The sequence below is a fragment of the Biomphalaria glabrata genome, chromosome 17 (genome assembly GCF_947242115.1).
Source record: "Biomphalaria glabrata chromosome 17, xgBioGlab47.1, whole genome shotgun sequence".
Taxonomy (NCBI): domain Eukaryota; kingdom Metazoa; phylum Mollusca; class Gastropoda; family Planorbidae; genus Biomphalaria; species Biomphalaria glabrata.
This window is the reverse complement of record NC_074727.1, coordinates 1,378,947-1,451,035: the sequence shown is the minus strand read 5'-3', so window position 1 is coordinate 1,451,035 and position 72,089 is coordinate 1,378,947. Positions and strand designations below refer to the sequence as shown.

Here is a 72,089-nt window from a genome sequence, read left to right as displayed (position 1 = left end):
CGTCACCATCTAATGGACCTCATTCACCAACCGTAAACAAAACAACATTTAGCCACCTGGTGCTTTATCTCTTCTATATAATTTACGATCTCATGTTTAATTCATGATGGTTGTCACGTGACAGTTTTTTTTTTTCATTGTTTTCTCAATAAGATCACGTGAGTAAATGTTGTTTGTTTACGATTGGTGAATGAGGTCCCATTGGGCTTACTTTTAATTATGTTACAAAGTTTCTTGGACATTTGAGGACATGTATTCAAGGGTGGACTGGCTTAATGGGCGATTGTCCTGTGGTCCAGCACCCAAATGGGTAGGCGAGGCCACAGAATTAATGGCGGTAAAAGAGTTTTCAAAAGGTTGATAACAATATTCTCTTATAAAAGGGATTCAAGGTGCCTCGCGATTGGTTCCAGCCTTACCTCGGACTGAACGTGCAGCCAGCTATTGCTGTTCACTACCCACAGGATGTGACGTTGCAGGTCAGTGTTCAGGCCTTCTGTGACAAATGTTTGCGATATAGCCGAGACCAAAGGTCCCCGCACAAGGACAGCCCTAATGTCCTACATGTATCTTATCTTATCTTATATAATACAGACGTTACTTCAAAAAAGAAGAATATTACGTTCTACGCGTCATGCATTCAGTCATGCATATTAACCAATGACTTAAATTCTGCCAAGTCACTGGTTTTCCTTGCTAGCTCAGGCAACCCATTCCATGCTCTAATAGCACTAGGGAAGAAGGAGTATTTGTACAAATTTGTCCTAGCATATGGGACGAGGAATGTGCCTTTATCTTTGTGTCTATCTTAGTATTTTATTAAATTTTGTTTTTGTATTTGAAGATTATGGTTCAGTGTTTTATGTATAGTTGCTACTTTACTTTTGAGTCTTCTGTCCTGAAGGCTTTCTAAATTTAGTGATTTTACTAAAGGTGTTACTCTGGTTAAGTGTGAATATTCGTTTGTTATGAATCTCACTGCTCTATTTTGTGTCTGTTCCAGTTTCTTAATGTTATCTTGAGTTGAGGGGGTCCCAAACGGAGGATGCCATTTCTCTCTCTCTATCGAGTCCTTGTCCCGATCGACTTTCACACAGAACGCGACCTTCATACAGAATGGGGTCTATTGTTTCTACGTCCTCGATGCAGTGGCGGCACCGTGTGTGGTAGTTGTCTCGAAACCATCCGAAGTAAGCACCAATTGGACAGTAACCGACTGGGCTAGGTCTGCCTGTTCCTCACGATGAAGTTGCCACCACATATCCTTTCGGTCTGGTCTACTCAACTGCCTGTGGAGCTCACGGCCCTTATCCATGCAGAACATTTCCTATATGCCAAAATGATCTGCCCTTTGCTTTAATCTATTGTATTCCAATGGCTGCCTGGTCGTGCGGTTTGCGCGCTGGACTGTCGTTCGGACTTATCGATGGTCCCGGGTTCAAACCATGCCCGCTCCCATCCCCCGTCGTCCTGCGGGAGGTTTGGACTAGGAAGTAATTATCTTCAACTCTGAAGGAACACCCGGAACATGTACAACATTTTGTAAACAAACAATCACTATGTACGTAAAATCATGTGCTGAACTGATCGATTGTAAACAAGGTTACAAAAGACAGTTTGTGTGGAAACACAAACTCAAAATCGGCCCCCGAAGAGGTCCACCCAGGCAGGCTTCAATATTTTCAGAAAGAACATCCAAATAAAATTATATCAAAGACAAATGAGAGATAAGAATGGAGAAAGAAGGTTAACAGATCTTGTGTAGTTCCCCAACGGTCCCGCAGATTAAAGGATAGGTGTAAGTGAATGTAAAGTTAGATGTGAACCTGGCCTAACTGGTTCCCCTCTTAGACCTTGTGGTCTATAGGGCAGATGATCTGTTTTTGTGGCCTACGGTTAGCGAGGGTGTCATGTAGCCAGCACAACGACCAACCGCCTGTACTTTTCCCCAACTAATGTCAGGTACCCATCAGAGCTGAGTGGACTCAGAGGCGCCCAAAGATTCCAAAGTTGAAAATCCCAATCTTCACCAGGATTCGAACCCGGGATCCCCTGGCCTAAGGCTCAATCTCTTATTCGAATCCTCAAAAAAAAAATAAAAAAATAATAATTTCCGCAATAAAAAAAAATGTTCAGAAAAATGGAATTTATAAGATTACTATTCGATTTAAATTAGGTCTAACTTATAATGCATACTAATTAGCTTTTTCTTTTAAAAAAACTGCTTGCATAACTGATTATAAAATGTAGATTTTTCGCTTTAAGAAAAAAAAAAGTAGCCGTTGCATCAGAACTTTGAATGGTCTAAAATATTGTGATGTCGGATTTTCAATATCTTTTCTAGTTTACGAGATCTAAACGGGACAGACGGACAGACGGACAGACATTTCGCACAAAACTAATAGCGTCTTTTCCCCTTTCGGGGGCCGCTAAAAAAAAACAACAACAACAATTGGTCGGCCATATGTTTAAGTCTTTTTTTTTTTTGTACACTCTGCTTATTTGACAGATGGTTATTGATAATCTTCTGTTAATAATTGACGATGCTGTTGGTGAGCCCTGGTCATTTTCCAACCAATCCTCTGTCCAATTTTCAAATATAGATCACGAAGTAATGGTAAGTTGCCACTACATGGACAAACGACATTTTAAAAAAATGGTCCTCGAATTTAACTTTTTTTTTTGAGAACCGTCGTTTAAAACAACTATCAATGTGCTTCGGACTCATTGGATTCCAATGAAAAGAAGCCATTTAAAAAAAGAGAACTGTGTCTTGACAATCCTGCTTCGCAATCTTTATAATTTCTTGCTATTGATTTACCTCTAGTATACAAGTCGTTAAAGGAGAGACTCAGTTTGTAAATGGGTCTAATATTCAATGCCTATGTTTGCGTTGCATTGATTGGCAATCCATTAACAGGAAACATTAGACATGTTTTTCTTTTATCTATCATCAGATAAACTCTCAGCTCAAATGGAGCTCCTTTTAGACTCTAAGCTTGCAATCAGTGTAATGTCGGCAAGATAACTCTGCAGACACTCTCGTGTTTCAAACACTTAAAGATGCAAATATTTTCATGGCTCAATGTTTGCGTTCGGAAATCAATATGAAATTTCAATACTGCGACCCCTGATAGATTGAAAGTGCTCAATACAATAAGGACACAGACATAAAAGCGAGAATATTGCCGTGGGGGGGGGGGAGGGAACATAAAGCAAAGGTATAAAAATTGCCCCCCTTGAACTGATTCTAAATCCATGCGCCCTCCCTCCCCCGTTACTAACAATGAGCTGGGGGCGAAAGCCAGTCCAAGAACATGTTATATGAAATCCAATCAATATATTGGATTGTGGTGATCAAGTTGGAAAGTGCAACCCAGCGGCATGAGTTCGAATCTCGGTAATAGCTAGGGTATTTTTTAAATTCGGTATTTGGCCGTCGACATGACACTTTAGCCGTGTTGCTCTGCTTCTTCTCCCAAAGAGTTGAGTTAAAGACTCTTGGAATTCTAGGCGTATGGAAGCTTACCTCCATCTGAACAAGCTTCTGTCTAGGAAAGATCCAAGCATTAGATTTTGACATCTTTATTACCGATAGCTTGTATCCCAAGATGCTTGGCTTAGAGGCTAAGCCAAAGGCAAAACTAACCTATATTCCTTCTTCCATCCCCGCCAGTGCAATGGACTCGGTCCCTAATCACCCCAACCGGGATTCTTTTTTGCTTTCTGTATTGGCGTAGTCGTCTTTTTCAAGGACCGTTTCCACAAGAGGGCCACTGTGAGGCTGAGGACCGTTGCCCGGGTAACCGTGGTACTCAGAGAGAGAGAGCTCTTCAATGTAATCTCTTCTGCTAGGTCCAAGGAAGTTAAGTACGTATAGGACTAGTATGTGATTCCACTAGGTAGAGCACCAATGACGTTATTATTTAAAACAACACATTGTTATATATCTTATGGTTATGTTATGGATCATGTCTAAACACATTGTTATATATCTTATGGTTATGTTATGGTTGATGTTTAACACATTGTTATATATCTTATGGTTATGTTATGGTTGATGTTTAACACATTGTTATATGTCTTATGGTAATGTTATGGATCATGTCTAAACACATTGTTATATGTCTTATGGTTATGTTATGGTTCATGTCATAGACCATGGTTATGCTTGCCTTGGATGTGGCAAAATATGTAGGTCACAGTTGGGGCTTCGCAGCCACAGGAAATACTGCATTCCTCACTGATCTTCGGCCTCGAAGACAAGACTTATTATTAATTTTTGTTATAGGCCTAAGTGTTATGGTTATGTTATGGTTCATGTTTAATACATTTTTTATATGTGTTATGGTTGTGTTATTTTTCATGTTTGACACATTATTATATGTGTAAAGGTTATGTTATGTTTATAACATATAATTGTTATATGTTTTATGGTTATGCTATGGTTCGTATTTAACACATTGTTATATGTGTTATAGTTATGTTTTGTTTCATGTTCCACCTTTAACAACCCCACCCCATTTTCGTTAGACTCTCCCCCCCCCCCTTTTCCCCGAACTACAGAACCCATGAAATCATGCAAGTTTCTAGGAATAATTGAAAAAAAAAGGGGGGGGGGTTAGATTCCATAAAATACAGGACAAAGATTATATTGTTACGATCTTCTCAATCAGGCCTTCTGCAAACACTGCCCAACACAACACAGCACATCTAAAACATCAGCTTGACAACAAGAGCTTCAATAAACAAAGTGGCGGTTTATTTAGGCCTACAATTATATCATCAACAGCCAATTCAACACAATTGGCGGCTACACTAACTTCAAATGCTTTGCTACACTACAGAACTGCCTAACTAATCACTACAAGTCTTTCTAGCTCGTACAGCTACATTTTCGAGGACTCACTTCGTAGCGCACAGTCCTTACTGCTTGCTGTCCTAGACTCTTACTGTCTCTTCTAACACGCTCTGTCTCTGGGTCCGTGAAGGCTCTCATCACATGACCACAGCACGGGCCATATTTGCGTGAACTAGCAGTAATGTCCCTTGTTCACCAGCCCTTGACCTGTGTGATTGGCCTGAATCATGTGTGTCAGTAGGCCGCACTCACATTAACCCTTTCAGTCCGCCACTAGGGTTATAGCAATATACAAGTTTACAGGCATTCCTGTAGGTAAAAACAAACTGCAATATTCTTCATAGAAAAATATGTTTGTCTGGTCGTTCCTGTTGTTTGATGATTTAATCTCTTTTCATTCATCGGTTCTCTGGCCTGATTCACTGACACTTATAATTCTCCCATAGAACTTGAAAAGAACAAGCACAATTTATACAGTACTTTAAAAAAAAAAAAGAGCTTATTTAGGAATAAATCCACATTTACAACTCTCTCAATACTGAAAGAATTATTTCCCCTTTTTGATATAAATCAAAATTATTAATCACCACTATTTTATGAACTATTTTGAAAAGAACAAGCACAATTTATACAGTACTTAAAAAAAAAGAGCTTATTTAGGAATAAATCCACATTTACAACCAAAATCTCTCAATACTGAAAGAATTATTTCCCCTTTTTGATATCAAACAAATTTATAAATCACCACTATTTAATTAACTATTTGGTTCGAAATTTATTTTGATTCACGTATTTTCTTACGACAATAAATAATTTATCTAAGTTTGAACTTGATTCGAGTAAGCGAAGTGGGAGAAAAAAACGTGTTTAAAATTAGTGTCAGATTGAGTTGATATAAGCTTTGACAAAGGTTGCTTGTGTTTCAACTATAAAACGAAATAATGAATGCGTTTAATATTTTGCGTCTTGTTTAAAAGACTGTTTCCTCCAGGTGTCTGGTAGCTAGGTGTCCAGATATAGAATTGAACTTAAACTAAAAATTAAATGTTCATTTCCCCTTCCTTGTCTTCTGTCACGTTTAGTATATTCAAGGATCCTTACAGTTGAACAATTCTGAAGTTTAAATTTCCGTCACTGGTGACTGAACATACCATTAGGTGGTATAGATTTCCGTTCAACGCCAGGCAATCCTTCAAATATTACTCTGCGCCCCTTTCACTGTCACTCTGTCTCTCTATCCCCCCCTCTCTCTCTCTCTTTTCTCTCTTTCTCTCTCTCTCTTACTCTCTCTCTCTTTCTCACTCTATGTCTCTCTCTATGTCTCTCTCTCTGTCTCTCTCTCTCTTTTTTACTCCCTCTCTTTCTCTCTCTCTGTCTCTCTCTCTCTTTTTTACTCCCTCTCTTTCTCTCTCTCCCTCTCTCTTTCTCCCCCTCCCTCTCTCTTTCTCTATCTCGTTCTCTTTCTATGGCTCTTTCTTTCTCTCTCTCCATTTTCTCTCTCTCTCCCTCTCTCTCTCATTCTCTGTATCTCTTTCTTTCTTTCATTCTCTCTTTCTTTCTCTCTCTCTTTCTCTTTCCCTCCCTCTCTCTTTCTCTCTCTCTCTCTTTCTCTCTCTCCATTTTCTCTCTCTCTCCCTCTCTCTCATTCTCTGTATCTCTTTCTTTCTTTCATTCTCTCTTTCTTTCTCTCTCTCTTTTTCTCTCCCTCTCTCTTTCTCTCTCTCGCTCTCTCTCTTTCTCTCCATTTTCTCTCTCTCTCCCTCTCTCCCATTCTCTGTATCTCTTTCTTTCTTTCATTCTCTCTTTCTTTCTCTCTCTCTCTTTCTCTTTCTCTCCCTCTCTCTTTCTCTCTCTCTCGCTCTCTCTCTCTTTCTCTCTCTCCATTTCACTCTCTCTCCCTCTCTCTCGTTCTCTGTATCTCTTTCTTTTTTTCATTCTCTCTTTCTTTCTCTTTCTCTCTCTCTCCCTCTCTCTTTCTCTCTCCCTCCCTCTCTCTTTCTTTCTCTCTTTTATCGTTTCTATTCAATAAGACACCAACAGAGAAGAGTACTTATGGAGGGTGACAATCAAAACTGGAGTCTCAACAAAAGTGACAAATAGTTCCTAGATAAATGGCGCTGAATATTTTGTATGGCTCTAAGTACAGTTTTATTGAAGCATTGGGCTTCATAGACCAGAGAGAACTAATGGAATCTCTTCCATTCACCTGGCTTGGAACTACGCCACGAAACAACTCTCTCACTGAAGTCAAACATCAGGCTATATGGTTCAGTGAATTTCGTAAGAGACAGTAATATTCCAACCACAATGCAAAGGGAAGTAAGAAAAAAGGAAACAGCACACACCCTTTTACGACCAGAGTTATTGCACATTGCAGTTTCTCAGAAAGTCCCCAATAGTTTGTTTGTCTTACGCTTCGGATGTCCTTCTGATTTGAAGATTATTACGCTCTAGCCAAAGCGTCTCACAAGACCAGCGGTTCTCAACACATTTTTAACTCTGCGATCCCATAATACGATTCTCCAACTAGGCAGCGACCCCCAACCATAAAAAATTTTTCGGCCTTAGGCCTAAGAAGGCCCTAAATGTAATTTTTCTAACGTTATAAAATCATAATCAAAATTTTGATTTATGATGTATTTAAAGATTTATATCATTGTATAAAAAAATTGTGCTTAAATTACTAAAAAAAAAATTATTGTTATGACTTCCATTTATTTACATTTGTATTGCATGTTTATTATATTCATGTTGCATAATTAAGTGACAATTTGAAATGTGTGGCTAAGCATGGAAAACGGCAGCCTACAGTCGTTGGTACAGTTAACTATAGTGCTAAAAAAAAAATATTGTTGCAACAGTATTTGCAAACAAGCCAACGTCACTGCGAATGTTGAGATTGTGTCTGATTCACCAGTTCAGGAATTCTAGGGACAGACTTTGCAAGATCACAACGAATGTCATCTTTAGCATCAGGTTGAATTAATTAAGACATGATACCTTGCAAACTGTGGGAAGTGTGGTCGAGAGTCCAAGTGCGCTTGAACTTGGCTTGGCTACCTAGAAGTGGGCCTTACTGAGCGCCTAAAGGCAGCACGGAAAACCAACTCCTAGATACCCCCTCCCCCCCCCACCCCCCCACTGGTCCACAAATGAGATTAGACCAAAGCGCTCTGAGCATGCTATTCTTCTTCTAATCGTTTCCTCCTACGATCGTTTCCACCCGGGCGCCACCATGAGGCAGGGTAGCATGCCCGGGCTGAGCATGCTATAAAGCATGAAAGTAGTGCTATACAAAAGCTATAATAATAATAACTGGAGAATGTTGACGGAAATGGAAGAAGAAGGCGCAAAAACAATCTCAGATAGAACGGGAGATGTCAACAAGCACTTAGATTCAGAATTGTAGAACTAACATTGAAAATACATATTTTTTTCAGCTGCATCGCCTATTGATGTAATGCTGGTGTCCTCGTTGCTAATACATATCCACGAATCCTACAGTGAATTTCGATGACTTTTGGTGACTCATTCAGAAACAGACGTGGAAATGAAAACCGACATCCAAGTATACTCGAAGCACCATCTGTGCAGACACCACATTTTTTTTCTAAGAGATCTTATAATTTCCCCAAAATGAAACTGCTTTATTAAATACCTAGAATGTGTTGTAGAGGTTATTTCAAAAGGTTTGTAAAATAGAAAATCGTCTTTAGATTACTTAAACCAGTAATTGTGAACAATTTGCAACATCCTTGAATTCAGCAAGCTGGATGCTAAATATTTCCTGATCGATAATATCAGCAGAACTATCCTTAATGGGAAAAAGTGTCATTAGATAATAAAATTGCACTAAATTTAGTATCGAATTCGACTCCATTAATAACTTGAACATTGTCTTTGGCCGCTGGCAATTTGAACTCCTCGGCAATGGTGTGAGATTTCTGTGGCATTTTACGTCTCGAGAGACGATCTTTTCCCTTTGCAACTTCTTGTGTGACTAAAGAGGCCAATCCTTGATACACAGCTGCGATCGCAGGTTGGGCATATATAATCACCAAGCGCCGTAGCATTTTCACCCTTCTTTCTGCTTCTGTTGTGTATGACATCTGCAATCTGTGACCCTTCCTTTATGCTCTCTCTCCATGTGGATCTGTCCAGTGCCACCTCTTCCCAGTTGCCAGTGTCGATTTTGAAGAGCTTCATGTCACGTTTGCATACATCCGTATAACGTAAAAGTGGGCGACCAGCGGCTCTCCTGCCTTCTATTAGATCGCCATACAGGATGTCCTGTGCAGTCGACCTACTGGCATTCTACGAACGTGGCCAAGCCAGCCAAGGCGTCTGCTGCTGATAACAGAGCGGATGTCCAGGCATCCTGCTCTATGTAGCACTTCCTCATTGGTTATCTTATCTTGCCACCTTATTTTAAAGATCCGCCTTAGGCATCGGAGGTGGAAGACATTCAGCTTTTTTTCCTGCCATGAGTAGGTTGACCATGTTTCCCTTCCGTACAGCAAGGTGCTCAACACACAGGTCCGGTAGACTAGGGCTTTGGTACTGCTAGTCAGCAATATGTTGTCCCAGACTCTTTCCTGCATGGTGGCCATTGCCTTGGCTATCCTGCGGTTTATGTCTTTATCCAGTAGAGTGTTGTTGGATATGATGGAGCCAAGGTAACAAAAGTGATCAACAATTTCTAGTGGTTGGCCATTAATGCTTAATTGAGGTGCAGTGCACCTGTCAATCCTGAGAGCCACCAAATAAGAAGGGCTAACGGGCCCGATGTTGTTGATGATGAGTTTAGATTTCTTTAACTCCATGAGCTGTAAAACTAAACTATACTGGATGTCCTTATCACAAAGGTTTTGACGTCTCAGTCTGCTCTGACTTCATATAATAAAGTATCATTCTCCGCCATGACACTAAGGGTTGTTGTTTTGTTTATTGCTGACTGTGAACCTAGATCTTAATTAACAGCTCTCTATCTCCGCTCTGGTTCTGCCTAGCTATTAACCCACTATCTAAATTACTCCATGGCACTACAAACGGTTTTAGGGTTGACACTAAATGTACAAAGTCTGTGTCTCACCTGGATGATTTAAAGCTATATGCAGAGAACGAGCAAAAGTTACACACCTTATTAAAACGGTAAAACGCTTTAGTGACGATATCTGCATGTCTTTTGGCTTGGATAAGTGCGGTATCATAAGCATAAAAAAGGGCAAGTCAGCCAACACCAACATTGCATTTGAAGGCATCGAAGAACTGAACTCTGCCTCCCTTTATAAATATCTTGGAATAAACCAGAATGCCACGATAAACCATAAAAAATTAAAAGAGGACTTTCTTGGCAAATACAAGTAAATAAAATTCTCAACACAAAAAGTCTAGCAGTAACCTCTTGAACATTTTCTGGGGTTTCTCCCAATTACTGATACAAGATACAACACTTTATAACTTCGTAATAAACAAAAATGAGAAGTCAAAATAGGAAATAAAACATCTAAGAGGGCATGACGGGATACGATCACGATGCGAAGATGAACAGAAAAAAACAAAAAAAACGAATGATCAACTAACAACAAAAAAATGGTCTTTGGCTGGGGAGCTCTTTTGGTACAGTGGCCAGTTCAGTCTTAATGAATTTTTTTCTAGAAAAAAAAAAGGGGCGGGGGAATGGGGCGGCATTTTAAAATTTTGCACGCTGGCGGCCACAACTCTCGCGGCGGCCCTGGTGGTGCCCCAACGGTCCAAAAGACTACGATAAGAGATAGGGGATGGTGAAGAAAGCGTGTTGGGGCTTAGCGGTGTCTGGACGTTTGATTGCCTAATGCCCTAATTGACCACATTCACCAATCGTAAACAAACAACATTTAGCCACGTGATTCTATATATCTTCTATATGAAAATGTTTGTTTGTAAAAATGTTTTTCATGTTTCGGATGTTCCTTCAGAGTTGAAGATAATTGCTTCCTAGTCCAAACCTCCCGCAGGACGACGGGGGATGGGAGCGGGCAGGGTTTGATCCCTGGACCATCGATAAATCTGAACGACAGTCCAGCGTGCAAACCTCACGACTTGGCAGCCGTTGTGTATAAAAATTATGTAATCCATAAAGGCTGTCACGTGATACGTATTTTTCATTGTTTTATCAATTTTATGACGTGGCTAAATGTGTTTATTTACGATTGGTGAATGAGGTCCATTTGGTCGACAACGATGATGTAAGACAGTGAATTGTCTCCCCTCTTGTCCTATTTCTCTTGGGACCAACTTAGAAAGTTACACATAAGGAGGTCGGGTAGAAAGTGACGAGAAGGGGAGGGGAGTGGCGTAAGTCACGTAGATATTACAAGATAACTGTGGTTCAGTAAGCGTAACGCGTTGGGTCTGTACTTAGCACAAAATCTGTAACTTTTGTCTTTACATAAGTGTCACGCCCTATTTATTTGATTGAGCGTCGTTCTTGTGTAATGTAAATATCTTTTCTGGTATCATTAGAATGTTCCTGTTGTATTAATTAAATATCTTTGTACACACCGAAATTTGTTGTCGCGTATGTCTACCTCTAGATCTACTGAGTTATGAGACGGCAAGATGTAGATTTATTAAATAACCACACGAGCAGAGCAGACATGGTTTTATTTAACACAAAAAATATTTTATAATATATATTGGCAACTTCAGCCACCAAGAAATAGCCTAGAATATTTCACATAAAACAATATTATAATAAAAAATAGGAGAGTAGCGTCATATTCATGCTTACAGCATGCTCAGAGCGCATTGGTCCAATCTTATTTGTGGACCAGTTGGGGTGAGGGGGTATCTAGGAGAAGGTAATCCAAGTCAATTCATCAAATACATGGTTGATAATACTTTCATCTTAAATACGAGACACGTCTGTCTTCTGCCATATCTCTAGGGTCTACTACTTGACCATGTGATTAAGGTCCCACAATTCATTGTGGCCCCTTTGATTTTTCCCGTGCGACCTCATACTCTTCATAAAACAAATGGATCTCGTGCTTTTAAACCAATTCATGTCACTGGCCTACAAACAATGATGTGACAAAAGGGCGATAAGTATAACTTAAAATTTTAAATTTTAAAACTCTTATCTAATATGCAGGGGGTTGAAAGGTGTGTGGGCAGTAAATAATAATAATTATTTAATTTATGAATACTACCAAACACACTTGGACTTTCATTACATTTTAACGGCTTTGTTGTGAAAAAGAATCTCTTACATTTTTCTCAACGCACTTCCTCAAACTATTTTCCATTTTACACCAGGGCCGACAAAAGGCATAGAGAAAAAATTACGAAACATATACTAATTCTCAAACATATATGGCTCTATGTCTAGCAGCCTCTCTCTAAGTCTCTAATAGGATTCAAAGTTTATTCACAAATGTTTAGATCCTCTTGTTAGATTACATATATTAGAAGACCACTGTTTTTTCCTTTTGGTGAAAGTTGAAATGTTATTTGAAGTTGCACTACCATGTATTGTCCATGAAATCCATTCGTGCTATCAGGGCTTCGATTGAGCTTAAAAATTGGTTTTATGAATATGTTTAAGACGCTTACAGAACGCTAATAGAACTCTACAAAAAATTTCGCTTTATGAGTTTAACTTATTTGTTGATTTAGATCTAGATACAAGAAGGCCTTTATTTCATTGTGCATATTTTCTTAATTTTTTTTTATTTTTCTATTGCATTTAAGGCAAACAAACTTCACTACGCATTGGGCCTCCGATTACCCAAGGCAGGCCCTAATTCCACATATCGCCCGTCTGTTATGAAGCTTCCTTGCATATGTATACAAAAAACCGAAGCCCCACCTCACAAGCCAATAGCGTCTTAGGGTCGTTGAAAAATGCGAAAATTTAACAGAATTTCTTAAGATGTACTTGGAAAAATCTAAAGCACGTTTTAACTTCTATAAATTCGATAAAACAGATTAACTTCAACACTGATTTGGGGGTGGGGTGATAAAAGATAGTTAAAGTAAGAAGTCCCTTGTTGTTACTGCAATAGTCACCAACATAGACATACTCATCTGTCAAGAACGAAGGGCGATTTTGGGATTTATTTTTTCAAGCTCAATTTCTCCGTGTTAAAAAAAATCGAAATCAAACATCGAACCCACAGGTGCCTCCGTTGAGTTTGTGTGAAATTATTGATAGTCTGGTGTGAATTGTTTTAAAAGTAAAAAAACATCTTGGTTCCAGTGTTCCTCATACATAAGGGGATAATTCCAAAAAGCCTTGCAATGACAAAAAGGGAGATAATATAATAATAATATGTCAACATCAAAGGGATATAATCATGTCAAATAAAGTTTTTAAAAAATTCCCCTTTTAGATCTTAAGGCAGATGATGTAAAGGTCATCTGTTTCTATGGCCCACGGTTAACGAGGGTGTCAGGTGACGAGCAAAACGACTGATCGCCTTTACTGTTCCCCAACTAATGCCAGGTACCCATTAAAAGTAGTTGGATTCAGAGGCGCACGTTTTTTTAAAATCCCAACCTTCACCAAGGATTCGAACTCCGAACCCTAGGGTTCAAAAGCAAAGCGCATTATCACTCAGCCACCGCGCCTTCGTGTCAGTTACTTTAATTACTTTAGGCGATACAAATCATACAATGTTGGAGAACCGCTGTTTAGAGTATACATTTATTTTCGTACTGTTTTTTTTTTTTTTTTTATTTCTGTCGGTACATTTAGTGAGAAAGACATTAAAATCAATTTGAAAGTCAAAGGAGGATTATTCTGAGAAATAGTTTTTATATTGAGTTTTTCCGATAGTTATTACTAAGAATTATTGATTTATAAAAACTGATAGATCAATCGCTCGTAGTATGGCTCAATCCTTATCTTACATTGATCTTTGAGGCCAAGTTTTTATCTGAGTTGTTGACGAATGGAGATGGTACAAACAGAAAACAGAAACGTATATATCTACTTGCCCCAACATGTACTACTTGCCACACGACCTAGTAATTGCCCCACACCATGTACTAACTGCCACACCACGAACTGATTACCCCATCAAGTACTAATTGTCCCACCATACATTACTTGCCACAAGACCTAGTAATTGCCCCACACCACGTATTAACTGCCCCATCATGTACTAATTGCCCAACAATGAACTAACTGCCACACCATGAACTGATTGCCCCATCATGTACTATTGTCCCACCATGTACTAACTGCCACATCATGAACTGATTGTCCCATCATGTACTATTGTCCCACCATGTACTAACTGCTACACCATGTACTAACTGCCACATCATGAACTGATTGCCCCATCATGTACTAATTGCCCCACCATGAGCTAACTGCCACACCATGTACTAACTGCCACACCATGTTCTAATTGCCACACCATGGACTAATAGCCCCATCATGTACTAACAGCCACACCATAAATTGCCCCATCATGTACTAATTGCCCCACATTAAAATAATTAACCCATTATGTATTTATTGCCTCACCATATTCTAACAGCCACACCACGGACTAATTGCCCCATCATGTACAAACTGCCACGCCATGAATTGCCCCATCATGTACTAACTGCCACGCCATGAATTGCCCCATCATATACTAACTGCCACGCCATGAATTGCCCCATCATGTACTAATTGCCCCACCGTGAGCTAACTGCCACACCATGTTCTAATTGCCCCATCATGTACTAACTTCCACAGCATGAACTAATTGACCCATTATGTACTAGGTGCTCCACCATGAATTTATTGCCCTACCATAAGCTTATTGCCCCATCATGAACTAAATGCCATACCATGAACTTATTGTCCCACCATGAACTTATTGCCCCACCATGAACTTATTGCCCCATCATGAACTAACTACCCCACCATTTATTTATTGCCCCATCATGAACTAACTGCCCCACTATGTACTTATTGTCCCACCATGAACTAACTGCCCCACCATGTACTTATTGCCCCACCATTTATTTATTGCCCCATCATGAACTAAATGCCCCACCATGAACTTATTGTCCAACCATGAACTTATTGCCCCACCATGAACTTATTGCCCCATCATGAACTAACTGCCCCACCATTTATTTATTGCCCCATCATGAACTAACTGCCCCACTATGTACTTATTGTCCCACCATGAACTAACTGCCCCACTATGTACTTATTGTCCCACCATGAACTAACTGCCCCACTATGTACTTATTGTCCCACCATGAACTAACTGCCCCACTATGTACTTATTGTCCCACCATGAACTAACTGCCCCACCATGTACTTATTGCCCCATCATGGACTAACTGCCCCACCATGTACTTATTGCCCCATCATGAACTAACTGTCCCACCATGGACTAACTGCCCCACCATGTACTTATTGCCCCATCATGAACTAACTGTCCCACCATGGACTAATTGCCCCACCATGGACTTATTGCCCCATCATGAACTAACTGTCCCACCATGTACTAATTGCCCCACCATGGACTAACTGCCCCACCATGGACTAACTGCCCCACCATGTACTTATTGCCCCATCATGAACTAAATGCCCCACTATGTACTTATTGTCCCACCATGAACTAACTGCCCCACCATGTACTTATTGCCCCATCATGAACTAACTGCCCCACCATGGACTAATTGCCCCACCATGGACTAACTGCCCCACCATGGTCTAACTGCCCCACCATGGACTAATTGCCCCACCATGAACTAACTGCCCCACCATGGACTAACTGCCCCACCATGGACTAATTGCTCCACCATGAACTAACTTCCACTCTCTTCTCTCCTTCTCTCTCTGAATCTCTATCTCTTGTTTTTACCCTCCCCCTCTCCTTCTCTCTCTTTTTCCATAACCTTTTTTTCATTATTTTCTTCTCTCTCTCTCTCTCTTTTATTCTCATTCCTACTCTCTCTCTCTCTCTCTCTCTCTCTCTCTCGTTAAGACAAAAATGTCAATACATTGACCTACTTGCAACGACGATTTTCGATCACGTATTCTACAAGCCCCACCGAGTTTTATTATCCTTCAACCACGTTCTTAAGTACTGTGAACAAACTTAAGGAAATAGACTTTGAGTGCCCTTCCCTTTTTTCAGCTAAACCCCCCACCTCCCCACCTCTAGCCCCTTACTTAAATCGTTGCCTCACTAGCTTAGATATCTTTGTATTTTAAACCTGTCACCCATTCATGACATAGAGTGTAGCTATTTTACTAAGTTGACTTTTGATCTAGCTTTAGAATTCATTACGTAATGAGCTACTCATTTAATATAAATATATATCAGTTTATTTAGTTTCATACATATGGATGTATCTGTTTTATACATTGAAATCTATCTGTTCATTTAAGATAAGATAAGATAAGATAAGATAATTTTATTGATCCAATCAAATGGAAATTTCACCAGAGAATGCAGACCACGTCCTCCAAAACTGCTCTCTTTACCAAGAGGCCCGTATAAGACATTGGCCCCAAATCACCCCAATAGAAAGGAAGCTATATGGAGAGCTCCCTGATTTGGAAACCACTGCGCAGTTCATCTCATGTATTGGTCTAGTCATATGAACACTCCAACATAACAATGAGAACGAAGAAGAAGAAGAAGAAATGGAAATTCAGTTTGACTACAATTGACAATATCAGCGTAACTACTGTACAATAACAGTATAGATGAAAAATTCGAACAACATTCACACACGAAACACATACACACTCACAACCAGCACTTTATGAATTTGACTTCTATGAACTTCTCGATGACGACAGCTGATCTTGTAACACTCTGACCGACAGTGGGTTGAAGGAGTTTTTAAATCTTTCTGTTTTAGTCCTAATGGAAAGGAGACGACCACTTCGTTCAGATCTTATGTAACAGTGGTTTAATGGATGCAGGTTGTCCTTAAGAATCGAGAGTGTTTTGGAAGGGCATCTTTCATGAAAAAGCTCTTCAAGAGATCGTAGCTGCATTCGAGTGATATACGATCCTTTTTTTAATTAGTCTATTTAGTCTAAGTCTTTGTGCCAGTGAAGTGCCATTTAGTTTTATACATTGAAATCTATCTGTTCATTTAGTTTTATACATTGAAATCTATCTGTTCATTTAGTTTTATACATTGAAATCTATCTGTTCATTTAGTTGTATACATTGAAATCTATCTGTTCACTTAGTTTTATACATTTAAATCTATCTGTTCATTTTGTTTTACACATTTAAATCTATCTGTTCATTTTGTTTTACACATTTAAATCTATCTGTTCATTTTGTTTTACACATTGAAATCTATCTGTTCATTTAGTTTTATACATTTAAATATATCTGTTCATTTAGTTTTATACATTGAAATCTATCTGTTCATTTAGTTTTATACATTGAAATCTATCTGTTCATTTAGTTTTATACATTGAAATCTATCTGTTCATTTAGTTTTATACATTGATCACTTACTTGTATACATCTAGATCTAGTCATGTATTCTGAACTCTTGAAACTACAATCGTTATTTAACAACAGAATATAATAAAGTCTCACATGTGGTATGGATCTAGTTGCATAAATAGATGCATAGATTTAGTTGTCCATTTAGCTATCCATACCTGCATATAGACCTACCACATAAAGCTACATATCCATTAGCTACACAAAGCCACCTATGCGTTAGCTATCTAATTCTACCCATTAGCTACATACCTATCCAATTAATAACACTAATATAGCTATTTATTTAGACACACGCCTAAATTTGCAATTTATTAATTAAGCTTGTCTAGTTTAGGTCAAATGTGTATACAAAATAATCTCTACTACGCTTTAAAAAAAACACAACTTAATAATACTTCCGCATGATATACTGTAAAAATTGAACTATTCATAGACCTCTTCACCATTTTAAAAAATCTCCCATGTCCTTATGAGTTTCTAAATAAAAATATGTACAGGATCTACAGCAATGGCGGTTGCACACGTGATCTTCATTAGAACTAATGTAGGCGACAATCAAAATGATCTTCAGATCAAAGAAGTTGAAAATCCTTTCAGGTGAAATATTTTACTTTGGTGAAAATAATTACATTTGTCTTGCAGACGATTTTTTTTTCTAAGATCTTCCGGTGTTATAGCCTTTAAAGCATGATTTAGGAAATAGATTGTATTTATTTCCTGGGTCAATTATTATTGTCAAATGTTTGACATGTTTCGGATGTTACTTCAGACTTGAAGATAATTTACTTCCTGGTCCAAACCTCCCGCTGGACGACAGGTGATCGGAGCGGGCAGGGTTTGAACCTGGGACCATTGATGAGCTTGAACAACTGTCCAGCGCGCAAACCGCACGACCAAGCAGCACGAAATAAGTTGCAAAGGGCAAAGATCATCTCTCGAGACGCAAAATTCCACAGATGGACTGCTGTAAACTGTAATACATTTGACTTTATAAAAGGCGCCTCATAATCTGAATCTGCAGCTAAAGATAAATAAATGCAAATAAGCGTTCTTGGAAAAAAAAAAGGATCATGTTGCGAGCGGTATACGCGAAATCTTTTTTTTTAATAGCGATTCGTTTATACAGTCGCAAATTCATAGGTAGAGTCTGAACACAGATTTTGAAGAATGTTGTCACAAACCATGCGAATCGCTATTTAAAAAAAAGAGGTTCTCGAGTCTACGGATCATCTACTGTACTGGGATATGCCTATTTTGACTAACAAAACGGTAGATTTTAATCGCCCTGATCTGCTGCTCATCGATAAAAAAGAAAAGGCCGCTACCATTATTGACATCGCCGTACCACTATCTCATAATTTAAAAAAAAAACTAGCTGGAAAAACAACGAAAATATGGGAACCTTGTCTTGGTGATTAAGCGTTTTATGGAAATTATCTAAAATAACAATATACCCCATTGTCATATCAACCGAGCTGGAAAAACAACGAAAATATGGGAACCTTGTCTTGGTGATTAAGCGTTTTATGGAAATTATCTAAAATAACAATATACCCCATTGTCATATCAACCGAGGGAATAATAGTACTGACCTCACAGATACCTTCAAGGCCCTTGGCATTCCTAGGAACATTCTCGTTGCCTGTCAGAGGGCGGTACTTCTGCAGACCTGCCACGTCACCAGAAAATTCCTTGGTGGAGACTGATAAAGGGACTACCATGAATTTTGTTTCCCTTTAGCGAAACTCGACCCTGGCAGCGCCAGAGAATGAATACTCGTTCTTTTATAATAATAATAACAATCTTCATTATCCATAAGGAAATTTGTCTTACAATTTGTGCATTAGATCAAACAAAAGATTATAACTACAGAAAGCCTAAATGTACATTCACACCAGACTCACTCATAATTTACATGCGAAAAGTTTTTATCAGTTTCTACTTAAAGATTAAAAGAATTGGTAGTTCTCATTGTCTAGGATACATTTGTACAAAAGCTCCTTCTTCCTGGGTGCTATTACAGCATGGAATGGGTTTGCCTGGGCTTGCCAGGAAAACCAGTGACTTAGCAGAATTTAGGTCATTGCATGACCAAAATGCATGACGCGTAGGACCTAATCATCTTCTTTTTTGAAGTAACGTCTGCATTATATAAGATAAGATAAGATAAGGTTCACTATGTAATTGAGAGGTTGACCACGGCTATCAATAGGGAGTGGTCAACCGCTGTACATGATTCGTCCTTAAAAAAAACTAGACAAGATTCTGCTACTACGCTCTTGCGCACGCTCCATTGGCTTCCCGTGAAAGCGAGAATCGATTACAAGGTCGCCACACTTTGTCATCAGCGTATATATAACAACGAGATGCCCTTGTACCTTAGCGAACTGGTTACTCCATATGTCCCCCAAAGAGCCCTGCGCTCAATGGACTCAACGCTTTTAGTAGTGCCACGTTTCTCCCTCAAAAGCTACGGTCTGCGGGCTTTTTCAGTTCACGGACCAAAGGTTTGAACTCACTCCCCATTGATCTCAGACAGACAACATGCTACACCACTTTTAAGAAGAACATTAAGACCTATCTGTTTAAAACTTTTTTAGATTAACTGTCATTGTATCTGTCGTGTCAGTGTTTGTAATGTTATTACAGCGCCTTGAGCCTACATTTTGTTTGTTAACAGCGCTTTATAAATAAAATTATTATTATTATGTTAGAAATGAACGAGTAGTCATTCTCTGGCGCTGCCAGGGTCGAGTTTTGCTAAAGAGAAACAAAATTCATCGTAGTCCCTTTAACAGTTTCCACTGAGGAATTTTCTGGTGATGTGGGGGTCGATTGACGATTTGTCAGGGGTCGCCTAAGACCATCAAAAATAAGAAGTTGGGGGGGGGGGTAGCGGCAGAGTGGTATATTGTAAAAGGGGGTCGCCGAGCTTAAAAGGTTGAGAACCGCGGGTTTCCCAGAATTCTCACAGCTTATATATATCTATGGGGGAAAAATACTACCACATGTGGAAATTCTAGTTTGACTGTTGTTTTTTTTTTTTGTTTCAATATATAATTTTCTCAAAATTAAATTTGGTCTATTTTAAACGCCTTTCAGTAAGAATTCCCGCTTGTATTCAGTTACGAGTTGAATAAATAAATAGACGCTCGGGGAAAATTTTGCTCACCATCTTACGAAGGAGTCATTATCTGGACTGCTAAAATTAATTTGTCTCATATGCATATAATACTTATACAATTTATCGACACACACTATCAAAACTATATCTCTAGCTTGATCCAATATTCTAGTTTAGCCCACCCTCTTTTAATATTTCCAAATCTAGATCACCAAATCAGAATCTGCATTCAGTGTATGAGAAATTAGTTATCATAATTTACACAATAAAGACAGGAATTACTGAAATAAAAGAGGTGCAACATTCTTTGAATTACACGATCCTGCATTTCCCACAAAAGCTTTTAGCTGAATGACACATCAAGATATTTCTATAGTTTCTTGAACAAGAACAAGGGAACTCACTACTTTAAAATCTTCCTGTTAAAGACTACATCGAGTTGTGGCTCTTTGTAATGTTAATAACAACATAATGAAAATGTGATTTCCTAGAAATCTCTTTATTGCATGAGCTTCGAAAGGTTCCTTATAGGAAGATATACACTATGATACACAGCATAAACTAAACATGAAAATGAAGTAAAATCAATGTTTTAATAAAGTACACCTGATAACATTTATGGAGCCCTACCGAAGTGCAAAATATAAATACATGTATAAAATTGGGTGGTGGACTACAGGGAGAGACAACTGCAACGCTGCTTAAGATAAGTTTGATGACATTGCCAGGACCAAGGCTAGCGATGATGTCCCCTCACGACACTTGTCAGCCGGGTGGACACGCTCTGTTGGAGATGAGGAATAGGCTACAAAATGGCAACAAAATCCCCCGTGGGGTTTCCATATTTGACGAGTTGATTACATTGCGGGGATGAAACTGAGACCTAACGCTAACAGTTAGTCATACAGCTACACAAACAAAGTCCAATAATCAAAGTAGCCGTACTAAAGTAACATTACAAGATTAACCTAACCAATGAAGTCTAACCACAGTAACAATGTTACAATGTCGTTACAAGATTAACCTAACCAATGTAGTCTAACCACAGCAGCATTTTAAAGTAACATTATTAGGCTTATGCAACCTAGCCAAAGTAACCTAACAGGAATGTAGTTATAATTATAGCAATAGCCGCCAAGACGTTATTTACTCTCCTAGCACGAGGGTCCTCTCCTATGTCCTGCATCCTTTTTCTCATCAGCAGCTTGTCCTCTAGGGTCAGTCTCGGACGTGGCCTGTCATCGTAACCACACAGCCACTTGTAAATGTATCTCTTGAGCCGAGATGGCTGCGCGCTGATCACTTCCTCAGATTTCATTTCCGCTTCTGAAATATTGCAAAGTAAAATAAAACTAGAAATAGATGTATGGCTGATGATATAAAGTCCTATTTTTCTGTTTTCCACCCAATATTTAATTAGTTCCTTGATATTTTTTTTTCATTACTAATACAGTCATTCTGAAGGAAAGAGGTGATTTCAATAAGAAAGAGCAAGGTAATTATTGTGTATAACTCATTGTTACCTAAATTATCGTCTGAGTCTGACTCTTCAAGTTCTTCCGGGTCATCACGTGTCCACCACGTGACACGACGAAGCTGTGAATGAAAACGAAACTGGAGTTGAAAGTTAGACTCAGTTTCTCGGACAATATTTCAATGAATTTGGTCATTAAAAAAAAATAAATTTTATATTGCGTTCAAAAAAAAATCCTTGAATGAGGTGGAGGGGGTGACGCACTAAATAAGTTCTGGAAATTCAGCTTCTGCAAAGGTAATAGTTTTCATTTGTATTTCCGGTTGGCAGCGCCCGTAGTCTGGGGGGGGAGGGTTTTATCGTACAAAATATCCCCCCTCCCCCCAAACACACACAGACAAACTTCCTCTAGATTTAACTCAAGTCCAGCTGAGTTTTATTGAAAACTGATGTGTCAAATGTATGGTATTGTTAGTACTCTATATCAGACTGTATCTCTATTCCTCAAAACCAGCTAGAATTGCAGTCTCGTGTTTCCGTTTCATAGTTAATGGGTTTCCTTTTTTCCTTAACCACTTACATTTATTAAATCAAATATGCGTACATCCGTTGGGCTGTAGGGAATTGATTAGTCACATATTTTTTCACAGAGAGGCCTATGACAGCGGCCACTCTATGGCAAATAATAAGGTCCGTATTTGTCCATATTGAACAATTGTGCGACAATCGCTTGAGGAACTCTTATTGAAAAATATTGTTATGACTTTGCCATGCGCACCGCCATCCAAGATAGTGGAGAAAAAAGAAGCGCACTATCAGTGACCAGACAAGTCGGATGTTGACATGAGACAAACGATTTCCGCCCAAGAAGGGAGAGCCAATATGGAGTTGCTGTGCTCAAGGCAGATGCCCCCTTTGTGTTTGTCATGTCTCTATGTAAATAAACGTCTTTGTCTCGTTGAGTTGCCTCCCTTCAGTTATTACAATATATATACTAATTAAGCTTTGATATTCTCTCTACTTTCCCCCACAATCCCTCCCACCCAGGGTCGGCCTTAGGCCGCAGTGGGCCCCGCACTTTCATAGGCCCCGAGCTAATTCTAGGTGTAAACCATTTTAACTTATTATTAAAGGGTTACCGCGGTCTCTTGATTTTCCAGGAAATCCTGGAAATCTCCTGAAATTGCAAAATATACGAAAAAGTCATGAAAATCTCCTGAAATTGATCCAATCTTCTGAAAACTCATAAAAATCTCCTAAAAAATAGAAAAATTTGTTGTTTTGGGGTGTCATTCAGAGGAGCTCTGAAGAGATCCAGAAAGTAAAAATCTCAGTCTTCACAAGGATTTGAACCCGGTTCATCTCGTAGGGAATTTTGTCATGTGACTGAGGAGACCTTTTCTCCAGAGATATTCCCTTACATATCTATCGTAGGTTAAGGTGGCATTCTCTTTGGTGGCATTTTTCGTTTAGCTTGCTATTCTTCCAGGGCTGAGGCCAATGTCCATAATTTTTTTTGGTCACCATCACTCTCCACATCGTGCTCTCAAGGAATTCATCTTCGATGTCCACTGCTTTGAGGTGCAGTTTGATTACATCCACATATCGGAGGTTGGGACGCCCAGTTTTTCTTGAGCCAGTCGCAAGTTGACCATAAAGGATCACTTACCGTTCTAATCGTCCTCCATCCGGCGGAAATGACCAAGCCAACGCCTTGTGGCAATGTCCGAGGATGGCTAATGTCACGAGTCGAGTCTGTGACCTATTTCGACCAGTTTCTAGAAGCGAGTTCAAACCAGTGCAAGTGTCCAGCGTAAACAAGTTAATTTTAGGTATCCAATTAAAGAAAGGGGTTAAGGAAAAAAATAGCACACGTCAGCTTCTAGAAGGTCAAAGTTACTAAAATAAGTATCTGAGAAGGTTCCATGATTCTAGAACATCCGATTAAAAAAAGTATAAATTAGGGGAAAGTCAGTTAGACGGGGACCTCGCTTAGTCCTCACTTAGTAATGGTTTGGTAGAGTAATATTAGCGGGTCCATTAATTAAAAGTTGTATTAGTTGAAGTAATATTATTAGCTGAAGTTGAAGTTATACTAAGTGAAGTTTCATGTATCTTTAAGTTTTATTTATGAAGTATCAAGTCAAGTTGTTATTGAATTGAGAAGTTAATTTTTATGTGAAAGTTGAAGAAGTATTATTAAAGAAGTTTTGAAGAAAATACAGAGAGATGTTTCTTTCTTCATTTCATTGAATTGTCAAGTTTGCTAATATAATCCCCGGCAAGTCTGATCGTTACAGTTAAGTTGCAATGAGAACCTGTCCGAGCAAGTATCTTAGTGTTACACACTTTCTTGCCATTTGATTTTCAAGATCCTTTGGAGGCAGTGAAAGTGAAATTAATTTGATTTTATCTCTTGCTTTTGCTTAAGTAGTCCATGACTCACTGCCATACAGTAGCCTGCTCAAACACACATTCTTTTTAAACCTCCATTTCGGTTTTGTAGTGAACTTCCGGTGTTCCCAAAACGATTGGTCTGAGTCAAGTGAAGGTTTTTGTAAAAAAAAAAAAAAATTTTAAAAAATAAATAAATGGGAAGAACTTCACATTTACAGCCACATATATCAATAGTGTAAGATTTTTTTTTATAACAAACAGTATTAATTAATTAATTATCACTATTTAATTAGCTTATCGTTTGTTTTTCAATTGATTCATGTCTTGTTAGGAACTATGAATAAGTGTGAAAAGTTTTAACGTGATAGGAGAATGGGGAGTGAGAGAAATCAAAATTTCTATCAGACAGACGGACAGACAGACGGACAGGCAGACAGACGGACAGGCAGACAGACGGACAGACAGACGGACAGACAGACGGACAGACAGACGGACAGACAGACGGACAGGAAGACGGACAGACAGACGGACAGGCAGACGGTCAGACGGACAGACAGACGGACAGACAGACGGACAGACAGATGGACAGACTGACGAACAGACAGACGGACAGACAGACGGACAGACAGACAGACGGACAGACAGACGGACAGACAGACGGAGTGAGTTGATACGTTCAGTATAACAAATGTTGTTGCAAACTTATTGATTCGCGGCTTAGAAACTGATCTGCTTAAAATGAAAGCTCTGGTTCCGACTGGAGAATTCTCTTAACCAAAAAAAAAAAATTAGAAGAAACATTTTTTAAAAACTTTATAGAGTTACCTTTTCTTTATAGATTTACCTTTTTCTTTATAGACTTACCTTTTCTACATAGACTTACCTTTATCTTTATAGACTTACCTTTTCTGGAGGTCGAGGTTTTGTAAAGAGAGATATTGTCACTGTCAGTATTGCGGTGACCGAGGCGAGTATGATTGCAAAGTGAAAAAAGTGGATGTCTTTCAGAATGGCTGGTCTGGGGTCCGGCTTGAATGTCCCGCAGGCAGAGCCCCTATAGAGTAGCTCCAGCACCATTCGGATGATGCCCAGTAAGGAGCCGATGATCAGACTCCAGAATACTGCCTGGAGTTATAATAAAAAAAAAAACAACAATTAAACAATCAGAGAAATACCTAATTTAAAACATACATTTGTTTACACTTATAACAAATTCTTGAAAACAATTGTATTGGTAAAGTGTAGGCAAAAACAAAAATTAGACATGCATAATAAATTAAAAAAAAACATAATATGCATGTGTGTTTGTCCCTAATTAATATTCTCAATCTTACCACAAAGCACAGTCTGCAAAAGATCCTAGCAGCAAAAAGCTGGCAAGGAGAAGACTTAAAAAAGCTTTCATCAATCTGCCTGATAAAAAGCTTGTAAACGTTATATATCCTACATTCCTCAAGGGAGTAAGCTGAAATTTGGCAGAACTATCTCTAGTCACTGACAAAACAAGAATCAATTTTAAAAAAAGTAACGAATTAGTTTTATTAACTATTGGTTATTAATTATTTTGTTTGGTATTGAACAAGGGAAAGGAATTGTACTTGCCAGATGTTGTGGCATAAGCTGAATTAGCTCACATTATACTTTGTATAAAGGAGTAGGTCGTGGCTTTAAAGTATTGAAACTAACAATAGATATCTATGAAACCTTCTGTTTTCATAAGCACTTTGCTGGCACAGTGGTTAGTGTATTCGCTTGAGGAGGCTTGAGCCCTCGAGTTGGATTTCAAGTTGTTCATTTTTTAAAATTTATTTATATGAAAATATAGAGATGGGGATATCTGGCTTTTTTTAAATTTATTTATATGAAAATATAGAGATGGGGATATCTGGCTTTTTTTAAATTTATTTATATGAAAATATAGAGATGGGGGTATCTGGCTTTTTATTTATTTATTTTTTTGCTACGCAAGTCGTCAACATAACGATGTATTAGAGTTGAGAGAGAGAGAGTCGACCGTTCGGACGTAAACAAAAAGTCGAAAGACGTTATGCAATGTCGTCATATTGTTTCAGGTCCCTTTCAGGTAAACGGTCTACGTTTTTAAAGGCCCTAATTAGAGGCTGTCAACCCAAAAGCGTGCCAAGCGAAAAAAAAATAAAGTCTAGCTCCTGTACCATCAAAGCCAAAGCCATCTTAACCTGCGATATATGTGGACGGGGGTGTATCTCCAAAATAGGGCTCCACAGTCACGTGAACAAGTGTTTTACGAGATGAACCCAAGTCGTTACGACGGAAGGAGGCCAACAACTACTTAGAAGCCAAAAAAAAAAGGTCTACAACTAAAAATATTTTAATGTTAAACATTGTCATATTACTATGATTCTTCTTCTTCTTCTTCTAGCCAGCTTTATTGCTGCTGAGCTGTGAGCTCTTTTGCAGACTGTGCCAAGGAAAAAAAGTGTGCTGTTTTCATCAGTTGTTCAGCACTGCCGTACAGGGTGTTGGTTATGTTGGGCTGTACTGGAAGTAGGGTCTGCCTAAGGTGGATTAGGGAGGGGCATTCAAAGAGGATATGGTTTACGGTTTCAAAGGGGTGGGCGCAATGTCTGCAAAGGGGTAGTTGTGTGGAGTTTATTTTGTTCAGGTGGTAATTTAATAGTGGTGTGTGTCCTGTTCTTAGTTGGAAGATTGTAGATTGTTCTTTGCGGGGGAGGAAATATTACTATGATTAAAATTCAAACACATTGTAACCCCAATTGAAATATCAAAAATTTGTATTTACTTCAAAACTTTCGAAACTTGTTATGTTCCTTTTTCATTTGATTTCTAACGCTAACTTGTAGTACCAAATTGCTGGTAACCAGCTAACCCGCTGTAGGCTTATAATACCGTAACAGATAAAACTTGAAAAGACTTGAGTAACATCCTTGTGATCAATAACAACTATAACCTTAATCATAATATAGACAGAATCAACTTGTGATCAAATGAAATAAATGTAATAGACCTAAGTAGAATTCTTCAACAAAATCTAACACACTACAATAACACCACCTTTCAGTCTCACGTTCTGGAGTCGTCTGTCATAAGACCGCTGACGACAACGCCACCTATCTTGCATCATTCACAACCAATCGCTAACTTCGCCTCACCGTCACCATAGAAACACCCACACACCCCACCCCACCCAATGGTCAGAACTATGCGCTCCCCCGACCCGTTTGTGAAAAAATGTTAAAATTGTAGCTTTTATAAAGTCATCTTTAAGATATGAAATAGGGAGATGAACAAGGGACATAAGAAGGTTGCGTGAGACCGAGAGATCTGCGTAGCACCCATGGCGTGAAGGGCCTCAATGAACCCGGGCCCACAACCATTAGGGGCCCACAGCCTGTGGTGCAGCAACGATGGCGCAAAGGGACTGATTGCACTTGGGTCCATAACTCTTATATATATATATATATAGTTCGTCCATCGTGGTTCGATGATGACCACTTTGTCATCCAGGGGGCTGAGGGCTTTGCACTGGGGTTTTATGCCTCCTCATGTGGCTGGTGAGACCTATGTGAGCCCGGAATGTTCGGCTGCACACTGGGCAGGTTATTCCAGCTGGAGCTAGTGTCGTTTGTCTTGCTTTTCTTTTCTGGCGTTTTTCTTCTGCCTGCGTTGTTCTTTTTTCCTCAGCAACCTGTGCGCCAGTTTTCACAGCGCGACGCCATGATGCTCTGTCATGTGCCTCTGTCTCCCAGATGCCTGGGTCTATGCTGAAAGTCATAACTCTTAACCAGTTAGGGGCTCACGTGAGAACTTAGGGATGACACTAAAGGAAAAAAAATGCAATTTTGTAAAAATTGATACCATATTAGAATCTGAAAAGCTCCCTCGAAATATCCAAAACGTGGAACGAAACTGTATATTAGTTTGAAAACATGAACCATGTGTTTGAAGCTAGAGTTAATATACCAGTGGCTTGTAGTATTTAAATTGTAAGCAACTGTCCTCCATCAGGTTTATTGTCATGGTGGTTAGACCTAAGTGTATGAGGGGCCTACTGTTGCCAGATCGTCCCCTTGACGTCTATGTATGTTCATAAACCATTGTTAGTATTAATAGGCTGGTATTAGAATGAATGGAGTATGAGGAAGAGAGAGATATAGAAACTATGAATGTGTTGTACAGACAAATAAAGAAAGGGGCGAGTAACAATGACAATTAGGTCTAGTGAGATTCTGATGGTCAAGTATTAATATTTCGACACATCTACTAATTATTCAATTTTTTTAAAAGCTTAGTCTGTTTCTTTTAATTTTCTGTATTTAAAATACCTAAATAATTTTTTTTTCATTTCCAATGGAGTATCCGCAATAGTATTAAGTCTGAGATCTAAACAGACTTAAGAAATGTAATAAATAATTATATCCAATCCGACAAAGTTTATACTGTAAAGGCCTAGTAGCGTAAGTCTTCATCATATTGTTTTGGTGTCTTCTGTATGTTAAAAATGTTTACAACAGAATAAAAGTGTCATTAAATACTAAGCAAGCAAAAGAAACACTGTGCTATTAAAATGAATCGCGAAACCGAATTGGAGAGCAGCCCCAAAGACCTAGAAGATAGATGGATGGATGCCTGGTCGTGCGGTTTGCGCGCTGGACTGTCGTTCAGATTTATCGATGGTCCAGGGTTCAAACCCTGCCCGTTCCCATCCCCCGTCGTCCTGCGGGAGGTTTGGACTAGGAAGTAATTATCTTCAATTCTGAAGGAACATCCGAAACATGTCAAACATTTTACAAACATTTTTACAAATTGATAATGAAAAGGTATCATTCTTTAACCAATGCTTAGTATTTATTTGGTTCACAGTTCTTAAAGAAAGTTATTACAATTATATTTATACAAAGACCTCTAATTAGGCTTTATTTAAAACTGCTATGAATATTGAAATCTGACAGGAAAAAAATATTTTAAGAATTACTATGACTGAGAGCAGGTTGGCATCACCTTGTGTTCTTTCCAATGAGCGAGAAACAGCTAAAAGTTTAGAAATAGATATGTACTGGTTACTGACTTTGCTACTTAGATCTAGTTACTGTTAAATGATGGAAGTAGAATTAGATTATTGTTTGCATCAATATTTAATAGTTTTACACCTAGAAGTGTTTTGGGAATGTAAATGTGTAGAATGTAGAACTCATAAAACATTTCTTTATTCAATTGAAACATCTTTAAGTCGTGTAATTCTGTTAGGAAATTGTACAAACATTGGCTCTTACGACACTATTACTTGTCTGAATACTAACTGAATGAAATGTAAAGACATTATTACTTATAAAAAAAGGCTACTCTACTTGCATTGTAATGTCTTTTGGTAAATTTACCAATACATTCAAATTACTCCATTGTTCTGTAAAGATTCATCTTATTGGGGAAGGGGACCCAATAACATATTCTTGCACCCGGGCTCACGAGTACCTTGCTACGCCACTGATTCACGCTCAGTCAAATCTTGTTTTATAAACTGCTGATTCTTGTTAAAAGTTGTGAAAGACTCTAAAGGAGATAAGTGCGACATTAAAATGTAATTTCTACAGAGAAGTTTTGGTATTTTATTCACATACCATAAAGAAATATATCGGCGCTTTGGACCTAAGCCTAAGTCATTGCTTAACACGCATAACGAAGTGTAAACATGAAATGCGTAGGACGTAATGATCTTCTTCTTTGAAGTAACGTCTGTAATATATAAGATAATAAAAAAACCTATCAGGAACATACCAGGGCGCCGAAAATAAAACATTGGACTACTAATTATATAATTATTGTTGTATTAATCCTTAAGGTAACAACTTTTTCTTTTAAGGAAAGGGACAGAACTGCGTAAATGGTGTGTGATATTGTATCTTTGTGGCTATGTCCCTTAGACCGGTGATGCCCAAAATACGGCCCGCGGGAAACAACTGGCCAGCGACGTGGCTTCATCGGGCCCGCCGAAACGTTGGCAAAAAGTGTAGAAATCCCCTCTCGTAAAAGAAAAAGTTTGAAAAAAAAAAACACAACTTTCTCTATGTTAAGGTAAGTGGATTGATACCGATAATAAGCCACCATATTCTGTTTTATAAAGATAGAGTGGAATCCTTAAAGGACATAGACTGTTTTATGAAATCAAACATTTAAATAAATGAATCGGCATTTTGGGTTTGAGACGCGATTGCTAGATTTCACATAGAAAGAAGGGATAAGAATATTTACCAAAAAGTGGCAAAAAGAACCATTTTTTGACAGCGAATGCATAAAAAAGTGTTTTCTATCATTGATGGAAAAACTGTTCTGAAGAATCCTGTCGACGTTGTCAATCTTTCTCTTGACAATACAAGGCGACATAAAGATGTGGGTAGAGATCTCCATCCATTCAAATGTAACAAACCAGATTTTGAAATGTTTTCTATTGCCGCTGACGAATCTACCAACATGTCTGATACCGCTAAAATCTTGGTATTAAATCGCGCTAAAAAGCAGTTTTGAAATTAGAGAAGTCACTAGCTATGAGAAGCATGCATGGGACCGACTCTCTTGTCAAAGAAGTTTCAACCATCACAGAGGATCTTTCTCTTGCTTGGGAGAAATTTGTGGGAGTGACTACTGAACAGGGCCGGTCTTAGGCCACTGCAACCTATGTGGCCGCAGTGGGCCCCGCACTTTCATAGGCCCCGCGCGATGCGAATTCTAGGTGTAAATTATTAAATTAAACCATTATAACTTATTATTAAAGGGTTCCTGGAATTCTCCTAAAATTAAAAAATATAAGAAAAGTCATGAAAATCTCCTGAAATTGTTAAAATCTTCTGAAAACGGATGCAAATCTCCTTAAAACAGACAAAATTGTCATTTCGGGTTGTCATTCAATATGGAAAACGCTAATCCTACTCGCTAGTCGATTTTAAATCTCAAATGCAAATCTGAATGTTTATCTTCTTTTTGTTGGAAAACTACTATCTGCTGTAGATGGCTCGTAAAGTTAATTTGACAGTGATTTGGTACTTAGTAAAGAATAAATAAAATGCAAAGACGAATTTATTTGCTAATACAAAATCTTATTTTTCCCTTATTATCCTTATCACAACCCAAATTAGGCTATACTGTAGGACCGGCCCTGCTACTGAAGGTGCATTAAGTATAGTTGACAGCAAGAGTTATTAGAAAAGTTGTCGAGTCAAATGGAACCGAGTCTCAGTAACTTCACTGAATTACTTATCAATAAATCTACGTGGCAAGTTGGCAAGTCTGAACCGTGTGATGATGGTGTTCAGATTGAACAAAATTCTCGTAGTTTCAAAAATCCATGTGCGGCCGATGTTTCAAGTGCCCAGGCAGAGCTGCTACTGGAACTTGTTGATTTACAAAGCTAAACATCCCTTCTTGACAAATTTCAAGGGATTCAGGTTATGGATTTCTGCTCTGTGTTGCTTGCAGAAACATTTCTAGCTCTACCAAAACAAGCGTTAACGATGATACCAATAATGACTTATTTGTGAGAACAAACTTTTTCAATGATGAATCGGGTGACACCCATACTATGTAATCGTCTCACGGACGAACATCTAGAGTTCTAGATTCAGGGTTCCAACTGGATGTCTCATCTATGCAGCCGGATATTTAAAAGTTTGTTTAGGACAAACTTTCATGAATCAATGTAAGTACTAGATTCAATGGTTTCTAATCAAAATGGCTTAGTGTCTATTTCTTTTTTGTTTGTTTGTTGTTTTGCTGATGTCGCCCACGACACGAGTGTTGAAAATTAAAATGGCCCGTCGACCGTATAATGTTGATCCTCACTGCCTTAGACCATCATGATATCCGTTCCGTAAGAAATGGAGGTGCAGTGGCCGAGCGGTAGAGCGCTTGGCTTCTTAACCGAGGTTTCTGGTCAAAACTGGGATTTTTAATTTCGGGATCTTTGGGCCCCACCCAGCCCTAATGGGTGCCAAAATTTAGTTGTGGAAAAGTAAAGGCGGTTGGTCGTTGTGCTGGCCACATGACACCCTTGTCAATCGTAGGCCACAGAAACAGATGACTCTTACATCGTCTGCTCTATAGACCATAAGGTCTAAAAAGGGAATTTATCTTTTTACATTAAGATAAGAACATGTACAAGCACTTCTAAAATCCTCCATCAACTACTTATCTTAGCTTATAAAATACAGACGTTACTTCAAAAAAGATGATTACGTCCTACGCGTCATGAATTTAGTCATGTATGTTAACCAATGACTTAAATTCTGCCAAGTCACTGGTTTTCCTGGCTGGCTCAGGCAACCCATTCCATGCTGTAATAGAACTAGGGAAGTACAGTACATGTACCATGGGCGTAGCCAGGATTTTTTTCGGGGGGGGGGGGGGGGGTTGAGTGGATTTTATTTCGGGGGGGGGGGTTGAACCCCAAGAACCCCCCCCCTGGCTACGCCCATGACATGTACAATCTCTTACTTACTGGTTCTGTTGTTCGCTTCCAGAAAATCGCCAGCAAAAAGGCAGCACACCACGGAGGCGACACACAGGAGAACAACGTCTGAATGTAGTTCCAGATCTGTCCACCATTGGCACTCTCCATCACAGGAATCCACAGGATGCTATACACAGAAAACAGCCCATCAACAATAACAATAATCAAAGGCGGTGCTTGGTGGAGGTGGTACAGGGTGCCCACCCCTAGCCCCACATTTGATGGGAACCTCGTGGCGCATTACAGTAGTTTTCTACGTTTACAGATAAACAGCCAAGAAACAGTCAAGAAACAGTCAAGAAACAGTCAAGAAACAGTCAAGAAACAGATAATAAACAGCCAAGAAACAGTCAAGAAACAGCCAAGAAACAGATAATAAACAGCCAAGAAACAGCCAAGAAACAGCCAATAAACAGTCAAGAAACAGCCAAGAAACAGCCAAGAAACAGCCAAGAAACACGCAAACAATTACATATAAAACAAATAGATTCGAGAATGCGTAGTCGAATTTCTTTTCGATTATAACAGCAAGTAAAGAAAGTCGTTTAAACTTAAAGCTTTTGATAAGTTACACGTCCATCCATTGCTAAGACGTAGGACGTGTTGAAAAGATGCTACCATAGACATAAAACATATAGACTGGAAAAAGGAAATAATTTCTTGTAACTTGAAAACAGGTATATCTGACGCAATAGCATTTATAAATTCTGGAAAATCGCATGATCTTCAATTTTGAAAATTAAGAAATAGAAGTGCGATGTTTTCAAAAAGATTCAGTCCTTAGCGTTGACTTAACTCTTTCTCTCCGTAATTATTTACCAGATTCTGGTGGAATCAACGTTGGTATCGTCAGTTAGGAGAGAAAGAGTTAATGAAATTAGTTGTTTTTTTTTCAGCAGAATGTCCAAATAAGCTAAAATTAAAACAGTTTTAGAACAAAAAAAGTGAACATTATGATTGACTGATATTCTAGGCTCGCTTAGAGATTTAAAATAACCATAGTGAAAAGATTGTTATACTTCAGTAGGCTATGGCTGAAATAATTATGAATATTTTACTTTTATACTGCTCATAAATGCTGTATAATAAAATACACAAAATTGCCAGTCACAACTTTCCGTTTCATAAAACTCAAAATACACAAAATAAAGTCTATATATCAAATGGTTTGTGAGGATTGTGGGTAAGATCATGTTCACTGAAAGTTCTTCGCAGCACAATCCAATTCACTAACATGCAATGAATATGAGATACTTATGTTTTGTTATTATCCTTACCCTGAAACCAATTCTCTATTGAAATTAAGTATATCTTTATATAACTTTAAGCAAAAAAAAAATTACAAAGAGAGTTTATGTTTTCCACACAAACTCAGGGTTGGCACCCACTAACTCTCTATTGAAATAGTATTTTTTCTAATTAAAAAAAAATACTTTATGCTTTGCTTAAAAACATTGCGAGGCTATTCTTATTACTTTTTCGCCTTCCTAAATGTTTTATGGAGAATTGCATAAGGGATTAACGCACGTGCAACCAAAACTAGACCCATGAGGTTATTTAAGTAATTCTTGTGGTAAGCTAAAACAAATCACTATCATTGGTGGACTGCTGAGATAGAATGAGCCAGAGCCGGATATATGTCAGTGCAGACAGCGCAGTAGCCCATGGACTCAGATTCAGTTTAAATTGTTAAAAATATGGAAGCTAAAAAATTAAATTAGAAGTACTTTTATGTCTCTTATGTTTTTTTCCCTATTATTAAAACCATCAAATGAAGTTATTGGCATCCAAACAAACTACCTAGGGCCTCCACTAACTTAAATCCGGCTCTGGATTTAGCACTGCGCTGTACTTGATGTTGTAGGCTCACCTGAAAATAACTAGAACAAGGACAACTACTCTGCTTACAATCATCAGCTCGCGCTGAGTGGCGCGCTTTCTAAACCGCTTCCAGATGTCCATGGTGAACAGAGTAGTGGCCGAGTTGAAGATTGACGACAGCGTACTCATGAGAGCGGCCAGGAAGCCTGCCAGCATCAGTCCTCTCAATCCTGGACAGACAGTTATATAAACATACAGAGAAGTTATTAATATCACACAACACAGAAAAAAAGATAACATGTGCTTCTACATCATGTTATAAGCGTGATTGAATCAAATGTAACGTTAAACTAATTGTGTAACTATTATAATGCTAATGGTCTCCCTTCGCTTCATTCCTATGCTTATTAAATGGCTGTAAATTCTTTAGGAATCCACAGGCTTCAAAACATAAGAGCTTTGCTATTGTGGTTAGAAATATTTCTACGCCCAGATCCTAACATACCTTAAGGGGTGAGCGAGATAGAAAGAGAATAAGTGCAATTGGGAGAAAGAGAGAAAAACGAAAAAAACGACCTCTAATAATCATTCCTGTTTGATTAATAGTTTAAGCTATTACCATAATCTTAGTATATGGAGTTAGCTTGAGGGTTAACGTCCCACAATGCACCACTTAAAACACAAAGAGGCACATTCTTATTTCATATGCTAGGACAAATTCATACAACTGTTCCTTCTTCATTAGTGACATTAGGGACAAAGGCGAGTAACTGGCGCCTTAACCAGTAAGCTTCGGGTAGGTGGGGCTCATTTGCCATGGCTGGCTACCCACCTACGAGAAGGAAAACTCTGAATTCTAACCTCTGTTGCTTTGCAGCTATACCAAATCATGGGAAAGGCTTCGGGAGTCAACCCTGAGGAAAAATCAGGAGCTGGTGACCTTAAGGCAGTTTGCAGCACCCAGAGCTACACCCTGGCAGAACCTGTGACGCTTCTGACCCCAAACTGTATCGGCACTGCCGTTCCTTTGGGTACCTCAGCTGCTTGGAGAGGGGGGAACTGATGTGCGGGCGACATCGTTCCAACCACAGCTAATGCCCAGGCATTCATCTCATTTCCATAAGATGAATCATAGTCGTTTTACGACTGAAGGAGGCCATAGATAGAGTGACATTAGAAAATGGGTTGCCTGAATCAGCCAGGAAAACCAACGACTTAGAAGATTAGCATGCATGGATAGACTTTGTGCTACTGCTATGACAAACGAACCTTCTGGCATTTTCCTTACCACCAGTAGAGGGTAGGCGATGTTGGAACATCCAGCTGGGTTGCCACAAGCCTGGAGGCAGCTTTCTGGGTCTGGACACGCAACCTCATCTGGGATCAACATAAGAAATGAAGTTCTTGAGCCGTCAAGTAAATAAAAGAGATATATAACAAAATAACAAGTTTATTGTCAGATAAGAGATAATATTAGCTGAGATCTGGCTCCTAGCAGAGAGGGGCCTTAAAGGGTGCGAGTGGGACAACCGTCCCAGGCCAAGCTCCTTATTTGGGGGGGGGGGGAGCTATAGCAGAAATGATCATTATCTAGTTTGTTGCTATTCTTATGCAATTTTTTTTAAGGGCGATAAATCAATATTAAAGGACTGGGGATAATATCTTAGGCTACAAGTAAAATCTTGCATGAGAAATAATTACAATATCTTATCTTATGAAATGCAGACGTTACTTAAAAAAAAGAAGATGATTACGACCTACGTCCTATACAGCGTGTTAAGTAATCAACGGCCAATAGTAAGCTACAGTACCTACACGAGGCACTATGTTCGATAACAATAATTAGGCCTGCAGAAATAGAAGTGGCTAAGCCAGTTAATGTGGCTTGGTGTATATATAGTAACAATCGCTCGGGTCCTGACTATATCAGCTCTGAGGGCATCAAACCAGTTTCATGAAATTTAGGAGCAGACAATGGAAAAACGGAGTGATCACATCAAGATATCAACACATTTCCTAAAGCCCCACAATTCGTCTTGTCGTCTGCCACCGAGATCACGTGACTGTAAAGGAACGGACACAATAAAGTAAGAAAGTAAAGTTCCTCTTTCACACCCTGCGATCTGTTGAGCAGAAAGATGTAAAATACGTCTGTTTCAATGGCCTACGGTTAACAAGGGTGTCATGTGGCCAGCACAACGACCAACCAGCACCTTCCCCAACGTATAGTACCCAAATTAAGGTCTTCGCCGCGATTCGAACCCTAGACCCCTCGGTTCGGGAGCCAAGCCCCTTACCACTCAGCCACTACGCCCCAACACACAGTAAAATAAGATGTAATAATACTAGAATAAGATGTAATAATACTAGAATAAGATCTAATAATACTAGAACAAGATGTAATAATACTAGAACAAGATGTAATAATACTAGAATAAGATGTAATAATACTAGAATAAGATGTAATAATACTAGAATAAGATGTAATAATACTAGAATAAGATGTAATAATACTAGAATAAGATGTAATAATACTAGAATAAGATCTAATAATACTAGAATAAGATCTAATAATACTAGAATAAGATCTAATAATACTAGAATAAGATGTAACTGTCCAGGAAAATAGTATTAGGTAGATTAAATTAACATTTTACTGACCGGGATAAAGAATCCTGCTAATCATGCCAGGAATTATCCACAAGAATAGAGGCGTTAGCTTCAGGTAAGAGGCGAACACTGCACCTCCCTTGCTGTGATTCATATTTTTGGCGGACAGAGATCTCTGGACAATGATCTGAAATGGACAATGAACAAAGTGTACACGTGACTGCATCCCTGTGTGTGTGTGTGTATTGTGTGTACCTGGGAATCAGGTACCATCACCTTGTGCGAGATACCCAAGCAGAAACTTAAAGCCCAAAACACACGAAAGCGTTGGCAGTAATTATCTTCTCATTTGAAGAAGCGTCGGTAGTGTTGAGCGACACCTGGTTAAGAAACGCACTGTAGTAAACGGGCTTTGAACGCGACATTTTTAGTGAGGAAATAGGTATTGGGTTAGAGATTATTAATGTAGACTTTTGGGACAGTTACTGCTAGGCTCCTGAAGAGATACTATCGCTATTAGTTAGGTATTGGGTTAGAGATTATTAATGTAGACTTTTTGGGACAGTTACTGCTAGGCTCCTGAAGAGATACTATCGCTTTTAGTTAGGTATTGGGTTAGAGATTATTGATGTAGACTTTTTGGGACAGTTACTGCTAGGCTCCTGAAGAGATACTATCGCTTTTAGTTAGGTATTGGGTTAGAGATTATTGATGTAGACTTTTAGGGACAGTTACTGCTAGGCTCCTGAAGAGATACTATCGCTTTTAGTTAGGTATTGGGTTAGAGATTATTGATGTAGACTTTTAGGGACAGTTACTGCTAGGCTCCTGAAGAGATACTATCGCTTTTAGTTAGGTATTGGGTTAGAGATTATTGATGTAGACTTTTAGGGACAGTTACTGCTAGGCTCCTGAAGAGATACTATCGCTTTTAGTTAGGTATTGGGTTAGAGATTATTGATGTAGACTTTTAGGGACAGTTACTGCTAGGCTCCTGAAGAGATACTATCGCTTTTAGTTAGGTATTGGGTTAGAGATTATTGATGTAGACTTTTAGGGACAGTTACTGCTAGGCTCCTGAAGAGATACTATCGCTTTTAGTTAGGTATTGGGTTAGAGATTATTAAAGTAAACATTTAGGGACAGTTACTGCTAGTCTCTTGAAGAGATAATATCGCTTTTAGTTACTGACTCGACTGTGGCCCATTCTGTATTTAAAGTTCGTTATTCTATTTCATCAGTAGTGAACATAGTTACTGGGCATTGGCCCCTTTTAGTCTGTATTTGTAGCGGTGTATGTCTTAGTAATATCTCATCTGTAATAAAACAATAAAAGACACCCAAGCATCTAGGATTATAGTTAAGGTACTGTGGAAATACATTAAGCACAAATCACACATATATCCGTTACAATTCACACATATATCCGTAACAAATCACACATATACACAAATCACACATATCACACACGCAGTGGGAAGCGTGGTCGAGAGGCTTGAACTTGGCTTGTCTTGGCTACCTAGAAGGGGGCTCGAGTTTCGACACCCGACTCGGGCAGAGTTGTGTTTACTGAGCGCCTAAAGGCAGCACGGAAAACCAACTCCTAGATACCCCCTCCACCCCACTGGTCCACAAATGAGTTTGGACCAAAGCGCTCTGAGCATGCTTATAAGCATGAAAGTAGCGCTATATAAAAGCTATATCTTAATAAATCTTAATATATAACCGTTACAGTAGTTTATAACATAAGATAAGAAAAGCGAAAATGGAGATCGACAAATAACTACCAATTTTGCAAGGCAGGCACTTGATTGGAGTCCGCAAGGAAAGAGGAAATGGACAGCTAGAGGGAAGAGTCTGAAGACACTGGAATGACAAGGAATCAGACGAAGAAAGCTGCTCAGAACCGAGTTTGGTGGATAGGTGTGGTTGCGGCGCTGTGCTCTCCTAGGGGTAAACAGGAATAAGACAACTAAATCAAGCTAAATTTTGTCTAACAAGTTTTTAAATAAAGATTTTTACAAATAAAAAAACTTTAAAGATAGTTTAAACCAGGGGTTCTCAGCCTGTGGGTCGATTGACGATTTGCCAGGGGTCGCCAGAGACCATCGAAAAAAATGAATAGTTTTGTCTATTCTTCTATTGCTGTGTGTCTGAGTGGGGGGGGGGGGTTTTCGCGGCAGGTGTGGGATTGTAAAGAGGGGTCGCCGAGCTTAAAAGGTTGAGAACCGCTGGTTTAAACTCTAAGATGTGTTTTTTTTTTCTACTTGTGTAGTCCAAGAAGTTCAAACAGTGCTACTAGCCATAACGAAAAAAATAAAAGTTACTAGCAGACGAGCTGCTATAAAAATATTAAAACATGAAATATCAGCTAATAAAAGTTTAAGTCACCCTCTTAAAAGAGAGAGAAAAAAGCAGGAGTGTAACTAACAGAACTAGAGTGTAAGAGTATTTCCATTCGTCAAAACGATTAGTTGTCAAAGGGAAATCATTCAATTTCACTTTTTTAAATTTTCTCATGTGTTTTCCCTGGATTATCTCCTTTCTTTTCCCTTCTTTCATTCAGCAATGTCATGAATCAATATTTTTTTTAAAGAGATTTCAAGGGAAACTTAAATGCATTTGGTATAAGGATCTACCCCACAGGGGCAACGCCCCTTTGCCCAAATCTGGCCCTTTTACCTACCCCGTAGTCTCTTTGGCCGTTGGGGCACCATTCAAGTTTCGTCGACCGTCTTTCTCCACTCCTCTCTGTCTTTTGTCTTAGTTAGAACCTCTTTTAATGGCAGGCCCGTCCACTCTTTTATGTTGTCTTCCCATCGCTTTTTCTGTCTGCCTCTTCTCCTTTTTCCTGGTACTGTTCCCCGAAGATCTTGTAATATGGCTGGTTGGGGGTACCCAAGGATCTAGTCTATTGTATTGGCGCATGGAAGAGAGCCCTAGCAACCCTGTCACTATCCCCTCAGCGTTCCTCAAAGGGCCCTCTTAGGGCAAACACTAGGGCTTGCACCGGATAGTACTTTTTTTTATATTCGGCCGGAGCCGAAGCCGGAGCGATATCCTGTGCATCCCTAGCAAACACCCACACAGCTGTACAGGGACTGTATACGATGGCCCCTTGCGTGCTGTCTTGCCTCTAGCCCTAGAGTGCTGGGACAGCAAGATTGAACCAAATATACACCTGTTCGGATTCCTCCCGTACAGAACAATGGCTCAGACGGTTAGAAGGAGAAAAACTTCCATTATCCCAGACTCAGCTCTTAACTCTTTCTCTCCTAATCAACGACACCATCGTTAATTTGACCTCATTAAATTAAATTAATTTTTTAAAACTTGACTTTGTGTTAGATAAAAAGAGCATACGTTTCCCTTTAATTCCATATCAAACACAACATTTTCTGATAACAAACAACAAAGCTATTGAAGCCCAACCATAACAGGGGTAGTGGAATAGCAATGAGCGAAATGAAGAATTTCTTGCAAAACGTGGAAAAATAATTACGGAGAGATAGAGTTAAAACATTCAAAAATATCTACCTCAAGTTTACTGGTAGTTTACTTGTCTGTCTGATTGTTCCACGGGGTGACCCCGCTTTTAAAAGTCTATCAGCATTTTATTTTCCCATGAACCCTATGTGTCAAGGAATCCATTGTATTTGGCCTGTTATATTATTAATATATTTTAAGGTTGAAATTGAAAGTGTAATTTCATGTCCAATGACTAATACTTTATAAAAAGCTTACATCAACTCTGTCTGTCTGTCTGTCTGGTTCACAATTTTGTATTTGTCCCACTCCTATTCTCGAAACAAGTTGATACGGTTTATTAAACCACATGTGGAAATAGTCACATATCCATATAATTACGACCATCAATAGCCACATAATCATTTACATAGAATCATACAGAAGCATACGTTAACATAACCCCATAAGGAAACAGCCACACATTTCCAAATCATAGATATTACAATATGTAATGAAAACTAAAAATCTTCACAATTATAAATTTGTGAAGACAATACATGAATCGGGAAAAAAATTAACTAATTAGTTAATTAATTATTTGTGATTAATTATTTTGTTTGATATAGAAAGAGGGAAATAACTTCTATATTATTGAGAGATATAGTAGTAAGTGTGGGTCTCTTTTTTAAAGTACTTTTTTTATTTCGCTTGTTAGTTGTTACCTACTCACCTGGTCAGAGCACCAAAACCAGATACCAATGAGAGTCAAACCAAAGGCGGCACCAGTCCATGGAATGTCTCCTTTGACCGGGTCCCTCCAAATGTGCATGAAGTCTACATGAAAGTATAGAAACAAGTAAAAATTATTCCAGCGGCGGCACAAAGGGCAGGGAGATAGGGCTGTGATTTTAGATATTATCTTAAACGATCATGTGTGGTGCCCCAACGGTTCATTAAACCACAAGTGCAAATGGTCACATATCCACATAATTACGACGATCAATAGTGATCAATGTGGGAAGCGTGGTCGAGAGGCTAAGAGCGCTTGAACTTGCCTTGTCTTGGCTACCTAGAAGGGGGCTCGAGGTTCGACACCCGACACGGGCAGAGTTGGTTTACTGAGCGCCTAAAGGCAGCACGGAAAACCAACTCCTAGATACCCCCTCTCCCCACTGGTCCACAAATGAGATTGGACCAAAGCGCTCATAATAGCCACATAATCATTTACATAGAATCATACAGAAGTATACATTAACATAACCCCATAAAGAAATAGCCACACATTTCCATATCATAGAAATTGCTATATGTAATGAAAACTACAAAATCTTCGCAAGCGGACATACGCTTCAGATCACGAATTCAACCAAGTTTCCAATTCACCTTTTCTTGGGAATCCACAGGTGTAGTTTGAGTTCTCTAGCGTCTTGTTTGGGATGGCCTGACTATACATTGCCACTAAATTGTGCCAGGTACCAACTTCCGACCAGGCTAAAAAGAATTTAGATTAAAAAACAAGCAAAATAAACAAAATACTTTTTTTTATAAAGATATTAAATATAAAGCTGTATCAAACAGTTTGTAACAGTCATGTAATTAAATTTGTCTGTACCAGTTGGAAAAGGATAAGGGGAGAAAGAAGGTGGTATCTGGGTGATCGCTTTTAAATGTATTTATAAAAAAATTGAGCGACCTGAATTCTAGGGCTAGGGCCTCCTTAAGGCATTTCGGTAACCAATGTGTCAGGGAGCTACTTATGAAAACAAGTTTTATAGTTGTTTACAAACTTTTCTTTCTACACTAAAGGGGACTAATTCAACTTATACCACCTTATCAGTTGAGTAAAATTTCTTTCCCTTGTTCGAGATACCAAAACAAAATAATTAATTACCAAAATTTAATTAACTAATTGGTTAATTTTTTTTTATTCTTGTGTTGAGTGATAGACATTGCCCTTGTAGTTATTGGTGGCTGTCTGACTTCGACAGATTACTCTGGAGATGTCTTGGTTTCTAGTACGGGTGTATTAGATGCATACAAGTAACAAGACCTACACATGTCTATGGCTATAGTTCGTCCATCGTGGTTCGATGATGACCACTTTGTCATCCAGGGGGCTGAGGGCTTTGCACTGGGGTTTTATGCCTCCTCATGTGGCTGGTGAGACCTATGTGAGCCCGTAATGTTCGGCTGCACACAGGGCAGGTTATTCCAGCTAGAGCTAGTGTCGTTTGTCTTGCTTTTCTTTTCTGGCGTTTTTCTTCTGCCTGCGTTGTTCTTTTTTCCTCAGCAACCTGTGCGCCAGTTTTTACAGCGTGACGCCATGACCTACACATGTAACAAATAGAGGAACTATGGTCTAACCGTTACACAGGTTTAACTGACGTTCAACACTGAAAAGGCCACAGTTGAGTCTCAGTCCGTAATATGAAGTTTTCCCTTCGAAATTGTAACACCAACTGACTATATTAAACATAAATAACCTAGAACCCAAATAAGCCGCCACGTCACTAATTGTCGCGTTCAAAGTCCGTCAATTGTGGTGCGTCTCTGTACTAACTAAAGGCCTGATAATACTAACTAAGTGTCTAACAGATTCCTTGTTGGTGGTTGGCAGGTAAAAGAAATAATTATGCAAAAATTTCAGCTTGATCCGAGATTGGGTGTCGGGGACTGAGTTGATATAAGCTTTGTAAAAGTAAACATAATAAACAGGTGGAAGAATTCGTTTACCCCACTGCCAACCTCTGGGAGTTGATATAACCTTTGTAAAAATAAACATAATAATCAGGTGGAAGAATTCGTTTACCCCACTGCCAACCTCTGGGAGTTGATATAACCTTTGTAAAAATAAACATAATAATCAGGTGGAAGAATTCGTTTACCTTCCCCCCCCCCACACACACTGCAAACCTCTGGGAGTTGATATAAGCTTTGTAAAACTAAACATAATAATCAGGTGGAAGAAGTTTACCCCACTGCCAACCTCTGGGAGTTGATATAACCTTTGTAAAACTAAACATAATAATCAGGTGGAAGAATTCGTTTACCCCCCCCCCCCCCCACTGCCAACCTCTGGGAGTTGATATAAGCTTTGTAAAAGTAAACATAATAATCAGGTGGAAGAAGTTTACCCCACTGCCAACCTCTGGGAGTTGATATAAGCTTTGTAAAACTAAACATAATAATCAGGTGGAAGAATTCGTTTACCCCCCCCCCCCACTGCCAACCTCTGGGAGGAGGGGGGGTGATAGTGAGAATCGTCCCATCGACTCAAACCACCATGAATGACGTAGACCAGTGGTTCACAAACTTTTTTCCGTAACGGAACTCTTGGCACGTTCTGAGCATTTAGCGGAACACTTTTGCTTATTTATTTTTTAGAGAGAGATTATTTCACGTTGTGGTCTACTAGTTAATTATTCCAGTAGTTCGCGGAACACCTATTGAAACCTCGCTGAACACCTATTGAAACCTCGCGGAACACCTATTGAAACCTCGCGGAATACCTATTCAAACCTCGTGGAACACCTATTCAAACCTCGCGGAATACCTATTCAAACCTCGCGGAACATTCAAACCTCGCGGAACACCTATTCAAACCTCGCGGAACACTGTATGGGAAACACTGACGTAAAGAAATCACACAGTTTTTTGGGATTTAAAATGCTAGAAATCAAAATAATGTGGGATTTTTTGAATTTCGAGATCTTTACGGTGCTCTAACGGGTGCCTTGCATTAGTGTGGGTCACAGCTTGGGCTGCGTAGCCACAGGAAATACTGCCTTCCTCATTAATCTTTGGACTTGAACACAAGCCTTACTATTGTTATTATTACTCAACTGTACCACATTTATTTCATTTTATCTGAAGTTATATTGGTCTGTATTGCATAAACTTTACACTTCCATAAATCTACAAAGAACGTCTTCATGTTATTTCAAGATAAAATATAATACATTTTCAGCTGTTTAGTTGCCCACCATCAGTTTTGTGCTAAAAGCCAGCAGCCACGCACAAGACATTCCCACATCTCCAAACAATCTGTGGTAATGAAAAAGAGAATGGTAGCAGTAGCTTTGGTATATCAGGTCACATGGGTGGTTGGGGGAGGAGTATATTTTTCTATATTTCAATATATTTTTTAAGGATTTTAAGCTCGGAATGATTCCTTTTTCGTTAATAGGAAACTGAGAGAAAACGTCTTCAAAGATGTTTAAAATGTGTTCTTTTAAAGGTAGAACAAATATGCATAATATTTTTCTCTGCTTCGTAAATAAAAAAACAATCAAGATAATTAAGGAATTGTTTTCCGAAGATTAGGTATGAGTGCAGAATTTCACGTGACCACCAAGCAAACCCCGTTATGACCTACATATTTTCCCACCTCTGGTGTAAACAAAGCCTTTGCCAGAAGAGTGTCTTAATTTTCTATTTCTCTTCTTCGCCTATCTTGGACAAGGACTTTTCTCTAGGCCTCAAATGATAATAGACTTCGAATCGCATTGAAAAGAAAACAAAGTGTAGGTCGTAGGTCATACAAACTCTGAATGGACAATAAAATAAATGCTTAACCAGGTGTACATGGTAGAACTAATCGCAAGACAACATTTGCGTTATATATGAAGTACACTGACCATATAACACACTGACCATATAACATTGACCATATAACACACTGACCATATAACACACTGACCATATAACATTGACCATATAACACACTGACCATATAACATACTGACCATATAACACAGTGACCATATAACACACTGACTATATAACATTGACCATATAACACACTGACCCACTGATAATGAAGGGGCTTACTTATACCAAAGAGAACAACTGCACCAATTAAGATGACCACGCTCTGTAACGTGTCTGTATAGATGACCGCTGCCAGGCCACCTGGTCAAGAGTAAGAAATATTAAAAGTATTACTCACTGATTAGTTTACATGTGATCAAATAAGATCTCTGGTGTATTTAATGGACTTAACAAAGATTGTATACATTGCAGTTATGACTAATATCAGACTAGTTGACAGATAAGAGCTCCAACCTAGAAATTGTTGAAGGTATAGAGCACCAGCAAAGATCTCTGGCTGAAAAAAAAAGAAACTTTTTAGTGGATGATTACCTGGTCGTGTTAGGGTGATTACCTTGTCGTGTTAGGGTGATTACCTTGTCGTGTTAGGGTGATTACCTGGTCTTGTTAGGATGATTACCTGGTCGTGTTAGTCGTGTTAGGATGATTACCTGGTCGTGTTAGGGTGATTACCTGGTCGTGTTAGGATGATTACCTGGTCGTGTTAGGATGATTACCTGGTCGTGTTAGGATGATTACCTGGTCGTGTTAGGATGATTACCTGGTCGTGTTAGTCGTGTTAGGATGATTACCTGGTCGTGTTAGGGTGATTACCTGGTCGTGTTAGGATGATTACCTTGTCGAGTTAGGATGATTACCTGGTCGTGTTAGGATGATTACCTGGCCGTGTTAGGGTGATTACCTGGTCGTGTTAGGGTGATTACCTTGTCGTGTTAGGATGATTACCTGGTCGTGTTAGGATGATTACCTAGCCGTGTTAGGGTGATTACCTGGTCGTGTTAGGGTGATTACCTGGTCGTGTTATGATGATTACCTGGTCGTGTTAGGATGATTACCTGGTCGTGTTAGGATGATTACCTGGTCGAGTTAGGATGATTACCTGGTCGTGTTAGGATGATTACCTGGTCGTGTTAGGATGATTACCTGGTCGTGTTAGGATGATTACCTGGTCGAGTTAGGATGATTACCTGGTCGTGTTAGGATGATTACCTGGTCGTGTTAGTCGTGTTAGGATGATTACCTGTTCGTGTTAGGGTGATTACCTGGTCGTGTTAGGGTGATTACCTGGTCGTGTTAGGGTGATTACCTGGTCGTGTTAGGATGATTACCTGGTCGTGTTAGTCGTGTTAGGATGATTACCTGGTCGTGTTAGGGTGATTACCTGGTCGTGTTAGGATGATTACCTGGTCGTGTTAGGATGATTACCTGGTCGTGTTAGGATGATTACCTGGCCGTGTTAGGGGGATTACCTGGTCGTGTTAGGGTGATTACCTGGTCGTGTTAGGATGATTACCTGGTCGTGTTAGTCGTGTTAGGATGATTACCTGGTCGTGTTAGGGTGATTACCTGGTCGTGTTAGGATGATTACCTGGTCGAGTTAGGATGATTACCTGGTCGTGTTAGGATGATTACCTGGTCGTGGTAGGGTGATTACCTTGTCGTGTTAGGGTGATTACCTTGTCGTGTTAGGATGATTACCTGGTCGTGTTAGGATGATTACCTAGCCGTGTTAGGGTGATTACCTGGTCGTGTTAGGGTGATTACCTGGTCGTGTCAGGATGATTACCTGGTCGTGTAAGGATGATTACCTGGTCGTGTTAGGATGATTACCTGGTCGAGTTAGGATGATTACCTTGTCGTGTTAGGATGATTACCTGGTCGTGTTAGGATGATTACCTGGTCGTGTTAGGATGATTACCTGGTCGTGTTAGTCGTGTTAGGATGATTACCTGGTCGTGTTAGGATGATTACCTGGTCGTGTTAGGGTGATTACCTGGTCGAGTTAGGATGATTACCTGGTCGTGTTAGGGTGATTACCTGGTCGTGTTAGGGTGATTAGCTGGTCGTGTTAGTCGTGTTAGGATGATTACCTGGTCGTGTTAGTCGTGTTAGGATGATTACCTGGTCGTGTTAGGATGATTACCTGGTCGTGTTAGGATGATTACCTGGTCATGTTAGGGTGATTACCTGGTCGTGTTAGGATGATTACCTGGTCGTGTTATATGCGTATCGAACATTCGTCGCGATGGTCCCGAGATTTAACTCGAATTCTGGCCCCCTTCATCCCCCTGTTTTACTGCACGTGTCGAGTTATTAGATGATTGGAAATGGGACCAGGGGCGTAGCTTACTTTTTGTTCATGTTAGTGTGGGGCGATCTTCTCAGAGTTTATCATCTACGAAGAGTTGTAGCTGTTGAAAAAGTTTTTAAAAAATACCCTTTAAGACCTTGCGATCTATAGTAGAGATGATGTAAAGGTCATCTGTGTCTTTGGCCCACGGTTGACGAAGGTGTAGTGTGGCCAGTGTGATAGTAAGTGTACGTGTTTTGAGTGGTTGGTAGTGCAGTGTGTGTGCCTGTGTATGAAATGACCAGTGGACCTTGAGTGTACATGGTTGAGTGAACAGCAGTGTGTCAGGACTGTGTGTAAAAGGAGGTCAGTTTAGAGAACAAGTGGCTGGAGTAAAGAGCATAAATAGGGACTAATAAAATCATAGTGTTTATTGAAGCTCATGTTGTTATAGTGGGTCTATTACACCAGCTAACTTTACTTTTCCCAACTAATGTCAGGTACCCATTACAGCTGGTTGGACTCAGAGGCGTCTACAGATCCCGATATCAATAATCCCATTCTTCGCCAGGATCAAACCCGGAACCTCTCGATTCGCAAGCTAAGCCCTTACCACTTAGTCTTCACGACGATTCGAGACCGGACCCCTCGGTTCGAAAGCCAAGCGTTTACAAAAAATAAAACAAAGACAATTTATTACATGAATATGATTTTAAAACGTATTATCAAGACTTGCACATTCTGAACACCAGACATACGAAAAAAAAAAATACTATTTATGCAATAGCCTTCGTTTCATGAAACACACGACACTCAAACTAATCAGTTTCATGTCATGATAATCTTGCTTAATGAAGCTACATACTTAATCATCATGTTCATGTCATGATAATCTTGCTTAATGAAGTTACATACTTAATCATCATGTTCATGTCATGATAATCTTGCTTAATGAAGCTACATACTTAATCATCATGTTCAGGTCATGATAATCTTGCTTAATGAAGCTACATACTTAATCATCATGTTCATGTCATGATAATCTTGCTTAATGAAGCTACATACTTAATCATCATGTTCATGTCATGATAATCTTGCTTAATGAAGCTACATACTTAATCATCATGTTCATGTCATGATAATCTTGCTTAATGAAGCTACATACTTAATCATCATGTTCATGTCATGATAATCTTGCTTAATGAAGCTACATACTTAATCATCATGTTCATGTCATGATAATCTTGCTTAATCATCATGTTCATGACTTAATAATCTTGCTTAATGAAGCTACATACTTAATCATCATGTTCATGTCATGATAATCTTGCTTAATCATCATGATCATGTCATGATAATCTTGTTTAATCATCTTGTTAATTACATGATAATCTTGCTTAATGAAGCTACATACTTAATCATCATGTTCATGCCATGTTAATTTTGCCTAATGAAGCTACATACTTAATCGTCATTTGCATGTCAAGATAATCTTGCTTAATTACGCTACATACTTAATCATCATGTTCATGACATGATATTCTTGCTTAATGAAGCTACATACTTAATCATCATGTTCGCGTCATAATAATCTTGCTTAATCATCATGTTAATGTCATGGTTATCTTGCTTAATCATCATGTTCATGACATGATAATCTTGCTTAATGAAACTACATACTTAATCATCATGTTCATGTCATGATAATCTTGCTTAATGAAGCTATACACTTAATCATCATGTAAATGTCAATATAACCTTGTTTAACGAAACTACATACTTAATAATCATGCGCATATCCTGATAATTTTCCTAATGAAGCTACATACTTAATCATCATGTGCATGTCACGATAATCTTTTTTAATGAAACTACATACTTAATCAGACTTGAAAAACTTACCGCTATTTTGGCGGGGACGTTGAGAATAAAGGACAGACCCGACATTAACATTTGAAGCCGCGTGCCACCAAACCTTTTCTTGAGGTATTCTGGGATAGTAAATACCTGCAAACGTGAAGAGAAATGTCAAGGTCATATTGAAGGTATGTCAATGGACTAGGTAATCCAGATAAAAATATATTCTCTGGTTTTGAACCTCACTCATTTATTTCCCCGTATTTCGAAATCAAACAACTAATCGGCAGGCGCGGTGGCTGAGCGGTAAAGCGCTTGGCTTCTGAACCGGGGGTCCCGGGTTCGAATCCTGATGAAGACTGGGATTTTTTTTTCGGGATCCTTGGGCGCCTCTGAGTCCACCCAGCTCTAATGGGTACGTGACATTAGTTGGTGAAAAGTAAAGGCGATTGGTCGTTGCGCTGGCCACATGACACCCTCGTTAACCGTAGGCCACAGAATCAGATGACTATAACAACATCTGCCCTATAGACCACAAGGTCTGAAAGGGGGAACTTTACTTACTTTTTACTTACTTAATTAACTATTTGTTGTTGTTTTTTTCATTGACTCCATGTATTGTCAGGTTTAATGAATAATTATGCAAAGTTTTAACTTGATCCGAGAATGGGAAATGGGAGAAAAACATGTTCAATTTTTTTATCAGACAGATAGACGGACAGACAGATTGAGTTGATATAAGATTTGTAAAAAGAAATAACCCTCTGCCTTAGCGCAAGCTCTGCGCCTCCTAATTTCTCATCTTTCTCATCTAAGAGTGCTGTGACCGTTCGTCGTACAAGTGCTGTGACAGTTCGTCGTAGGGCTGCTGTGACAATTTGCGTAACCAAAGCCTTCCACTTTTCGCGGTCAGCAGCTGTTCTTGGCAGGATATGAAGAGAGAGGCCTGTCCATTCTTTTATGTTGTCCAGCCAGCTTCTCTTTGGACGCCCCTGTCTCCGTGCTCCCTCCCCTGTACCTTGAAGAATGACTTTTGGGGTGCCTAATTTAGCCAATAGAAAAACAATACCTAAAACATTATCCACTTACCCCACTTGCTACATAGACTGGGACATAGATCCAGGCCAATGCTATCAGGATATATATAGCCTGCAAGGGAAAGTAACTCTCGCTAATTAATATATTGGTTGTAGCATAATAAGCATTTATTTTCTCTTAGTAATTTAAAAAAAAAAATTTAGTCAAGATCTCTTCATTATTCAAAAAGGACATTTAATTTAAAAAGAAAAAAAATAGCAGCCACCGAAAAGGGAAAAGACGCTATTAGTTTTGTGTGGTCTGTCTGTCCGTCCCGTTTAGATCTCTTAAACTAGATAAGATATTGAAAATCCGACATCATGATATTTTTCAGGGGCCGCTAAAAAAGGTTCTACTTAAATCTTCATGCTACTAGATTTCAACAAGAAAATTTCTTTAGGATAGCATAGAATGTTTTCTGGACTTGTCGTCTTGATGGTCCCTGAATGTCACACGTTGTCACAAGATGTCACATGCAGTCACAGGAAGACACAAGATGCCACACGAAGTCATAGGGTGTCACAATATGCCACATGAAAAAGTAGAATGACACACGGGGTCACAGGATGTCGCATGATGCCACACATAGTGTCACTATGGCACACAGGGTCACAGAAAGTTGTAGAATGTCACACATAGAGTCAGTATGTCACACGGGGTCACAGGATGTCGCAGAATGTCACACATAGTGTCAGTATGTCACACGGGGTCACAGGATGTCGCAGAATGTCACACATAGTGTCAGTATGTCACACGGGGTCACAGGATGTCGCAGAATGTCACACATAGTGTCAGTATGTCACACGGGGTCACAGGATGTCGCAGAATGTCACACATAGTGTCAGTATGTCACACGGGGTCACAGGATGTCGCAGAATGTCACACATAGTGTCAGTATGTCACACGGGTACAGGATGCCACACAAAGCCACAAGGTGTCACGGAATCCGCACGATGTCACGCGACGTCAAAGGATGTCAGATAATCTAACAGGATGTCACACGAAGTCACAGGATGTCATACGATGTCACAAGATATCACAGGACGTCACAGGATATAACAGCTTACATGCCATTCGTATATTACACAAGCTATCCCCGAGACAGCGGCGTTCCCAGCCAAACCAACGAATGTTGGGGCACCAATGTCGGTAGCAAATATTGATGCACCCACCTGTAGAAAGAACAAAAAATAGCTACTGTAAAACTGTAATGCAATTACCTTTTGTATTCACACAGGCAGACAGAAGATAGATAGATAGATAGATAGATATAGATAGATAGATAGATAGATAAAAAAAGATAGATAGATAGATAGATAGATAGATAGATAGATAGATAGATAGATAGATAGATAGATAGATAGATAGATAGATAGATAGATAGATAGAGATAGTTAGATAGATAAGTTAGATAGATAGATGTATGGATGGATGGATGGATAGAGAGAGAGAGAGAGAGAAAGAGATAAACATGTTCAATTGATTGGTTGATTGTAGACATAGATAGAAATATATTTTTCACTTAAGTTGATCGATTAAAGACTTTTAATCCAGCAAAGCTACTTACAAGATAAAGGTTCAGAATTTAATTTTAGATTCTCGATTTCAATCCAAGTTACTTACAGGAAACCAATGCATGCTTCGTCCTGCCAGAAAATAGCCAGTGGTACTGCTACTTTTGTGTCTGCATACCGACTAAAGGTCAAGAAAGTACAATTAAACATCTGTTAATATAATATTGAAATTACATAACTTAAATCTTTGTACAAACATCAATGCATCAAAAGAAAGAAGTTAAAAAAAAAAGACTTTCAAATTCTACCTGTAAAGCCCTTCGGCAAACAGTAATGTGGCAATAGGTCAAAATTGCTCCCAAAAGTCTGTTAGCTTTGAACTATCTAGAAGTCAGTAGAAACTAGAATTAGAAGTTAATTAGTGCACAACTTTTGGTCTACTCACCCATACTCCCACAGCCAAAACCAGGGCAAAGTATCCGCCAAGGGCAATGTAATCTCCTGCAGCTAAAGAGTTCTTCATTCTTTGACTATCACTCTACTTTGATGTTTTCTCAAAGAAGTATACCAAAGTGAACACGCAAATGTAATTGTTTGTGGTTTCATCGACTCCAAGATCTGTGTTTGATTATTATGTAATATGACAACGCTTGGACATGAGACTCCTTAAATGGTCTATTTTCAAGAAAGCTCATTGGAATCACTCGTTCCATATGGTGGGAAGCGTGGTCGAGAGGCTAAGTACGCTTGAACTTGGCTTGGCATGGCTAGAAGGGGGCTCGAAGTTCGACACCCGACTAGGGCAGAGTTGTGTTTACTGAGCGCCTAAAGGCAGCACGGAAAACCAACTCCTAGATACCCCCCCCCCCCAAATGAGATTGGACCAAAGCGCTCTGAGCATGCTATACGCATGAAAGTAGCGCTATATAAAAGCTATAAATATATGGATGAAAGGGTGAAATGGCGGTTGGGGGGGGGGGGGCGATGTAAGGGTGAAACGAACCGTGCATAACATCTGGGAGGATCGATAGAGAAGAAGATCTGAGGAAAACAGGCTTAGGAAAGTGGGTCATAATGTTTAGAGAGGCGTGGAGAGAGAGAGAGGTAGAGACGATTTGTGAATGAGTTTGTGATAAGAGTTATGTAATGAAAGAACTGAATTAAGAGCTGAGTTAAGCATGAAGAAGGCGTCAGTATCTCTATAACAGGGGTTCTCAACCTGTGGGTCGCGACCCCCTTAGGGGTCGATTGACGATTTGCCCGGGGTCGCCCAAGACCATCGAAAATATGGATTTTTCTTGTCTTTTCTTCTATTGCTGTGTGGACTGGGGTCGCCACAGAGTGTGGATTGTAAAAAGGGGTCGCCGAGCTTAAAAGGTTGAGAACCACTGCTCTATAATGATCAACATGGGTAGCCTATGTAGAAAACTTAGCGATTTCAATCAATATAGACAACACTAAATTATGCTTGGTATCCGCTGCCATGAGCAGACTGTTGAAAATCTGGAAGAGTAATATCTGCCTCCAGGTAAAATGTAAACAATAAGTCTGACAAGTAATCTCCAGGGAGTTGGACACTGAACGCAGAGGTTGAAACAATTTAAGCCTTCGAGAGTATATGCTACACAAAAGTTCTGGGTATCAGATACCAGGAAAAAAAGACATAAGTTTGGCTGGCAAAAAAAAAAAGGGGGGATCTCTTCAATACCGTGAAGACAGAAAAGCTGAGCTGGTTTGTCATATTGTAAGACATGACTCGCAGTCATAAGTCATCTTTCAAGGTACAGTAGAGGGATCACGAAAAAAAAAAATGTTTTCCGAAGAAAAGTTGACTGGAAAACAAAAGAGAATGGACCGCTCTCTCTTTATATTTTGCTACAAACAGCCGCTGACCAGGAAGGTGGTTTTTGATAGGCGAACTTTCACAGCACCCTTAGGACGAAATTCATGGGACAGATGATAATAAGAATATAAATGACGCCAGCAGGCTAAAGCGACACATGATTACAAGCATAAAACTTTGGAAATAATAAACCACTATAAAGATACTATGAAATAAAATCCAAAAAAACTCCGATTTATAACAAGAAAGAATAGGTTATATATAACCTACGACCACGATAGTACAGTTTCACATTCACACAGTCATAGAGGCACATCCTACTCATAATGCTCCCTTTGTTACACAGACAATGTCAAAACATACAAGTCCACATAGCGAGTCAACTGTTCACCTTTTATACCTTGAATACATAACAAAGGAACGTAACTCCTTCATACATTAATTTAACAACGACTATACATGTTACTGACAAGGGCAAATTTTTAAATGTCTTATTGAAAATCTTTTGTCAATTCTCTCAAGAATAATGTAAAAACTAATACTCTGATGTGTCTTGAATAAAGAGTAATGTGAATGTTAAAATAAAAATAAATTATGTATACTTAAAAAAAAAGCTTTCATTAAGTGTAATTGTATCAATTAGTTTGGATCAGTCATGTAATTAATTATCTTATCTTCTTATCTTATATAATATAGACGTTACTTCAGTCATGCATATTAACTAAGGACTTAAATTCTGCTAAGTCACTGGTTTTCCTGTAATAAATCCATTATAGACTAACAATAATAAATATGTGTGATTTATAATGCCCGGCCTATTTAGTTCAATTTCAAGCTTTTAGCTTTCTCAATACTCTATGATCCTGTCCCTTGTCTGGACACGTCTGACGTGTTTGTCGTCTGTTAATTACAAACGACGACAACGCCACCATAGTTTGTTTAAAAAATTAAAATATTTTGGCATTAATGGTCCATTGCATCAGTGGATTAAGGATTTTCTGATAGGGAGAGAACAAACTGTAATAATAAATGGCTCTAAATCAACACCAATAACAGTAAACTCAGGTGTACCGTAAGGAACAATCTTGGGTCCACTACTATTTTTAATTTACGTAAATGATTTGCCAAATTGGATTAGTTCAAGAACAAAAGTCAAATTATTTGCAGACGATTGCATAATATATAGAACAATAAAAAAATAACAAAAGATACAGACATTTTACAAAGAGAATTGGAAGAATTACAGAAATGGAAATCAAATTGGAGCATGTCTTTCCACCCAGGAAAATGCCAGTTATTAAGATATACAAAAAAAAAACTTACAAACAAATAAATTCCATTTATCTTATTGATAGAAAACCAGTAACACAGACTAAAAACGCAAAATACCTAGGTGTTATAATAAATGAAAAACTGTAATGGAGTCGCCATATTGATGAAACTATTAAAAAATCAAACAAAACATTAATGTTTATCAAAAGATTTTTTAAATAAATCAAATAAGAATATAAAACTAAAATGTTATTTAACCATGCTTAGGTTAATAATAGAATATGCATCCTTTTTGTTTTGGGACCCCTCAACCGAAGAAATAGAAGATAAGAAACATTAAGAAACTGGAACAAACAAAATAGAGCAGTGAGATTAATAAATAGAGTAACACCTTGAGTAAAATCACTAAATTTAGAAAGCCTTTAGGACAGAAGACTTAAAAGTAAAGTAGCAATTATACATAAAACACTGAACCATAATCTTCAAATACAAAAACAAAATTTAATAAAATACTCTGAAACACAAAGATAAAGGCACATTCCTCGTCCCATATGCTAGGACAAATTAGTACAAATACTCCTTCTTCCCTAGTGCTATTAGAGCATGGAATGGGTTGCCTGAGCCAGCCAAGAAAACCAGTGACTTTGCAGAATTTAAGTCATGCGTTAACATGCATGACTAAATGCATGACGTGTAGGACGCAATCATCTTCTTTTTGAAGTAACGTCTGTATTAAAAATATCTTGTATCATTCACAAACAATCGCTAACCTCTTACCACCGTCACCATAGAAACACACCACACACACATACACATTCCATAACAATTAGCCAAGTGTTTGTATTTGAGTCTGTCCACATCTCTAGTAGCAAGTGTTTGTATGTCAGTACTCTCACTAACAATTCTTTATGATCACTAGGTGTTTATGATTTTCAGCCTGAATGAAAGAAGTGACACCTGGCGCCGAACTTTCACTAGTTCAAACATCGAAAGTGATGGTAAAGTATTGTAATGTAAGTGAATGCTGGTATTTTGAATAATAATTGCTTCCCTATTTCATAGCACTATTTTTTTTTTGTTATAAAGTGAAAGGAAAACTATATTGTAGTGTTGCCACAAGTTTCGTCCCCTAACGGAACTTCACTCAGCCGACACTAATCTTTAGAATTAGCAGTGCTGGAGAGCGTTTGTACTAGAAAAAAAAACAACAACAATAGTATAAATAATTCGATTGTAATTTTTTTATAGCAGAAAATGATTACTATGTTTCACCTAGTATTAAATTGATTATCTCCCGCTCGTCCTCACCCAGATTCTAGCATATTAAGAAATACATCTATGTATCATTAGTAGGCTAGATATAGCGTAGAAGTTGGGTGGGGGTAGGCCAACTTCTTTGCACTGGCCGTTCACTTTCGTTGAACCAAAATCTAACAAACGAAGGGCAGTGAATTAGTCAGACTAAAGGTAGCTAATGGGACCACTGCTCCAAAGCCCGCGCATATAATGCAAATATGCGTAACCCATGGGTGTCTTGTGCACGCTCAATTCTTCGAGCTACGCCCTTGGATGTCTTACATACGCTTAATTCTTCGATCTACGCCGCTGGATGTTCTTGTGGGTGATGACTATAGATGAATTCCTTGTCGTTACGTTGTTGTTTCTTATACAAAGCGTGTGAATGTTGTTCGTATTTGCATCTATATTGCTATTGTACAGTAGTTACGCTGAGGTGGTTACTTGTAGTCAAACTGAATTTCCATTTGATTGGATCAATAAAAATTATCTTATCTTATCTTATCTTATCTTATATATACGGCACTCGCTCATTGTATCTGCTCTGCCAAGTCCGCCTCTGCCCTAGGGTCCGCTATGACCGCGCTCCTTCGGTTTTTTTTAACTCTTTCACTCCTAACTAACGATACCAACGTTGATTCCACCAGAATGTGGCAAATAATTACGGAGAGAAAGAGTTAAACAAAAACTAAGGTGACAACTTCTCAGAGTGTAAAATTTGTAATTGATTGGGACATCTGCTTGTCCTATTTTGTTTTAAAGAAAAACGTAATGTAATATTTAGAATAAAAAAACAACAATTAAAAAAAATTTCTTGTTATTCCTAATGCTAAGACGACCTCTTTTATGTGCTGTTTCTTTCCTAGTGCAATGAAAGCATGTAACGGATTGCCTGAATCAGCCAGGAAGATCAATGACAATTTTCACACAATTTAAAAAAGTTTGGGAACATGGTCCCAAGCTGTCCGCATCTTTACTAGGCTCAATAGCGGTACCTAGAAACACAAGGACTTCCATCACTGCAGATATATAATATACACTAATTAACTCTTTCTCTCCTAACTGACGATACCAGCGTTGATTCCACCAGAATGTGGTAAATAATTACGGAGAGAAAGAGTTAACACAGATTTACTGCTGCAAGGGTAAGGGGCGAACGACTGTATAGAAAATACAATTTAAAAAAAAGTGCATATAGGCAACCCTGCCGCACCAAGTAGTTACAAAGAATGTTTGGTCCACGAGATGAAGGCCACGTGGCCCAAACGTCTTTTGTGTATACACTAATTAACATGCGAATATACAATAAGACTAAATGAACCACAAATACTTCTGCTATCCAGGAAATGACAAGTTTTCAATAGGTAACAAGAAAACCCAAGCTGCAAATTCACATAGCGCACAAAATCAAAACCAAACGCCCCAATTTTGCAAAAAATGCTTATAAGGACTGCAAGTAAGCAACCGAGGAAGCCGGTCTCCTAAGCAAACGCCGGTCTCCTAAGCAAACGCCGGTCTCCTAAGCAAACGCCGGTCTCCTAAGCAAACGCCGGTCTCATAAGCAAACGCCGGTCTCACAAGCAAACGCCGGTCTCCTAAGCAAACGCCGGTCTCCTAAGCAAACGCCGGTCTCCTAAGCAAACGCCGGTCTCCTAAGCAAACGCCGGTCTCCAAAGCAAACGCCGGTCTCCAAAGCAAACGCCGGTCTCATAAGCAAACTATAACACGAAAAAAAGAAACATCTAATACATGAAACGTTTGAAGCCTAGTAACCTAACTAAAAAAAGTCCTCTTCCACTCCAAGAAAAAAAAATAACAGCCACCCACAAAACTTGTCATAAAGAAACTCAAAAAACATTCAGTCACAGATAATTTGTCTATTCTAAAAATTCTGAATACCATTAATACTATAGGACAGTGTTTCTCAAACCTTTTTCCTTAATGGAACTCATCGAACATGCTGAGTGTATACCAGTGGAGTAGCTAGGGTATTTGATGCCATGTGCGGCAGTTCCTCATGATGCCCTCCAAAAGCGAAAATGTTTGTTTGTAAAATGATTTACATGTTTCGGATGTTCCTTCAGAGTTGAAGATAATTACTTCCTAGTTCAAACCTCCAGCAGGACGACGGGGGATGGGAGCGGGCAGGGTTTGAACCCGGGACCATCGATAAATCCGAACGACAGTCCAGCGCGCAAACCGCACGACCAGGCAGCCATCCTGAGCCATGCTGAGTACATACCGAAAAACTTTTCTTATGTTTTTTTAAAGAGATTTTTATTCACGTGATGGTCCAATTATTAATTATTCCAGTTTGATTGTGGAACACATATTCAGGCTTCGCGTAACACTAGGGCTCCGCGGAACACAGTCTGGGAAACACTGATATAGGCAAATGAGAGGCTACAGTGATTAGATTTTTCATAGATTGAAAGAATAGAATCTATGAAAGATTTAACCACATTGTTCTCTCTCAATGAATTGATAATTAATATAATAGATGAATAGTTATTTAGTCAATTTACGATGAATGTATGAATGATTAAGTAATTTAAATCATATATGTTCGTATGTGGAAAAAAATTATGGTTCAACAGCTGGGATGGGTGGTGCGCCTTTACCGTATGTCAGTGATACCTAAACTACTGCCCGCGGGCAATATTCAGCCTGTATCTCAATGTTTTTTGCCAATTTTATCGGCGAACTCTTTGGTTTGACTACCTACAATCAACATTCGAAACTTCTGCTGACACTAAAGTTGAAAGTACTAAGGGAAATAACTCCACACTTAAATTACAAATATATATCTCAATAACTTAAAAATTATTTCCCTTATTCAATATCAAACAAAATAATTAATTTCCAATTATTGATTGACTCATTGGTTAAATTTTTTAATTGATTCCTGGTTTGTTAGGTACAATCAATATTTTTTTTAAAGCTTCCACTTGACCCAAGAATGGACGTGGGAGCATATATATAAATATTGAAGGATTGATTTCCTTTGTTGGTATCAAACAAAATAATTATTTAACAGTAATTAATTGACTTTTTTTTGTATTAAAAAAATGTATTGTCTACGGCAATTAATAGCTATGCAAAGTTTCAACTTGGTCCTAGAATTGGTGTGAGAGAAATGAAATAACTTTTTACCAAACAGACAGACTGGCTTTCACATAAGGGGGAGTTAACTTTTTGACTAATTGTGATAGTAATAGCGATTTCCCTTTAATGTGGGTATTTAAATTCATGTAAAGTGTGTTTAGTTGCCACTGGCTCTTAAGTTACCAGCTTGACCACTGGACCTTGCTGTATGTTGTGCTGTAGATATTTGTTAGTCACTGGTCGTGTGTCTTGGGGTACTCAGGAGAGGTGTCCCCTGCTCTGGAGATCTTCGGGCTAGGTATATCTTTATCATTATTGTATGTTTATATACTCTGATTATGTAGTAGATATATACTCAAATGAGTTCCATCTTGGGGTATTCCCAATCATGACGTATTTTCTAGTCTTATGATTATAATTTGTTTCGAATCCTCTGATGACCTGAAGCCTAGACCTTAAAAGTTGTTGTTTTTATTTGACCTTGTTTCTACCCTGATGTGTATCATACAGTAGTTTAGAAAGTTTTCCCCGAATACATGGATTTATTAGTAATAAATGACTTGTGCGGTGTGTCATACTATTTTTGGTTAAGAACGCCTTAGAACATACGTTGTTTTATCCAGTTATTACACTTTAATAATAAATAAACTATTTGTATATATGTTTACCTGGGACTTTTTTAAGTCTTATGATTTGCATACATTAGTTTAATTAGATACATTGAGGTTACACTTAATAACCTGGGAAACATACGTAGGGACCAAAATACCACTGGACGAACGTGCCAGTACGCCGCAAACACTGATTGATTGATCTTAATAACCTGATTCTAGCTATAGGTCACGTGGGGACTCGTTATTAACAATTAAGTCCCAAGAGGACTGTTATTGAAGTACATCTCACTGACTATTTCTTTATAGATAACCGTTACTAGGTAACATTAAAAAAAAAAGTAAAGTTCCCCTTTCAGACCTTGCGGTCTATAGGGCAGGCGATGTAAAAGTCATCTAATTCTGTGGCCTACGGTTAACGAGGGTGTCATGTGGCCAGCACAACGTCCAACCGCCTTTACTTTTCCCCAACTTATGTCAGGTACCCATTAGAGCTGGGTGGACTCATGAGACGCCCAAGGATCCCGAAATAAAAAGCAATAGCACTATAATGTAACTCTGACAGACAGACCGAGTTAGTTGATATAAGCTTTGTAAACTGTATCCCGTTACTTCCTTATTAGTGCAGGGAACGGGTTGCTTGAATCAGATAGGATAACCAATGACCATATTATACACTTGTATTTTTAAAGAAAATGTCAAAAGTAAAAGTATAAAGTTTTAAACATCTGTTTATGTAAATCTATAGATTTTATTTCTGGCTTTTATATTTAAATAGCAATGACTTTTGTATATGTTAGTTGTTGTTTTTCTTGTTTGTTATTGTCCATCGTTTGTTAATTAATTAAAATGATACCATGTTAAAAGATGTATGTTTTAATCTGAATGTTTTACCTTTAGTAAAATCACTAAATTTAGAAAGCCTTCAGGACAGAAGGATCAAAAGTAAAGTAGCAATCATACATAAAACACTGAACCATAATCTTCAAATACAAAAACAAAATTTAATAAAATACTCAGATGGACACAAAGATAAAGGCACATTCCTCGTCCCATATGCTAGGACAAATTTGTACAAACACTCCTTCTTCCCTAGTGCTATTAGAGCATGGAATGGGTTGCCTGAGCTAGCCAGGAAAACCAGTGACTTGGCTGAATTTAAGTCATTGGTTAATATGCATGACTAAATGCATGACGCGTAGGACGTAATCATCTTCTTTTTTGAAGTAACGTCTGTATTATATAAGATAAGAAGATAAGTCAAATCTCATTATGTCTTGTTTTTTTTTTTTTAGAAATCACTGAAAACATCTCCAATTCTGCTTTTTATAAATGTAGCTTCTGAAAATAGGAAAATAAAAAAGGTTGAAAATAAAGAGGAGGTTACATTTATATGTGTATTTATGTCTATGTATGTTGTGTGTGTGTTTGTCTGTTGTCCTGTAGTCTCTCTTGTTCTACTAATCAGTATGTTCATGTGTTCACGTGTTTTTCTCAAGTATGTTATTAGTGTATATTACTGACTCCTGTTAATTTTTCCATCATCTTGTTCAGCGGTTCTCAACCTTTTAAGCTCGGCGACCCCTTTTTACAATCCCCCAACTCTGCCGCGACCCCCCCCCACCCCCTCCCAAACACACACATACACCAATAGAAGAAAAGACAATAACAATCCATATTTTCGATGGTCTTAGGCGACCCCTTGTCAAATCGTCAATCGACCCCCAAAGATGGTCGCGATCCACAGGTTGAGAACCCCTGTTCTTGTTCATGTCAATAAATTGGAGTTGTAACTTAAACGTCAGTCTTATAATTAAATCTTTAATTGACAGTATAACTCAGAAGTACAAAGAATGGGCGCACACTGCACATGTTCTACAATCTACATAGAGATGATAAATTTATTTTATCCTTCAACAATTACAATGTATATTTATTTGGATGTTCGAAGTAGCTGCAAATAAAAGTTTTGTGTTTATACAAAAATATATGAGACTTTTTAGATATTGTGTGTGTGTGTGTGTGACTGGGAGAAAGTGTCTGGGAGGAAGCTGTGCTTGGGACTGGGAGAAAGTGTCTCTACGGCTGGGATGAAGCTGTGCTTGGGACTGGGAGAAAGTGTCTCTACGGCTGGGATGAAGCTGTGTTTGGGACTGGGAGAACGTGTCTCTACGGCTGGGATGAAGCTGTGCTTGGGACTGGGAGAAAGTGTCTCTACGGCTGGGATGAAGCTGTGCTTGGGACTGGGAGAAAGTGTCTCTACGGCTGGGATGAAGCTGTGCTTGGGACTGGGAGAAAGTGTCTCTACGGCTGGGATGAAGCTGTGCTTGGGACTGGGAGAACGTGTCTCTACGGCTGGGATGAAGCTGTGTTTGGGACTGGGAGAACGTGTCTCTACGGCTGGGATGAAGCTGTGCTAGGACTGGGAGAAAGTATCTCTACGGCTGGGATAAAGCTGTGCTTGGGACTGGGAGAACGTGTCTCTACGGCTGGGATGAAGCTGTGTTTGGGACTGGGAGAACGTGTCTCTACGGCTGGGATGAAGCTGTGCTTGGGACTGGGAGAAAGTGTCTCTACGGCTAGGATGAAGCTGTGTTTGGGACTGGGAGAACGTGTCTCTACGGCTGGGATGAAGCTGTGCTTGGACTGGGAGAAAGTATCTCTACGGCTGGGATAAAGCTGTGCTTGTGACTGGTAGAACGTGTCTCTACGGCTGGGATGAAGCTGTGTTTGGGACTGGGAGAACGTGTCTCTACGGCTGGGATGAAGCTGTGCTTGGGACTGGGAGAAAGTGTCGCTACGGCTGGGATGAAGCTGTGTTTGGGACTGGGAGAACGTGTCTCTACGGCTGGGATGAAGCTGTGCTTGGGACTGGGAGAAAGTGTCTCTACGGCTGGGATGAAGCTGTGCTTGGGACTGGGATAGAAGTCCGACATGAATATCTACACGTCTTAAGACACTGAAGATTTTTTCATGTGGAGGATACTTTTTTTAAATGCTGTATTGCCATTTTTACAACAAATAATGCTGAAACAGTTTTGTTGAGTAGTGCCCCAAACATCAAATTTAATACCAACTGTTTCTAATACATTTTTTCAGTCATCCGTACATTTCATGGAGCAACATATAACACAGATACTAGTCAACTGTTTTTCAAGGGGGGTTAAATGGTTAGAAGACGTTATAGTTTTAATTATCGGTTATCTCCCTTTGAATAAAACAAAAAAAAATCGTATTCCTGTGTCGAAAGTCCCTTTGTGTGTATATATAAAAGCTTTTATTCTTTTGTCTGCAGTAAAAGCCTTCAGTTTTCAGCCACTTAACCATCTCTGACATTGGTATTCCAATTAATGTGTTAAGTACGGGTAACCAATCAGTTGTTTTTTGTAGTCTTGATAAAATGCTGCTCCAAGAAAGAAAAAAAAGGGGGTGGGGGGGGGGGGCTAAATGGTTTTGAAGCCGTTATAGTTTTAGTGAGTCTTTTTGTAGTCTTGTCCTAGTTCTGCCGTCACCTGCACGACTAATAGGCCCATGCTCTAGGCTTAGCCTCTTGGCTTATAATAGGCTCTAGGCTCAAAATGTGCTGAAAGCATCCTTCCTGTTAGGTTTTGAGTCTTTAAAGGGAAGTAAGTCTATAATGTATATCAGAATTTAAATAAATCAAACCTTACACTAAAACCAGCATTTCTCTTTTCACTTCCTCTTGGTATATTACTTACTTCGGCTTAGGTTCTCCCGTGCCCTTCGAAGGGAGATCTGTCATAGGCGTCTTCCACGGCCTCTTCCCAACTGGTGCCCACGGATATTAAGTCTTCAAGAAGTTGCGACCCCATGTTGGACGTAGAATGGCCTTACTTTCGCTTTCCTCTTTATTTTAATTTGAGAAAATTGACCCGCGTAACATAATACACCTAATGTTGTCAACAGTAAAAGGTGAATATTAATTTACAGGTGACATGAGTACACCACATTGATAGCAATCTTAGTTTTCACATCTTCTGTCTCTTTCTGGCAGCCAAAGCCGGATTTAAACAATAGGTAATATAAGCTATAGCTTAGGGCTCCCAAGAAATATTTAGCACAGACATACAGTATCAAAATTTATAAAGGGCCTCATAACTCATCGCTGTCACATAAAGCAGCTGGCAGCAGATGGCCTCTGAAAGAGACAGTTGGTGAGCTGTCAAGAAGTAGACCTTCCACAGGCAACGGCTTTGTCTGCGTTAAATGTGGCAAAATATGCATCTCACAACTGGGTTTAGGGTTATGTGAAATACTGCACAGATCCGTTATCTTCGGGATCGAAGGCAATGATTGAATTTTGGACTTAATAAAAAAAAATACTATTCAATACGATCAACTTTAATGTAGGCCTCCAATTTTAATAATATTTGGACATCTGTAATTATGCAAAATGTGAATATTTTGAAAATTAACTAACTGAAGCTAAAGTATATCAGGTGGAACAGATGAAGACATCAAACGCCGTATAAATCTGGGAAGTCAGACATTTACACAGCTAAAACCAACCTGGAAATCTCCTTACATCTCAAACAAGACTGAACTAAGAATCTTTAATTCTAATGTCAAGGCTGTCCTACTGTATGGTTCTGAAACATGGAGAACAACTGAAGCCACAACAAAAAAAAATACAGACCTTTATCAACAGATGCCTGAGAAATATCCTAAAAATACACTGGTATGACAAAGTAGAAAACACCAAACTGTGGGAGATGAGTGGACAGAAAAATATAGAAGTGCAGATCTTAGAGAGGAAGTGGAGATGGATTGGTCACACCCTTAGAAAAGATACCAGCAACAGAGCTAGTCAGGCCATAGAGTGGAACCCCCAGGGAACAAGACGCAGAGGAAGACCAAAAAGAACATGGCGACGCAGTGTACTTGAAGAAGCAGAGAAGACCGGGAAGAGCTGGGACACCATCAAAAAGCTAGCAAGAGACCGTGGAGAGTGGCGTGTTTATGTCGAGGCCCCTATGTTCCATGAGGAACTCAAAGGAATGATGATGATGATGATGATGATGATGATGATGATGATGATGATGATGATGATGATGATGATGATGATGATGATGATGATGAAGCTAAAGTAAAATGCTAAATGTCTGAAGTCGGAGAACAGATTTCTTGTATACCAATTAACCTAAATCTATTAGTCCATCCTCCTTTATTCAACATTCAATCAGAGTGTTTCGGTGTCACTTGTCACCGAGAAGTACATAGAAGCCTAATTCATAAAGCGCTGGTCGTGCTTGTGTGTGTGTGTGTGTGTGTGCGCGCGCATGTGACATGTGTGAATGCTGTTCGTGTCTGCATCTCTATTGTTATTTTTATAGCAGTTGTGACGATCACACTTGCCGGGGATTATATTAGCAAACTTGACAATTCAATGAAATGAAGAAAGAAACATCTCTCTGTATTTTCTTCAAAACTTCTTTAATAATACTTCTTCAACTTTCACATCAAATTAACTTCTCAATTCAATAACAACTTGACTTGATACTTCATAAATAAAACTTAAAGATACATGAAACTTCACTTAGTATAACTTCAACTAATAAAACTTTAATTAAATGGACCCGCTAATATCACAAAACTCAACTAAACCTTTACTAAGAGAGAACTTAAGCGATAACTAAGCGAGGACCATCGCTCTACAAGAACTACTACTTTGCGAGGACCCCGTCTAACTGACTTTCCCCTAATTTATACTTTCTTAATCGTACATTCCAGAATCATGGAAACTTCTCCCCTAATGGACCTCATTCACCAATCGTAAACAAACAACATTTAGCACGTGGTGCTCTATCTCTTCTATATAATTTACGATCTCATGTTTAATTCATGATGGTTGTCACGTGACAGTTTTTTTCCCGTTGTTTTATCAATAAGATCACGTGACTAAATGTTGTTTGTTTACGATTGGTGAATGAGGTCTTTGACCTTCTAGAAGCTGACGTGTGCTATTTTTTTTCCCTTAACTTCTTTCTTTGATTGGATAATAATAATAATAATAATAATAATAATAATAATCTTTATTATCCGTAAGGAAATTTGTCTTACAATTTGTGCATTACACCAAACAAAAAACATTATAACTATAATGCTGGACACTTGCACTGGTTTGACCTCGAGCTTCTAGAAACTGGTCGAAATAGGTCACAGACTCGACTCGTGACAGTAGTAATGCTGATGTGGACAATTGTAGTCAAACTGAATGTCCATTTGTTTGGACCAACAAAATTATCTTATCGCGTATGTTTATTTTAACTAAGGCTCTAAGAAAGAAAAACACGTCAATTTAATATGCAAACATAGATCATCCATTTCTTTATATTTGTTTGATCAAATTCCTCAAAATACAAATCATTTTATTTATTTATCTTGTATGAGTAATGATCTTGGGTTTAGACTATTGGGCAACTGGTCAAAGTATAGTTAAAACAGATGAGGCCACGCCGTGAGTCACGAATGAGTCATCGGGCTGACCCTACAAATCATCAATGTGTCTACCTCCTATTCTGATCAGGCTAGACGCGTATCGATCAGCGTCTATAAATAGCAACGGATTTCCCCGTTCATCATAGCTTAGGCTGAGAACTCCATTAGACAGGGGCTCTCAACCTGTGGATCGCGACCCCCTTGGGGGTCGATTGACGATTTGCCAGGGGTCGCCTAAAACCATCAAAAATAAGGATTGTTATTGTCTATTCTTCTATTGCTGTGTGTGTCTATGGGGGGGGGGGGGGTCGCGGCAGAGTGGTATATTGTAAAAAGGGGTCGCCGAGCTTAAAAGGTTGAGAACCGCTGCTGGCGTTAGAGAAAATAGGTCGCCGGTGTGAGGTCATAGGCTTCTTTTAAAAGATTGTTGGAACGTGGTGATAATAGTTAAGCTTAGTTCAACAGACTTGGATCAATTATTACACTTGACCAAATACAATTCATTAACACATCGTATTCTCTATGTTGTTTGGGGAAAAAAGAAGAAATAAAAAAAAAAAAACATGGCTACATTGATCTATTAAACATTGGGCTACATGCATAGGCCTATCAGTGAGCCAGGCCCTCGGTGAGTGTCGTTTCACTACTATGTGTACGATGGGCCGACGGTGATAAAAGAGTGTCTTAATCACGGGGACTACCTAGGACGAAGGGCCTGGGCCGGTTGCTTCACTCGCCACCCCATAAGGCCCCCCTCTGCTACATCTATTTCAATTTTAGAAAAAAAAAAATGGTATTATTTATCATTAACGTGAGCCACACACACACACACACACACACACTTATACACACAGATTGGTGGTTTTACAGTATTTGTGGGATGTGTGGCTGAGTGCATATACCGCTTGGCTGCCTATTAAGAAGGTTTGAGTTTGAATCCCGACTCGAGCTGAGTTGTTTGCTGAATCACAGACACGTGGGTCCACAAAAGAGATTGGACCACAGCGCAATGAGCATGCTTTTAGAATGTTGCGCTATAAAAAAAAAAAAAAAAAGCTCTGGCCAGTATTGGATCTTGCATATTTTATAGATACCGAGGTACCTCATCATTATCTTTTATCTTTTAAGTCAACTAAAGACATTCCTTCAAAAAGAGTATCACTTCTTATTTATTGTAATTTTTTTTCTTTTAAGTCAATTAAAGATAGTCCTTCAAAAAAGACTGGCGGACTGGCTTTATGGGCATTTGGGCTAATGCCCGGTGGGCCGGTATCCAAATGGGCCGGTAGGGCCAGCTAAAGGGCCTCATGAATGCCACTATAGAGTGAATTAACTTGTTAAAGATTTTTATAATATTCTCTTGTAAAAGGGGCCCTCGTTTTTTTTTTTCATCTTTTACAGACTCTACAATGTAATACTAATTTAATCTAACACATTTTCCGAAAATATGTAATACAGTAATGGCCTATATCAGTAGATACTGCTACTAGTATTCTTCATCCTTTTAGTGCCTACACACTTAGCAAATTAAAAAGCAACCTACAGCCTATATTTCTTATAAACACATAAAGTTCATTACATGCATTCGTCTAGTTATCAATACATTATCAAGCTTAACAGATAGACCTAGAATTGCATGTCCATCATATGATATACAATTTGTGGGCCGGATTGTATAGAAATGCCCGGGCCGATCGTTACACCCAGTCCGCCTCTGTTAAAGAATTTTACTCTTATTTATTGTAATCTTATAAGTCAACTAAAGACTCTCCTTTAAAAAGAGTAGAATTTTTTTCTATTACACGTGTGTTGGTGCACAGCGATACACGGTACACCCTGGCAGAACCTGCGACGCAGCTAATCCCAAATTGTAACTTTCCGTTCCTGCGTGGAGGGGGGGAACTGCTGTGCGGGGTGACATCGTTCCGACCATAGCCAATTCCCCAGGCTTTAGTTTCATTACTAGACTCGATGATTCATAGTCGCTTCGTGACTGAACGTCATACTACTATAGTCGTGATTGTTAGTCAGAGAGTTTAAGACTCGATTAACTTAGAACAATCAAACCTTCATGCTCAAAGAAGACTAATATTATAATAAGGAAAATCATAATATGTAAATGCTCCAAAACCTAAAAATGTTCATTTATATTTTGGTACAACTTTGTACGATTAAAAATAAAGTCCAGTTCTCACTGCACTCGGATTAGATGTTGGCTCTGATTCTTTATATCAACAAGATATTAGGGCCTAACTTGTTTAGAAATTTGTCAAAACATTATTAAGATAGATGTCGGCTTTGTTAACCGTAACATGACACTGTTTTATTTATTGGGCAGAATTATTTTGCACAAGTTCATTGCTTGGTTTGCTGTCATATAATCTATATATATATATATTTATAATTCTCTACATCGCCCAACCATGCGGGACACATCGCACGCACACTATGATCGGACAGGCTACGTGAGGCTCTATTTGGGAGATATTAAATATTTTAACATACAATAATCAATAAGCTTCTTAAGCCCTTGAATTCACTCTTATAATGGTAGGTCTACATCTTTTATAATAGTATCTAGACTCTAGATCTACATCTAAATATAGATCTATGTAGGCCTACAAGCAAATGTTTTTATTTAAAAAATGGATTTAGGTCGATTAGCTATTTTGATAGCTCCATTCATACTATTTTTACATTCACGCATTCGCTTTTTTTGTAGCATTATTATTTCGTTTAATTGTTTCCAAAACACTCTCAGTGACTATATCGACAGATATATGCAAATTAAGACCCGCGGGCCGCAGGTAATACATGGCTAGTCATAATGATTTCAATTATTGCTTAAAACTCGCGTTATCAGGGGAACGCATTTAACATACGAAACGAGCGAGTGGCAATACAATGGCGGGTCAATTCTTAGATATCTGAAGGTTTTGTTTTTTTATAAGTTGAAGATTGAATTCCTCTATTGTTTATGATTCAGACGATTAGTAGGCGTGATGCTAACCAAATATAACATCATGTTAGTCATGACACATTGGGGAACGTAATTGGAGCCAAAAATAGAGACAAAAATGAATGGTTCAATTTATATTATTACATTCTTTTCTCTCTTCTCTCTCTCTCTCTCTCTTATTGTTTTAATTCTGCTGACTAAATGCCTCCCAGAGTTGTCCTTCCTTGTTCTACATTACATTATAGTTTAGATTTAGGAGATGTATTGATTACAAAACATGTTGACTTGCTGACAGCTGTGTTATTTAAGCTCTCAATACATTCCTGAAGCATAAGCAAGTAAGTTTTTGAAGAGCGTAAGTAAAGATCACCTCCCCTTACATCTGTTGTGGGTTTTTTTTATGACATTTGTTACATCGTTTGTACATTGAAAAAAAAAAAGGAAGATAAACAAAGTTAAATAAATTCAAAATGTCACAAAACTACAATAGGATGTGGACGTTACATCACGTGACGAGTATCAGCCTGTTTCCGCAAGTGATAAAGGGCATTCACTCTCCAATCTCAATCATTCACACTTTTAAAACGCTTACAGGAATTACAATAACAACTTCAAAGAACAGTAATAAAAGAGGCCGTAGATCATTTTATAAATAATAATATAAAAACAATACTCTATTAGAGAAAGGTGGGAAAGTAAAATGGAAGGCCGCTGGATTTGATGACGGTTACAGAACAGGAATGTGAGGGCCCGTAGTCAGCGCGGCCTTTACCGCTCGTAGCGAACGTGCCCGTATCGTAGGACTGCGCTCTATGTACATGGCGTGACCTTGTTGATGTCCAAGAGCTGAGCCGAAGGCTCTTCGAGCTCTAAGTTTGAAAAAAAACCTGTTTGGACGCCAAACAGTAAAAAAAAAAAAACCTGTGAGAACACAGTTCTGTTTGAGAGAGACCCGAGTCAATGCCTATATAAAACATTGCTGTTTCCAATGCCTTTGGCCCCCGACGCATGCTTGGCTGCACATGGCCGAAGGCCGAGGGCACCGGGAGCCTCCGCCATTTTCCTTCGTTGTACCAAGCTAACTGTGCGGGACCCGCCATTTATGTAACGGTCCCTTTGAGGAACAGCGCTTGGATGTGGGACGTGTTCGTGGGGACTTTTTTGCAACCCCGCCCGTGCAAGAGGTTGACTCTCGTCTACCCGTGGGCATCCCCACGGGAGTTATGTTTTTCCATTCATTTAGCCTAGCTACCCCCTCAAGTAGCCGTTTCCACCCAGGTGCCACGATGAGGCAGAACAGCGTACCCGGGCATGGCGTGACCTGAATGTAGTAATGATCGCTGCCAATGTGAAATCTTCAGTCAGGACTTCGGCTGAAACGCTTCCGGTCCACGCTTTACTATATGGTCAATAGGGACGCATATTCGCTCCGATTTTCGAATGGACTTTTTTCACTGTGGCGAAATGTCTTTGCAGGGCAGAACCCTGCTCCCTAGGTTACCAAAGTGTTTTATTGGTTATTGATGACTAACTAGCTCAGTCCAAAACGCCCACACATCTGTGATAGATTTGTGAACCTATGATGGCCCGCCGAGACACTGGTCAAACTTAAGGACGTGCTGAAGGATGCCGGAGGTTCAAGGCCATCTGCCTCACATTGAATATAAAGCGAAAGAGATCATGGACGGCGCTTAGAAAATGGTGTGACCCCCAACAGGTCGCTAATCCAAACTTGTGTCAATCTTAGCGGGCCCATCAAATAAAGAGCCAATACTCTTTTCTTCATTTCTGATTCGTGAAAGTTACACTTTCCAAAGGTCAAGGTCATCATTTGTTCCATAATTTGAAGTATTTGTTTACTCTTCACTTCTGCTATCTGAGGTCCTGCTAGGGTAAAACAAAAAATAAAAAGATAAACGTCTGCCATCAAAGAATGTCTCGTGAACCACAATTTAAAAACAAAATATCATACAGATGCTTTAGAGGTGGTGGTGGTGTTAGCGCTTGAGATTTTAGCGTGTCGATTTTTTTTTTATATACGTTCGCTTCTGGCCGCGTCGTCACCGCCTGTTTTTATGGGTTACCATGGCGGTGAAATATTTCCCTAACTAGAAGAAAAATTCTTGAATTAACGAGATAACAGGAGTACATTATTTATTTTTTTTATGTGATGAAACTTACGGCAACTGGTGATAAGGTCAAGGTCGGACACACAAGAGCTTGACGACTTTTGTTGCTATTATTACATTTCTTCTTTATCTTTCTCATTATCAACCTTCGTGGGCTTAGACAATAACAACTCGGGGTTACGGAGGTCACGGCTTAGATAACCAATCCTAGGTCTTGAGATGACCTGTACAATGGTTTACAGATCTGGCAGCTCTACTTACATGTTTGTTTGTTTGTTTGTTTGTTTAAACAGTCGTCATTGGAGATTATCTCGAGTGGACCTTTTTGATAA

At 38.9% G+C, this 72,089-nt stretch overlaps 1 protein-coding gene across 1 annotated transcript; it reads right to left on the bottom strand.

Annotated features, from left to right (window-relative positions):
- Positions 1-20,707: 20,707 nt before the first annotated feature.
- Positions 20,708-52,494, bottom strand: LOC106073154 (sodium/glucose cotransporter 4-like). Its single transcript, XM_056014907.1, has 15 exons — positions 52,392-52,494; positions 52,193-52,264; positions 51,637-51,741; positions 50,582-50,641; positions 49,538-49,642; positions 45,565-45,645; positions 42,118-42,225; positions 41,465-41,568; positions 37,318-37,453; positions 35,926-36,033; positions 34,706-34,886; positions 32,824-32,962; positions 25,239-25,460; positions 21,988-22,060; positions 20,708-21,790 (listed from the first exon to the last, which is right to left on the bottom strand). Exons 3-15 carry the CDS (start codon positions 51,641-51,643, stop codon positions 21,549-21,551), a joined length of 1,566 nt encoding a protein of 521 aa, XP_055870882.1. The 5' UTR covers positions 51,644-51,741; positions 52,193-52,264; positions 52,392-52,494; the 3' UTR covers positions 20,708-21,548.
- Between the last annotated feature and the right edge of the window lie 19,595 nt (positions 52,495-72,089).

Bases quoted from the DNA above. Each gene is read 5' to 3' on its own strand.
- LOC106073154 (XM_056014907.1), bottom strand. The intron at 45,646-49,537 runs GTAAGTTTTTCA...ACTCTTGACCAG, and splicing joins ACGTCCCCGCCAAAATAGCG to GTGGCCTGGCAGCGGTCATC. The intron at 36,034-37,317 runs GTCAGTAAAATG...TGTTGATCCCAG, and splicing joins TAGCAGGATTCTTTATCCCG to ATGAGGTTGCGTGTCCAGAC.